This window comes from Trachypithecus francoisi, unplaced genomic scaffold (assembly GCF_009764315.1).
Source record: "Trachypithecus francoisi isolate TF-2019V2 unplaced genomic scaffold, Tfra_2.0 Lachesis_group8, whole genome shotgun sequence".
NCBI lineage: Eukaryota > Metazoa > Chordata > Mammalia > Primates > Cercopithecidae > Trachypithecus > Trachypithecus francoisi.
In genome coordinates, this window is record NW_022681473.1 from 91,478,557 (window position 1) to 91,539,504 (window position 60,948).

The 60,948-nt window shown below is 38.3% G+C and overlaps 1 long non-coding RNA gene across 1 annotated transcript; it reads left to right on the plus strand.

Moving 5' to 3' along the window:
• The first annotated feature begins 18,102 nt into the window (after positions 1-18,102).
• Positions 18,103-50,619, plus strand: LOC117080768. The gene is made up of 3 exons (XR_004435949.1): positions 18,103-18,244; positions 47,998-48,050; positions 50,518-50,619. It is a non-coding gene; the product is annotated as an uncharacterized LOC117080768 (long non-coding RNA).
• The last annotated feature ends 10,329 nt before the right edge of the window (positions 50,620-60,948 follow it).

A 60,948-nucleotide genomic window follows, 5' to 3' on the forward strand; every position in this document is an offset into this window, starting at 1 on the left:
GAATTAGGAAAAGATAAAGAGGGTTTGACCCAAGCCTGGGGTTGCAAATGACATAGACAGCTTGATGTTACTCCTCCCTTGTAATTCATTAATCTCCAACAGGGATCATTTTCTTAAAAAAAAAATTGTTACAGATTCAGAGGGTAGAGTGGAAGTTTGTTACATGGATATAGGACAATGTAGTGGTTGGCTTTGGGCTTCTATTTTACCTATCACCAGAATAGTGCATATTGTGCCCAAATAGGTAATTTTTCAACTCTCCCCCCATCCCATTCTCCCCACTTTTGGAGTCTCCAATGCCTATTGTTTCCCTATTTGTGTCCACGTGTACCCATTCTTTAGCTCTGTCTTATGAGTGAAAAGATGAAGTATTTGATTTTCTGTTTATGAGTTATTCCTTTAGGATATTGGTCTCAAGTTCCATTTTCCATGTTGCTGCAAAACATAGGATTTCATTCTTTTTATGGATGTGTAATATTCTATGGTGTATATATACCACATTTTTATTTATTTATTTATTTATTATACTTTAAGTTCTAGGGTACATGTGTATAACGTGCAGGTTTGTTACATATGTATACTTGTGCCATGTTGGTGTGCTGCACCCATCAACTCGTCAGCACCCATCAATTCGTCATTTATATCAGGTATAACTCCCAATGCAATCCCTCCCCCCTTCCCCCTCCCCATGATAGGCCCCGATGTGTGATGTTCCCCTTCCCGAGTCCAAGTGATCTCATTGTTCAGTTCCCACCTATGAGTGAGAACATGCGGTGTTTGGTTTTCTGTTCTTGTGATAGTTTGCTAAGAATGATGGTTTCCAGCTGCATCCATGTCCCTACAAAGGACGCAACCTCATCCTTTTTTATGGCTGCATAATATTCCATGGTGTATATGTGCCACATTTTCTTAATCCAGTCTGTCACAGATAGACAATTTGGGTTGATTCAAGTCTTTGCTATTGTGAATAGTGCCGCAATAAACATACATGTGCATGTGTCTTTATAGCAGCATGATTTATAATTCTTTGGGTATATACCCAGTAGTGGGATGGCTGGGTCATATGGTACATCTAGTTCTAGATCCTTGAGGAATCGCCATACTGTTTTCCATAATGGTTGAACTAGTTTACAATCCCACCAACAGTGTAAAAGTGTTCCTATTTCTCCACATCCTCTCCAGCACCTGTTGTTTCCTGACTTTTTAATGATTGCCATTCTAACTGCTGTGGTGAGATGGTATCTCATTGTGGTTTTGATTTGCATTTCTCTGATGGCCAGTGACAATGAGCATTTCTTCATGTGTCTGTTGGCTGTATGAATGTCTTCTTTTGAGAAATGTCTGTTCATATCCTTTGCCCACTTTTTGATGGGGTTGTTTTTTTCTTGTAAATTTGTTTGAGTTCTTTGTAGATTCTGGATATTAGCCCTTTGTCAGATGAGTAGATTGCAAAACTTTTCTCCCATTCTGTAGGTTGCCTGTTCACTCTGATGGTAGTTTCTTTTGCTGTGCAGAAGCTCTTTAGTTTAATTAGATCCCATGTGTCAATTTTGGCTTTTGCTGCCGTTGCTTTTGGTGTTTTAGACATGAAGTCCTTGCCCATGCCTATGTCCTGAATGGTACTACCTAGGTTTTCTTCTAGGGTTTTTATGGTATTAGGTCTAACATTTAAGTCTCTAATCCATCTTGAATTAATTTTCGTATAAGGAGTAAGGAAAGGATGCAGTTTCAGCTTTCTACTTATGGCTAGCCAATTTTCCCAGCACCATTTATTAAATAGGGAATCCTTTCCCCATTGCTTGTTTCTCTCAGGATTGTCAAAGATCAGATGGCTGTAGATGTGTGGTATTATTTCTGAGGACTCTGTTCTGTTCCATTGGTCTATATCTCTGTTTTGGTACCAGTACCATGCTGTTTTGGTTACTGTAGCCTTGTAGTATAGTTTGAAGTCAGGTAGTGTGATGCCTCCAGCTTTGTTCTTATGACTTAGGATTGTCTTGGCAATACGGGCTCTTTTTTGATCCCATATGAACTTTAAAGCCGTTTTTTCCAATTCTGTGAAGAAACTCATTGGTAGCTTGATGGGGATGGCATTGAATCTATAAATAACCTTGGGTAGTATGGCCATTTTCACGATATTGATTCTTCCTATCCATGAGCATGGTATGTTCTTCCATTTGTTAGTGTCCTCTTTTATTTCATTGAGCAGTGGTTTGTAGTTCTCCTTGAAGAGGTCCTTTACATCCCTTGTAAGTTGGATTCCTAGGTATTTTATCTCTTTGAAGCATTGTGAATGGAAGTTCATTCATGATTTGGCTCTCTGTTTGTTACTGGTGTATAAGAATGCTTGTGATTTTTGCATGTTAACTTTGTATCCTGAGACGTTGCTGAAGTTGCTTATCAGCTTAAGGAGATTTTGGGCTGAGACAATGGGGTTTTCTAAATATACAATCATATCATCTGCAAACAGGGACAATTTGACTTCTTCTTTTCCTAACTGGATACCCTTGATTTCTTTCTCTTGCTGATTGCCCTAGCCAGAACTTCCAAGACTATGTTGAATAGGAGTGGTGAGAGAGGGCATCCCTGTCTTGTGCCCGTTTTCAAAGGGAATGCTTCCAGTTTTTGCCCATTCAGTATGATATTGGCTGTGGGTTTGTCATAAATAGCTGTTATTATTTTGAGGTACGTTCCATCAATACAGAATTTATTGAGCGTTTTTAGCATGAAGGGCTGTTGAATTTTGTCAAAGGCCTTTTCTGCATCTATTGAGATAATCATGTGGTTCTTGTCTTTGGTTCTGTTTATATGCTGGATTACGTTTTTTGATTTGCGAATGTTGAACCAGCCTTGCATCCCCGGGATGAAGCCCAGTTGATGGTGGTGGATAAGCTTTTTGATGTTCTGCTGGATCCGGTTTGCCAGTATTTCATTGAGGATTTTTGCATCGATGTTCATCAGGGATATTGGTCTAAAATTCTCTTTTTTTGTTGTGTCTCTGCCAGGCTTTGGTATCAGGATGATGTTGGCCTCATAAAATGAGTTAGGGAGGATTCCCTCTTTTTCTATTGATTGGAATAGTTTCAGAAGGAATGGTACCAGCTCCTCCTTGTACCTCTGGTAGAATTCAGCTGTGAATCCATCTGGTCCTGGACTTTTTTTGGTTGGTAGGCTATTAATTATTGCCTCAATTTCAGAGCCTGCTATTGGTCTATTTAGGGATTCAACTTCTTCCTGGTTTAGTCTTGGAAGAGTGTAAGTGTCCAGGAAATTATCCATTTCTTCTAGATTTTCTAGTTGATTTGCATAGAGGTGTTTATAGTATTCTCTGATGGTAGTTTGTATTTCTGTGGGGTCCGTGGTGATATCCCCTTATCATTTTTTATTGCGTCTATTTGATTCCTCTCTCTTTTCTTCTTTATTAGTCTTGCTAGTGGTCTGTCAATTTTGTTGATTTTTTCAAAAAACCAACTGCTGGATTCATTGATTTTTTGGAGGGTTTTTTGTGTCTCTATCTCCTTCAGTTCTGCTCTGATCTTAGTTATTTCTTGCCTTCTGCTAGCTTTTGAATGTGTTTGCTCTTGCTTCTCCAGTTCTTTTAATTGTGATGTTAGAGTGTCAATTTTAGATCTTTCCAGCTTTCTCTTGTGTGCATTTAGTGCTATAAATTTCCCTCTACACACTGCTTTAAATGTGTCCCAGAGATTCTGGTATGTTGTATCTTTGTTCTCATTGGTTTCAAAGAACATCTTTATTTCTGCCTTCATTTCGTTATGTACCCAGTAGTCATTCAGGAGCAGGTTGCTCAGTTTCCATGTAGTTGAGCGGTTTTGATTGGGTTTCTTAGTCCTGAGTTCTAGTTTGATTGCGCTGTGGTCTGAGAGACAGTTTGTTATAATTTCTGTTCTTGTACATTTGCAAAGGAGTGCTTTACTTCCAATTATGTGGTCAATTTTGGAATAAATGTGATGTTGCGCTGAGAAGAATGTATATTCTGTTGATTTGGGGTGGAGAGTTCTATAGATGTCTATTAGGTCTGCTTGGTGCAGAGATGAGTTCAATTCCTGGATATCCTTGTTAACTTTCTGTCCCATTGATCTGTCAAATGTTGACAGTGGGGTGCTGAAGTCTCCCATTATTATTGTATGGGAGTCGAAGTCTCTTTGTAAGTCTCTAAGGACTTGCTTTATGAATTTGGGTGCTCCTGCATTGGGTGCATATATATTTAGGATAGTTAGCTCTTCCTGTTGAATTGATCCCTTTACCATTATGTAATGGCCTTCTTTGTCTCTTTTGATCTTTGATGGCTTAAAGTCTATTTTATCAGAGACTAGGATTGCAACCCCTGCTTTTTTTTGTTCTCCATTTGCTTGGTAGATCTTCCTCCATCCCTTTATTTTGAGCCTATGTATGTCTCTGTATGTGAGATGGGTCTCCTGAATACAGCAGACTGATGGGTCTTGACTCTTTATCCAGTTTGCCAGTCTGTGTCTTTTAATTGGAGCATTTAGTCCATTAACATTTAAGGTTAATATTGTTATGTGTGAACTTGATCCTGCCATTATGATATTAACTGGTTATTTTGCTCGTTAGTTGATGCAGTTTCTTCCTAGCCTCCATCGTCTTTACATTTTGGCATGTTTTTGCAATGGCTGGTACCAGTGTTTCTTTCCATGTTTAGGGCTTCCTTCAGGGTCTCTTGTAAGGCAGGCCTGGTGGTGACAAAATCTCTAAGCATTTGCTTATCTGTAAAGGATTTTATTTCTCTTTCACTGATGAAACTTAGTTTGGCTGGATATGAAATTCTGGGTTGAAAATTCTTTTCTTTAAGAATGTTGAATATTGGCCCCCACTCTCTTCTGGCTTGTAGAGTTTCTGCCGAGAGGTCTGCTGTTAGTCTGATGGGCTTCCCTTTGTGGGTAACCCGACCTTTCTCTCTGGCTGCCCTTAAGATTTTTTCCTTCATTTCAACTTTGGTGAATCTGGCAATTATGTGTCTTGGAGTTGCTCTTCTTGAGGAGTGTCTTTGCGGTGTTCTGGGTATTTCCTGAATTTGAATGTTGGCCTGCCCTACTAGGTTGGGGAAGTTCTCCTGGATGATATCCTGAAGAGTGTTTTCCAACTTGGTTCCATTTTCTCCCTCACTTTCAGGCACCCCAATCAGATGTAGATTTGGTCTTTTTACATAATCACATACTTCTTGCAGGCTTTCTTCATTTCTTTTTCTCCTTTTTTCTTTTGATTTCTCTTCTTGCTTCATTTCATTCACTTGATCCTCAATCGCTGATACTCTTTCTTCCAGTTGATCGAGGCGGTTACTGAAGCTTGTGGATTTGTCACGTATTTCTCGTGTCATGGTTTTCATCTCTGTCATTTCGTTTATGACCTTCTCTGCATTAATTATTCTAGCTATCAATTCTTCCAGTCTTTTTTCAAGATTTTTAGTTTCTTTGCGCTGGGTACGTAATTCCTCCTTTAGCTCTGAGAAGTTTGATGGACTGAAGCCTTCTTCTCTCATCTCGTCAAAGTCATTCTCTGACCAGCTTTGATCCGTTGCTGGCGATGAGCTGCGCTCCTTTGCGGCGGGAGATGTGCTCTTATTTTTTGAATTTCCAGCTTTTCTGCCCTGCTTCTTCCCCATCTTTGTGGTTTTATCTGCCTCTGGTCTTTGATGATGGTGACATACTGATGGGGTTTTGGTATAGGTGTTCTTCCTGTTTGATAGTTTTCCTTCTAAGAGTCAGGACCCTCAGCTGTAGGTCTGTTGGAGTTTGCTTGAGGTCCACTCCAGACCCTGTTTGCCTGGGTGTCAGCAGCAGAGGTTGCAGAAGATAGAATATTGCTGAACAGCGAGTGTACCTGTCTGATTCTTACTTTGGAAGCTTCCTCTCAGGGTTGTACTCCACCCTGTGAGGTGTGTGGTGTCAGACTGCCCCTAGTGGGGGATATCTCCCAGTTAGGCTACTCAGAGGTTAAGGACCCACTTGAGCAGGCAGTCTGTCCCTTCTCAGATCTCAACCTCGGTGTTGGGCGATCCACTGCTCTCTTCAAAGCTGTCAGACAGAGTCGTTTGTATCTGCACCGGCCTCTGCTGCTTTCCCTTTTGTTGTTTAGCTGTGCCCTGTCCCCAGAGGTGGAGTTTACAGAGACAGGCAGGTTTCCTTGAGGTGCTGTGAGCTCCACCCAGTTCGAGCTTCCCAGCGGCTTTGTTTACCTACTTAAGCCTCAGCAACGGCGGGCGCCCCCCACCCCCCAGCCTTGCTGCTGCCTTGTGGTTAGATTGCAGACTGCTGTGCTAGCAATGAGGGAGGCTCCGTGGCGGTGGGACCCTCCCTGCCAGGTGTGGGTATAATCTCCTGGTGTGCCCGTTTGCTTGCAGCGCAGTATTGGGGTGGGAATTACCCGATTTTCCAGGTGTTGTGTGTCTCAGTTCCCCTGGTTAGGAAAGGAATTCCCTTCCCCCTTGCGCAGTGAGGAAATGCCTCGCCCTGCTTCAGCTCTCGCTGGTTGGGCTGCATCAGCTGACCAGCACTGATTGTCCGGCACTCCCCAGTGAGATGACCCCAGTACCTCAGTTGAAAATGCAGAAATCACCAGTCTTCTGTGTCGCTCGCGCTGGGAGTTGGAGACTGGAGCTGTTCCTATTCAGCCATCTTCCCAGCATTCCCTGAAGAGACTACCATATACTACATTTTTTATCTAATCATCCTTTGTAGGACACTGAGATTAGTTCCATATCTTTACTATTGTGAATAGTGTTGTGACAAACATGAAAGTGCAGGTGTCTTTTTTATATAATGATTTTTGTTTTCTTTGAGCATGTAACCAGGAATGAGATTGCTGGCTGAAATGGTAGCTCTATTTCCGGTTTTTAGAGAATCTCCATACTGTTTTCCATATAGATTGTACTAATTTACATTCCCACCAGCATTGTATAAGCATTCCCTTTTCCCCACATTCTCACCATAATCGTCATTCTGACTGGTGTGAGATCGTATCTCATTGTGGTTTTAATTTGCATTTCTCTGATGACTAGTGATGTTGAGCATTTTTTCATGTATTTGTTGGTTGCTTATATGTCTTCTTCTGAGAAATGTCTGTACATGTCCTTTACCCCGTTTTTAAGGGTTTTTTTTTTTTTTCATTTTGAGTTGTTGAGTTCCTTATAGATTCTGAATATTAGTCCTTTGTTGGATGCATAGTTTGCAAATATTTTCTCTCATTCTGTAGGTTGCTTACACTGTTGATTATTTCTTTTGCCGTGCAGTAGCTTTTTAGTTTAGTTAAGTCCTGTTTGTCTATTTTTGTTTTTGTTGCATTTCCTTTTGAAGTCATAGTCATAAATTCCCTGCCTAGGCCAATGTCCTGACGAATTTCTTCTAGGTTTTCTCCTAGAATTTTTATAGATTCAGGTTTACATTTAAGTCTTTCATCCATCTTGACTTAATTTTTGTATATGGTGAGAGATACGGGGCTAGTTTCATTCTTCTACATATTGCTATCCAATTTTCCCACCACTATTTATTAAATAGGGAGTCCTTTCCCAATTGTGTATTTTTGTCAACTTTGTGGAAAATCAGTTGGTTGTAGGTGTGTGGCTTTATTTTGGGGTTTTCTCTTCTGTTCCATTGATCTATGTGTCTATCTGTACACCAGTGTCGTGCTGTTTTGGTTACTGTGGCCTTGCAGCATGCTTTGAAGTCAGGTATTATGATGCCTCCAGCTTTGTTCTTTTTGCTTAGGATTGCTTTGGCTATTTGGGCTCTTTTTGGTTCCATGTGAATTTTAGGATTTTTTTTTCTAATTCTATGAAAATTGATGTCCAACAAGGACCTTATAATTGGAAAGGGTAAAACAGCCACATGCAAATGGAGACCCCAGAAGACAACACTTCACTCATTTAAAGGTCTTGGAGAAAGATACAGATGTAGAAGTATTTGAAGAATTGCAGAAAACAGAAGTGTCAAACTTCTGGAGCTGTGGAACACTAAATAATTACTTGGAAAAATAAATTATTGACATTATAGTCTAGATACCAAACTTGATGATTTTCAGCAAAATTCTAGAATAGATGATAGGGCAATGCCAGACTGACTTGGTTGATTGCTGGCTCTACGACTTACCAGCTATATGGCTTTTGGCAAGTTATGTAACCTCTCTATGCTTCAGTTTCCTCAGCTGTAAAATTAGGATACTCTTAATATCAGTCTTACGAGGATGTTATAAACATTAAATTATGTTAAGAGATGTAGAAGATTCCAGCCACATAGTAAGTGCTCTATAAGATTGGGTATTGTATTTTTATTATGGTTACCATTACTAACACTTAAAAATGAAGTTATGATCAATAGAAGATATCTGAACTAAGAATGACCATACTTTAAATAAATATTTTGCATTTTTTTAAAAAAACTTTTTGGGTTGCTTATTCGAGGGTATTTCATACACGTGTTTGGATGATAGGAAAGTCCCTTGACAGAGTCTTTACTACTTTTCTCATGAGCATAACAATGGCATCCTTGTGTGAGAGGTAGTTGACTAGGAGAATATAGTAATAGGGCAAATAATTTAGTATACTTTTTGCTCTTAAAAGCTATACAGAATACTGGGAGAAGTTACAGTCTAGATTTTTTGCTTGTTAAACACAACTTTATAATAATTAAAGTTGATCCAAAATCATTAACTTTTAGAGTCGAAGGGAGTTTGAGGCACCTTCCAGTCCAAACATTCATATTATAGCTGAACATCTGAGGCTAAGAGAGATCCAATGATTTTCGTGAAGGCACAGAGCTAGTTTGTAGCCTAGCCAAGACTTGAACCCGGATTTTTGGGGTACTAAATGTGTTTGAAGCTAAGCTCTGTTAGGCAGAAAGTCGCAGTATAGATCATATTTGTTTCTCTCTTTAGGTACTGTTTATAGGTGGCTATTTCTTCACTGCAGTAATACAACATTAAGGTGCTATTTTGTTTTTTTTGTGGGTTTTTTTTTTGGATGGACTCTCCCTCTGTCACCCAGGCTAGAGTACAATGGCATGATCTCGGCTCACTGCAACTTCCGCCTCCTAGGTTCAAACGATTCTCCTACGTCTGCCTCCCAAGTAACAGGGATTACAGGTGCCTGCCACCACACCTGGCTAATTTTTGTATGTTTAGTAGAGACGGGGTTTCACCATGTTGACCAGGCTGGTCTCGAACTCCTGACCTCAGGTGATCCACCCACCTCAACCTCCCAAAGTTCTGGGATTACAGGCATAAGCCACCGTGCCCGGCCCAAGGTGCTGTTAGTACCCATTGACTGACCTTCATGGTGCAGGTAATTAAGTTACCTGTTCTTACTCCAGGCACTGCTTTGCCCACTTCTTCTCCAGTGGTATTCACTGAGGGGTTTAGATAATATTCTTGAAGCCACACAGGAGCCTAAGATTTGGAACAGATTGAGTGTATCTCTCTGAGTAACATGAAGAACAAGCTTCACTGTCTGATCTGTGAATTGCAAACTTGCATTCCGATTTTTTTTTAATTTAGATGCCTGTAGGCTATGCAAGCCTCGTCTAATTTGCTGGAGACTCCAGCACATTTCTGCCTCTTGAAGGAGAGGAAGTTGTGATCCTGACATAGAACTCCAAAGGTATTCCACATGGATGTGCCTTCAACTCCACATGTATGTGCCGTCAACTCCAGACACTTTCTATCACAGCCCCATTTCTTGTTGTTAGGCTTTTCCCTGTCAGTTTTCCTCAGCCCCTCCCTCTTCCCAGGAAGCAACAATTCTCTTCACACTACTTGCTACTTTCTTTCCTTCTTGGTTTCTGAACACATCATGGCTTCTGCCAACTGCCAACTGTAAATGCTTTTGAGGAGAAGGGTGGGTTCTGGTCTCAGTGCTTTCTATTTTGAGGAGGAATGGGGAGAACTATGGCTAATGGAGAAGGACAGGAAAGAGTGGGAAAGCTTCATCTCCGGGTTATAATTGTCCTTTTTTTATAGTATCCAAAGTCAGACACACTTCACCACAATATGAACTACTTCTCTTCTGAAATTCCCATCGCTTCTAAATCAGAAACTCATGTTTTTCAAGTTAACATAATGTTGACACCTCTTCTTGCAAAAAAAAAAAAAATAACCCTGGCCTTTGAATGTTAATAGTGTATCCTGTTTCTCACTGCATTAGTTATATTTGTAAACTTCTTTACACTAACTGTCACTGAATAGAACTGCCATTTAAATTAGAGAAGAGCCGTTTGTCCAGGCCCAAACTGCTCTCCTCTAAAAGTTAGGTCTCGACTGCAGGAAGTGATGAAATAATTTTTTGGCTCACATCTACTCCCCTATCCTAACTTATTAAAAACTCCAAAAACATTTATTGAATGCCACTTATGCTCTGGGCACTGTGTTATTTATCTCTGCATTCCCAGTGTCTAAGGCAGAACTTTTGCCCTAGAGGAGATGACAGCATTTCTGTGGTTTTCAGTTTTATGAAATCCAATGGAGAAGAATGTCAACAAGAGCTGGAGGAGTCTGGGAAAGCCTCATGAATCAACTGAAGACTTCAGTGGACTCTGCGGGATTTGGGTGCCCGGAAGAGATAGGGAACGTGTTCTCCATCAAGGAAACAGCATATCTGCAGGCATGGAGATGTGACTGGCAATAGAAGAGGGGAGTCAGTGGATTCTAGAGGAAGGTCAGCACAGTATTAACAATGAAAAGTGTAGGTGAGAAAGTCAGGTTCAAAAGTTTATTCTTTTTAACATTCATTTTATCTTTATAGATTTTGGGAGTAAAGTGCAGTTTTGTTACATTGATATGTTTCATAGTGGTGAAATCTGGGAATTTAGTGTAACCATCACCCAATTAGTGTATATTGTACCCATTAGGTAATTTCTTATTCCTCATCCCCCCTCCCACCTCTTCCAGTCTCCAGTGTTTATTATTCCACCAGAAGTTTATTCATAACAAATTTATCTGGCTCCAGAAAGGAAATTCCTTCACCTATTCAACATTTCTTGCATATCTTCTGTGTGCCAAGCACTGTGCTAGAGTTTTAGAATAAAGAGGTGAACAAGACACAGTTCATTCTATTGAACAGCATACAGTCTAATGATGATAATTCAAGATCTCTCCAATGCAAGGAGCACCACACCCTACTCCAGCACCATTTTGGAAAGATGACAGAGTAAAATAGAGCAGAGATAGAGTAGAATAGTTATCCAGCTCTTAAGAAAAACTTCCCCAAGTGCATATCATGCCCAAGCCCTTTCTAGGTATCACAGAATAAATAATACCACCCAACATACCTTCCATTTTGTTAGCATTTACACATTCACTCATTTTTAATTTAAAATTTAAAATTGGATGCCTATCATTTGTCAGGTATGATGTTAGATTCCGGGAATTCAGAAATGACCAAAATAATCTCATTCCATCTCCTTCCTGGGTGTATAATCTATCATGGCTAGAGAATGTACTGTATTACAGGACTACATGAGAAACACCTAACATAAATTTTGGAAAGGTGGGGAGAGATCTGGGAGGGCTCCTTAAAGGAATCTAAACTGAGGATAAGTTGCAATTTTCTAGAGAAAAAAATAAGCTGAAAATTGTTCTAACCATGGGGAGCAGCGTGTAAGAAGAGGACAAGGTAAGATACATTTGATGGCACTCATGGAAGTTCATTTTAATATGAATAGTCCAGGCCTTCTTGCTTTATCACTAACGCCATTTCCATGTAGTGATATTTTCAAAATACACAAAAATGCTAGTATCAAAAAAGCTTGGAATTGTAGCCAGTCACACAACACATAGAAAGATTTCTAAGTGTCTTTGATTTTATAGCTGAAGTTCCTTAGAAGCAGAGCCCGAGGCAGTAATCAGAGTGCAGGTGATTCACTCAGGAATGTCAGGAAGAACCTGTAAAGGAAGCGGGATAATTAGGAATTGAGCTGAGCAAGCGTGCTGTTTCAGGTGAGATCTAGCCTTGCTGATCCAAGGGGGAAGGGCTCTGTAGCAAAAACCACAAGCTGTCCTCCGCACTTCAGAAAAAGGGCCTACTTTTTGTACCCGTAAAGCCAGTCATTGGCAGAAGGCATAACATTGGGAACCTACTTTCCTGGTTCTGACACATATATTTTAGCCCTTCCATCTTATTTTGTTTCCATTATGTTGACCACACAGTGTTTTCTAGAGCCAAGTAATAAGATGACAGACTCCTGAGAAAGTTGAAGAGGGAAGGAAACAGGTGTTGATGCTGTGATGCTTTTCTCAGTACTGCTGGAGTGCAGGGTGCGTGTGGAGGCAGCGAGTCGGCTGCGGAGAAACCAAGCCTGGAGAGGTAAGTAGGTAGCTGTGTGACGGGGAATATAGAAAAGCATCCAACTGTACTCACAATGAATTTAGGAAGACAGTTTCTCAAATGGAGGCCTGAAAATGTGAGCTTCTGTCTCAATGTGGCTTAGAAGACTTGCTAGTTTGTGTTGGTCTCTGATTTGTTCAAAGTGAATCATGGATTCCTGAAAAACCATAAACTTGGTTTGCAGTTGTCTGGTGGTTAGAGCAACAGAGAGTATTTTTTTTCTGTCTTGTGATTGGGGTTGGAATGACATACTCCTGCAATGATTTTATGGGGTCATAAAAATAGATAAAGCTGCCAGAAACGACGTCCTCCACACGTTTCCTGTGTTTACCCCATCCTCCTCAAGTTTGATCTTCCAGGAAAAAAAATCACTTTATTTATGCATTCTGATATTTAAATTTCTATGTGTTTTATTTACCAAACACACTAGTTGGATATTCTTTTTCTAGTTAGGACTATACTCAAGATAAAGATGCTCTTTTTTGTTTTTGTTTTTGGAGTTGATGTCCTTTTTATGATGATTGTTAACTAATAAGACATCTTCTTTTATGGATAGTACATAGAGAACCTAATTATGCTGTTTAGACAACTAGCACTTAAAAAGTAATAGTGATTTATTCAGTTTTCTCATTTCTGGAGCATGTGGTCAGATGGCATATGTTTATAAACCACCATTCTGCTTCCAGTATTGTTCTTGACCTTGTTGGATGCTATGATGGAAAAAATAGTAGAAATTATTCCTATTTATGAGAAAAAAACTAGTGGGAAGAAATAGAACAAAAGCTAGTTAAAATTCATATTCGGAAACAATAAAACTTATACATATGAGGCAATGAACAGCTATGTTGTCACGGGGGCCCTTAACTCTTGGGGGGGTAAATTTAGTGTTTCATTATTACAAAACTGAATAATTAAATACACATACACTTGGGTTTATATGACATTTGTCACTCAAAGTTCTTGTAAAAGAAGTGTAAATGGCTCATAGTATTCAAATGCTCTGAAGTTGTTTTGTAAGTAAGAACAATGTGGTGGATGTGTACAGACAATTGGCAAAATGATTCAGGTGTGAACTCGATGTTTGTATTCAGGCTTCCTAACCATGGATGAGCACCAGAATTGCCCATAGGCTTTAACACTGCTGTTTCCAGGGCTCACCTCAGACTAGTGAATTCCAGTGTTTTTTGGTTCCAGGTTTGCATTTTCAGAAAGCTATGCAGATGGTTCTAATGCTTGACCAGAACTGAGAACTGTGTCCTAGGGGTTTATTTCAAAGCTGATATATGCCAGATCTGGAATATATCCAGAAGTGAGTATTCCAACCCAGGCTTCAACTGTGGGTTCAGTTCCTCAATATGCTCTGCACTCCTCTGTCATATAGTTTCATGGAATCTGGGGAATATGGGGATGGGGAAGAATTTATGACTAACCAATTTACTAAACCATTTTCAGAATGTCCCAGAAGATAGCCTAGAAATACATCCACTATAAGTTTCTCTCTTACATTCACTATAGAGCTGTGTATTTCATGGAGCAGACCTATGTCTTAGAGATGCTGACAGCTGCTTGTGGTGGTTCCTGGGTCCAGCAGCTTTCCTAGGACATGTCTGCAAGTCCAAGAGCTTCTTCAGGAATACCAGCAGGGCTGGGGAAGCAGTCAGAACTAAGGCAGTTGAGGGTAATTGATCTGGAAGTATCATGACCCCTATTTTCACGGGAAAAATTAAAGTGGCTTGTCAAGGAAAACCTTCTTGACACAAGAAACAAAACTTTAAAACTCGTGTTCACAAGAACAATAAAAGAAACACAATAAATAAATGGAAGTCTGGTAGAAAAACTGAAAGAAAATATTTGTAGCATAAATAAAAGGTGAAGAATGACTATCCTATTACATATCTGTAATATATTGAGTTCCTATTAACAATAAAAAAAAAAAATACCCCAGTGGAAACATAGAAAAATCATATAAACAAGTAGTTCGCAGAAGAAAATGCAAATGGCCAACATAATGATTATGCCAAGTATGTTTCTGCCTAATTGTTTTTCAACTGCTGATCCCTCTGCTTGAAACCCTACTGCCTACAGATATCCTCATGACTCATCTTCTCACTTCCTTTGAGTCTCTGCTTTAATATCTTCTTATCAGAGATGCCTTCATACTCACTCTATATAAAATATCATGCCCCCACATTACTGTCTTCTGTCTCAATACCTTATTTTGACTCATACAATTTACAAACATCTGACAGATTTTTTTAATTGTATACTGCCCGTTTCCCTGGCATAAAAGATAAATTCCATGAAAATGAGGATGCTTTGCTCCATATCACCAGGATCTAAAAGAAGGTTTCCGTATTGTCAAAAAAGAGTTGTTGATTTAATGAATAAAACTTATCTAATAATGAAGGAAAATAACATGGTACTATATTTCTTTTCCCTGCCAGGTTGGCAACTTTTTAGGTACTCCCAGATACTGCCCAAGTTGCCCACCAAAAAAGTACACCACTTATAAACACACTAATTGAATATATCAAATTTAAAATCCACCTACCTTTCTTTTTTTTTTTTTTTTTTTTTTTTGAGACGGAGTCTCGCTCTGTCGCCCAGGCTGGAGTGCAGTGGCCGGATCTCAGCTCACTGCAAGCTCCGCCTCCCGGGTTTACGCCATTCTCCCGCCTCAGCCTCCCGAGTAGCTGGGACTACAGGCGCCCACCACCTCGCCCGGCTAGTTTTTTGTATTTTTTTTAGTAGAGACGGGGTTTCACCATGTTAGCCAGGATGGTCTCGATCTCCTGACCTCGTGATCCGCCCGTCTCAGCCTCCCAAAGTGCTGGGATTACACCACCTACCTTTCAATACTGCAATAAAGTAGGCATGTATGTTTTTGTAGCACTAATGGTGACAGCAAACACTTAGAAGCAAACTAAATGGACACCAATGAGAAAATAGTTACATTGTTACACCCATATGGTACAGCATCAATCTAGAAAAATAATGAGGTAAATCTACATTATAGTAATAATAAAAAGTTCTGAGATATATATGCACACACAGTATCTGTCATATACATACAGAAACGAATGAATCTGCTTTTGAAAAAATTATGTTTATAATGTATGTGTGAATTCCGCAAGAGAAACACAAGAGTGAGCCACAATAAACTATTTAAGGCAGTTCCCTATGGGGAGGGAAAGATTTTGGTAGGGTTGGGCATGGAGTGGGGACTGCACTTGAAATTATTTATTTTACATACTTACTTATTTTTAATACAACTAGAATGTATGCATTGCATTATCTGAGACATAAGACAAAGGGGAAATTGGATCAAAAATGCTAATATAAAATCTTAAACTACTGCCTACTGCAGAATGCTTTCTACAGTTTTTAACACCACACCTCCAGGATGTGGGACAAAAAAAAAAAAAAAAGGACTGCCAGTTCTGCGGCTTCAAAGAAGGGTTACAAGATGCAGTCACTTACTAATAACTAAGGGAAATTGCCTCTCCTCACTTTGATGTTTTGTGATTTTCATGGCCCTTCACAGAGACTTTCTGGGTCACCATGCTCTCCTCTTCCTTCTGAACTGCCCTAATCGTCAGTCACTTAAGTATCTCTGTGAGTCAGATTTTAACGATAAGGAATTTTATTTTTTGCCAGAGAAGAGATTTTCTGAGATAATTCTAATCATGTGAGGGTAGTGTTAGTAGATTTTTGGGAATTGTCTGAGAAAACAGTCTCTTTTGAAAGCATTCCAGTTAGTGTCCAGGATAAGTGAATATTTGCTATTTATTATGTATCCAGCAGAGTCTTGGGTTACATACTTTAAAAATACGTGGTTTTCCCAACTTGATCAACTTGTAAACTCCTACAGGAGGATGACCAACCTTCTCCATCTGCCTAGGACCGAGGAGTTTCCTGGGATGCAGTACTTTTATGCAAAACTAAGAAAGTCATTAGGAAATTGAGACCAGTCAGTTATCCTACAGGCAAGGAGAAGACAAGTTAATGCAACAAATATTTATTAAATGCCCAGCCAGTACATGTGGTGTACACTATGTTATAGAGATTACAGTAGTGAGCAAAACACACACATAAACAGTTCCTGCCCTCATAAAGTCTCTTCTTGAAAAGAGAAAAGTGTGATACTGATTATGCCACACAGTTTTATGTACATTGGTTAAGCACTTTTGACCCTTGGGGAGAGAGAGCCTCTCTCTCTGTAGAAAGTTTTTGTGAACTAGAAAGGACTTGAGCAGATTCTCAAAAGGATGCCTGGCTTTTCATTCACTCAGCTCATTGTACATAAGTGGGCCCTCATCAGACGTTTGTTGAGTTAAACTGACATGATGTTTGGAGCAAACTTTGTTCACAGATTGGGACTAAAGAGGAGGAGAAAGTCATATGGATTGGAGTCTGACTTCTGTGTTGGGCAGATGCTCAAATGTCGCTGTAGTCTCATGCTCTGAAGTTTTGTCCTCTGGCTCTCCAGGAAACAAAATTTTAACTATCCATTTACTTAGAGACATTGGGCTCTGAAGAACTGATTCAAATTAATTTTCATTTGGGTATGCAGCTATTAGGTACAGTTAATATTTATGTACAACAATCATGGCTATCACTTTTTGGAATCAGCTGTGAAAAGTGATAACCCAAAAGATGTGGGAGAACCAAGAATGATGACTTGGAGCTGTTAGTGAATATTTTTCATTAAACTCTGGGGGCCTGATGACACATTATTTGCTCTGTGTGCCAAAACTGCCAAGGGGACAGAATTTTGATGTTGCTGGTCAGGATTCAGTGGGAGAAGCAGACTGTCGAGACGTACGGGGGACCTGGATGTCACCCAGACTGTTCCATCAATTGGCTGTGTGACTTGAGAGAGGTCACCTAACTTCTCTGGCTATAGTTTCCTTATTTCTAAAATGCAGGAGTTGAACAAACCATCCATAAAGACGGCTTTAGCATAATAGTCTGGATTTTTACCCTTTTTTATGCCACGTACCCTCTTGTCATCACTTTGTCATTGCAATACTATGCTTTCTCAAATTTAATAGGGTTTATGGCATGTGACAGCATGATTTATGCAAACTATACCTTACAATAGTGACTTCTGAATGATACATAGAGAGGACTTCAGTCTTAGTAATGACATATTCCTCCCTTACACTGGAGGCAGTGAAGCAGGAAAGGAGAAAGAGCCAAGGTAAGAATGCTTGATCCTAAAAGACAGTCCTTAAGAAGTCATACAAACTGTTTTTCAGAATAATCCAATAGTGACGAAGAAGGGTAAAGAATTGCCCAAAATCTCCTTTTATTCCACTGATTAAGGGTGTGTTCTACAGGACATTGACACACTTGTTTTTCTAGGTTAGGCATGTGTAAACATAATATGGGGTCTCAGTCTATGTCACTCTGGGGAGGAGGTGAGCGGTACAATGCATCTCCACCTGCATGAAATAAGGTGTTGTCATGGTGCCTCAGATCCCATAAAGAGTACTATGACAGATTGGATGAGGTGGCTTACACCTGTAATGCCAGCACTTTGGGAGGCTGAAGAGTGTGGAACACTTGAGGATAGAAGTTTGAAACCAGCCTGACCAACATGGCGAAACACCATCTCTACTAAAAATACAAAAAACATTAGCTCAGCATGGTGGCACGTGCCGGTAATGGCAGCTACAATTACATGGGAGGCTGAGGCATGAGAATTGCTTGAACCTAGGAGGTGGAGGCTGCAGTGGGCTGAGATCACGCCACTGTACTCCAGCCTGCGCAGCAGAGCAAGACTCTGTCTCAAAAACAAAACAAAACAAAAACAAAGAGTACTATGACAGCAACTAGACCAAGAGACAGGAAAAGACTAGAGGATCTGAAACAGTACTTCAGAGATTGCTGGTACATCTTTTTTTTTTTTTTCTGGGATCTAGATGAGAAATATGTTCATTTTAATTTGTAGAGGGAAACTCCCCTAGTATTATGAGGTGTAGTGAGGTTATTCACCCCATCCACCAGACTCATAAACTGAATACCAACAGGGAATCAGAGATTTCTAGAGTGGATCTAAGATTCACTAGTGACTAGTTTTTTGATCATAGACAAATCATTGGCTCTATAAAAGTATCACAGAAAAATGGAGGCAAAAATCTTTGAATTTATGTACTTAGCTCACACCACCCCGCCAAAAGCTACTATGTAGTGGCTATAAATTCTTCATCCTGTAAAATAATGGATGTGTGCCAGCATTCAGAATATATAAGGATTAAATTTCAAATCATGCAGACTGCTGAGCTGATCTGCATAATAAGCATTTTCCTGATTTGTTCAGAAGATAAGCCAAAGGGGATGGACCTAAAATCTTTCCTGATTCACAGGGCCCTTGTGAGTGATCATTCAGGGATCCAACCCCAAGGTCACAATAAACTGTCCTGAGGAAGATACAAGCCTTCCTCCAGGGAGTGGTCAGCATGACGCTGCTATGGGCAGACAGACTTCTTATTGTTCTTGCACTGAGGATCCCTATTTCTTGTCTCTTGCCTGCTTGTCCATTGCCCAGGGATGCTAGTCAGTCTTGGACCAATGCCCCCCAGAGGCAGGAACAGGCTTCAATACTGACCCAATGTTTACCTCCTCTCCATAATGAGGAATTAAATGTCATATTTGTTAATTGGTCCAAAGCCAGGGAAGTTTTTGACTTCCCTTACCTGCTTCTTTTGGCTAAAAGGAAGCAGGTCAGTTGAGATGAAAGCCAACAACTTTTTTTCTTACGTAAAACATGAAAACTTGAAATTAAGTACTAAATAATTGACATAAAGCTTAACAAGTGTTGGTTGTTACCAGCAGATTTGATTTCCTTTCAAGATGATTTCTAGACATAGAGATCAATGACTTTTCTTCCATATATCTAATTCTAATAGCTTTTGTAACAACAGGAAACTTGTTTTGTGTATTTCATTTTCATATTTGTGAATTGATCATGTAAAAATATTCTTGGAAACGCTATCTACATTTGATGCCTCAATATAATTGTCATGTGTTCCTTTTAAATTCTTTTGTTTAATACTTATTGAGGGTCTTAAATGAGCATTTACTGGACTATGCATCTGCAATTTATATTATTTTAAATGATTACTAAGAATTCTAAAATTTAGGCTGCCATAATATTGCACTCTTATTACATGCCATGAAAGGAAATATTTCCTGCAAAGTCAAATACAAATCTACATAATTACTTTCAGATTTAAAAATGTACTTATTCAAATAATAACTTAGAGGTACTATTTTGTAAGATTAAATTTTGTTTATTTACCCTCTTAAAACCCTGATTTTCACAACTGTGAAATAACTGGCTGGGCGCAGTGGCTCATGCCTGTAATCCCAGCACTTTGGGAGGCTGAGGCGGGTGGATCATGAGGTCAAGAGATGGAGACCATCTGGTCAACATGGTGAAACCTCATCTCTACTAAAAATACAAATGTCAGCTGGGTGTGGTGGCATGCACCTGTAATCCCAGCTACTTGAGAGGCTGAGGCAGGAGAATCTGGGAGGCGGAGTTTGCAATGAGCCAAGATGGCACGACTCCACTCCAGCCTAGCAGCCTGGCAACAGAGACTCCATCTAAAAAAACAAAACAAAACAACACAACACAACAACAACAACAAAAAAACTTGTCTAAAATACCACAGCTAAAATTAGTGGAGCAGAGGCTTGAATCCCACATTTTCTGACCTCAAAATCTAGACTGTCAACCAATATCAATATAGGGTTTTTCAAAAGAACTAGGAAAGCAAGAGCAAGCCAAACTGAAAATTAGTAGAAGAAAAGAAATTGTAAAGATCAGAGCAGAAATAAGTGACATTTAAATGAAGAAAACAATACAGAAAATCAACTGTTAAAAAGTTGGTTTTTTGAAAAATAAACAAAATGAAGAACTTTTACACAGGCTCAGAAAAAAATAGGGAAGACCCAAATAAAATCAGAGATGAAAAAGGAGACATTACAGCCAATACTGCAGAAATTCAAATGATCATTAGAGGCTACTATGAGCAACTGTATGTCCATGAATTGGAAAACTTAGAAAAAAAAAATGTGTAAATTCCTAGAAACATGCAACCCAGAAATATTGAACTATAAAGAAATCCAAAACCTGTACAGAACAATAACATGTTGATATGGTATGGATTTGTGTTCCTGTCCAAATCTCATGTCCAAATTGTAATCCTCAGTGTCGCAGTAGGGACCTGGTGGGAGATGATTGGGTCATGGGGGCAGACTTCCCCCTTGCTGTTCTCATGATACTGAGTGGTTCCTCATGAGATCTGGTTGTGTATAAATGTGTGTAGCACTTCCCCCTTCTCACCCTCTTCCTCCTTCTTCAGTCATGTAGGACATGCCTGCTTCCCCTTCACCTTCTGCCATGATTGTAAGTTTCCTTAGACCTCCCCAGCCATGCTTCCTTTACAGCCTGTGGAAGTGTGAGCCAATTAAACACCTTTTCTTTATAAATTACCCAGTCTTAGGTAGTTCCTTATAGAAATGTGAGAATGGACTAAAATACATGTAATAAGATTAAAGCTGTAATAAAAAGTATCCCAGAAAGAAAAGCCCAGGACTCGATGACTTCACTGCTGACTTACTGAACATTTAAAGAAGAACTAATATCATTCCTACTCAAACTATTCCAAAAAAATAGAGAAGGAAATACTTAACTCATTCTATGAGGTCAATATTACCTTGATACCAAAATCGACAGACATATTAAAAAAGGAAAACTATAGGTCAGTATTCCTGACAAACATTGATGCAAAAATCATCAACAAAATCCTCACAAATCAAATTTAACAATACTTTAAAATAATCATTCGTCATGACCACCCAGGGATGAAAGGATGATTCAACATAGGCAAATTAATCAATGCACTACATCATATCAACAGAATGAAGGACAAAAACCATATGATCCTTTCAACTGATGCTGAAAAAGCATTTGATAACATTCAATATACTTTCAAGATACAAATCTTCAGAAAATTAGATACAGAAGGAACATACCATAACACAATAAAAGCCAACTGTATTAGTCCATTTTCACACTGCTGTAAAGATACTACCTGAGACTGGGTAATTTATAAATAAAAGAAGTTTAATTGAGTCACAGTTCTGCATGGCTGGGGAGGTCTCATGAAACTTATGATCATGGCAGAAGGCTGACGTGGGGATTACAATTCAAGATGAGATTTGGGTGGGGAAACAGAGCCAAACCATATCAGCCATATATGGCAGACCCACAGCTAGTATCATTCTGAATAGGGAAAAACTGAAAACCTTTCCTCTAAGTTCTAGAACACAAGGATGCCACTTTCACCACTGTTGTTCAACACCATTCTGGAAGTTCTAGCTAGGGTTGTCAGACAAGAGAGAGAAATGAATGGCATCTAAATTGGAAAGAAAGAAGTCAAATTATCCCTGTTTGCAGATGATATGATCTTATGTTTGTAGAAACCTAAAGATTCCACCAAAAGAACTATTGGAACTGATAAATTGAGTAAATTTGTGGGATACAAAATCAACATACAGAAATCAGTACCATTTCTATATGCCAACAGTGAACAATCACAAAAAGAATTTTAAAAGTAATCCCATTTACAATAGCCACAAATGAAATAAAATACCTAGAACTTAAGCAAAGACATGAGGGATCTCTATAATGAAAACTATAAAACATGAATGCAAGAAATTTAAGAAGATGAAGAAATGGAAAGATGCTTATAGATTGGGAGAATCAATATTGTTAAAATGTCCATACCAACAAAAGCAATTTACAGAGTCAGTGCAATCCCTACCAATGACATTCTTCACAGATATAGAAAAACAATCCTAAAATTTTTATGAAACCATAAAGGACTCAGAATTGCCTAAGCTATCTTGAGCAAAAAGAACAAAACTGGAAGAATCAGATTACCTGACTTCAAATTATGCTACAGAGCTATAGTAACTAAAACTACGTGGTAGTGGCATAACAACAGACACACAGACCTGTGGAACAGAATAGACAACCCAGAAACAAATCTAAACACCTACAGTGAACTCATTTTTGACAAAGGTGCCAGCAACATACACTGGAGAAAAGACAGTATCTTCAATAAATGACACTGAGAAAACTGGATATCAATATGCAGAAGAATGAAACTAGACTCCTATCTCTTGCCATATAAAAAATCAATTCAAAATTGATTAAAGTCTTAAATTTATAACCTCAAGCTATGAAACTGTTAAAAGAAAACATTACGGAAACTCTCCAGGACATTGGGCATGGCAAAGATTTCTTGAGTAATACACCACAAGCAGAGGCAACCAAAGGCAAAATGGACAAATGGAATCACATCAAGTTAAAAATCATCTGCATAGCAAACAAAATAGTCGACAAAGTGAAGTAACAACCCACCGAATGGGAGAAAATATTTGCAAACTGTCCATCTGACCAGGGAATAATAACCAGAATATATAAGGAGTTCAAACAAAGCTATAGGAAAAGATCTAATAATACAATTATAAAAATTGGCCAAAGATCTGGATAAACATTTCTCAAAAGAAGACAAACAACAAACAGGTATATAAAAAGATGCTCAGTATCATTGATTATCAATGAAGTACAAATCAAAACTCAAATGGGATTTCATTTTACCCCGGTTAAAATGGCTTTTATCCAAAAGACAGGCAATAAAAATGCTGGCAAGGATATGGAGAAAAGGGAACCCTCATACACTGTTGGTGGAAATGTAAAGTAGTACAACCACTATGGAAAACTCAAAAAACTAAAAACAGAGCTACCATATCATCCAGCAATCTCATTGCTATATACAAAAACGGAAGAAAATCAGTATATGGAAGAGATATCTGTACTCTCAGCACTATTCACAATAGTCAAGATTGGAAAGCAACCTATCCACAGAAGAGTGGATAAAGAAAATATGGTACATATGCACAATGTAGCACCATTCAGACATAAAAAAGAATGAGGTCCAGTCATTTGCAACAACATGGGTGGAACTGGAGGTTATAATGTTAAATAAGCCAGGCACAGAAAAACAAAATTAAAATGTTCTCACTCATTTGTGGGAGATAAAAATTAAAACAATTGAGGGGGCGGAGCAAGATGGCCGAATAGGAACAGCCCCAGTCTCCAACTCCCAGCGCGAGTGACACAGAAGACCAGTGATTTCTGCATTTTCAACTGAGGTACTGGGGTCGTCTCACTGGGGAGTGCCGGACAATCGGTGCTGGTCAGCTGCTGCAGCCCGACCACCGAGAGCTGAAGCAGGGCAGGGTATTGCCTCACCTGGGAAGCGCAAGGGGGAAGGGAATCCCTTTTCCTAACAAGGGGAACTGAGACAAAAAACACCTGGAAAATCGGGTAATTCCCACCCCAATACTGCGCTTTAAGCAAACGGGCACACCAGGAGATTATGCCCACACCTGGCCAGGAGGGTCCCACGGCCACAGAGCCTCCCTCATTGCTAGCACAGCAGTCTGCAATCTAATCGCAAGGCACCAGCGAGGCTAGGGGAGGGGCGCCTGCCATTGCTGAGGCTTAAGTAGGTAAACAAAGCCACTGGGAAGCTCAAACTGGGTGGAGCTCACAGCACCTCAAGGAAACCTGCCTGTCTCTGTAGACTCCACCTCTGGGGACAGGGCACAGCTAAACAACAAAAGGGGAAGCAGTAGAGGCCTGTGCAGACGCGAACGACTCTGTCTGACAGCATTGAAGAGAGCAGTGGATCTCCCAACACGGAGGTTGAGATCTGAGAACGGACAGCCTGCCTGCTCAAGTGGGTCTCTGACCCCTGAGTAGCCTAACTGGGAGACATCCCCCACTAGGGGCAGTCTGACACCCCACACCTCACAGGGTGGAGTACACCCCTAAGAGGAAGCTTCCAAAGTAAGAATCAGACAGGTACACTCGCTGTTCAGCAATATTCTATCTTCTGCAACCTCTGCTGCTGATACCCAGGCAAACAGGGTCTGGAGTGGACCTCAAGCAATCTCCGACAGACCTACAGCAGAGGGTCCTCACTATTAGAAGGAAAACTATCAAACAGGAAGAACACCTATACCAAAACCCCACCAGTATGTCACCATCATGAAAGACCAGAGGCAGATAAAACCACAAAGATGGGGAAGAAGCAGGGCAGAAAAGCTGGAAATTCAAAAAATAAGAGTACATCTCCTGCTGCAAAGGAGCACAGCTCATCACCAGCAATGGATCAAAGCTGGTCAGAGAATGACTTTGACGAGATGAGAGAAGGCGGCTTCAGTCCATCAAACTTCTCAGAGCTAAAGGAGGAATTACGTACCCAGTGCAAAGAAACTAAAAATCTTGAAAGAAGACTGGAAGAATTGATAGCTAGAATAATTAATGCAGATAAGGTCATAAAGGAAATGACAGAGATGAAAACCATGACACGAGAAATACGTGACAAATACACAAGCTTCAGTAACTGACTCGATCAACTGGAAGAAAGAGTATCAGCGATTGAGGATCAAATGAATGAAATGAAGCGTGAAGAGAAACCAAAAGAAAAAGAAGAAAAAGAAATAAACAAAGCCTGCAAGAAGTATGGGATTATGTAAAAAGACCAAATCTACGTCTGATTAGGGTGCCTGAAAGTGAGGGGGAAAATGGAACCAAGTTGGAAAACACTTTGCAGGATATCATCCAGGAGAACTGCTCCAACCTAGTAGGGCAGTCCAACATTCAAATTCAGGAAATACAGAGAACACCACAAAGATACTCCTTGAAAAGAGCAACTCCAAGACACATAATTGCCAGATTCACCAAAGTTGAAATGAAGGAAAAAATCTTAAGGGCAGCCAAAGAGAAAGGTCGGGTTACCCACAAAGGATAACCCATCAGACTAACAGCAGACCTCTCAGCAAAAACTCTACAAGCCAGAAGAGAGTGGGGGCCAATATTCAACATTCTTAAAGAAAAGAATTTTCAACCCAGAATTTCATATCCAGCCAAACTAAGTTTCATCAGTGAAGGAGAAATAAAATCCTTTACAGATAAGCAAATGCTTAGAGATTTTGTCACCACCAGGCCTGCCTTACAAGAGACCCTGAAGGAAGCCCTAAACATGGAAAGGAACAACCGGTACCAGCCATTACAAAAACATGCCAAAATGTAAAGACGATGGAGGCTAGGAAGAAACTGCATCAACTAACGAGCAAAATAACCAGTTAATATCATAATGGCAGGATCAAGTTCACACATAACAATATTAACCTTAAATGTTAATGGACTAAATGCTCCAATTAAAAGACACAGACTGGCAAACTGGATAAAGAGTCAAGACCCATCAGTCTGTATACAGGAGACCCATCTCACATACAGAGACATACAAAAGTTCAAAATAAAGGGATGGAGGAAGATCTACCAAGCAAATGGAGAACAAAAAAAAGCAGGGGTTGCAATCCTCGTCTCTGATAAAATAGACTTTAAACCATCAAAGATCAAAAGAGACAAAGAAGGCCATTACATAATGGTAAAGGGATCAATTCAACAGGAAGAGCTAACTATCCTAAATATATATGCACCCAATACAGGAGCACCCAAATTCATAAAGCAAGTCCTTAGAGACTTACAAAGAGACTTCGACTCCCATACAATAATAATGGGAGACTTCAACACTCCACTGTCAACATGAGACAGATCAACGAGACAGAAAGTTAACAAGGATATCCAGGAATTGAACTCATCTCTGCACCAAGCGGACCTAATAGACATCTATAGAACTCTCCACCCCAAATCAACAGAATATACATTTTTCTCAGCACCACATCGCACTTATTCCAAAATTGACCACATAATTGGAAGTAAAGCACTCCTTAGCAAATGTAAAAGAACAGAAATTATAACAAACTGTCTCTCATACCACAGTGCAATCAAACTAGAACTCAGGACTAAGAAACTCAATCAAAACTGCTCAACTACATGGAAAATGAACAACCTGCCCCTGAATGACTACTGGGTACATAACGAAATGGAGGAAGAAAAAAGATGTTCTTTGAAACCAATGAGAACAAAGATACAACATACCAGAATCTCTGGGACACATTTAAAGCAGTGTGTAGAGGGAAATTTATAGCACTAAATGCCCACAAAAGAAAGATCTAAAATTGACACTCTAACATCACAATTAAAAGAACTGGAGAAGCAAGAGCAAACACATTCAAAAGCTAGCAGAAGGCAAGAAATAACTAAGATCAGAGCAGAACTGAAGGAGATAGAGACACAAAAAACCCTCCAAAAAATCAATGAATCCAGGAGTTGGTTTTTTGAAAAGATCAACAAAATTGACAGACCGCTAGCAAGACTAATAAAGAAGAAAAGAGAGAGGAATCAAATAGACGCAATAAAAAATGATAAAGGGATATCACCACGGACCCCACAGAAATACAAACTACCATCAGAGAATACTATAAACACCTCTATGCAAATCAACTAGAAAATCTAGAAGAAATGGATAATTTCCTGGACACTTACACTCTTCCAAGAATAAACCAGGAAGAAGTTGAATCCCTAAATAGACCAATAGCAGGCTCTGAAATTGAGGCAATAATAATAGCCTACCAACCAAAAAAAGTCCAGGACCAGATGGATTCACAGCTGAATTCTACCAGAGGTACAAGGAGGAGCTGGTACCATTCCTTCTGAAACTATTCCAATCAATTGAAAAAGAGGGAATCCTCCCTAACTCATTTTATGAGGCCAACATCATCCTGATACAAAAGCCTGGCAGAGACACAACAAAAAAAGAGAATTTTAGACCAATATCCCTGATGAACATCGATGCAAAAATCCTCAATGAAATACTGGCAAACCAGATACAGCAGCACATCAAAAAGCTTATCCACCATGATCAAATGGGCTTCATCCCTGGGATGCAAGGCTGGTTCAACATTCGCAAATCAATAAACGTAATCCAGCATATAAACAGAACCAAAGACAAGAATCACATGATTATCTCAATAGATGCAGAAAAGGCTTTTGACAAAATTCAACAGCCCTTCATGCTAAAAACGCTCAATAAATTCGGTACTGATGGAACGTACCTCAAAATAATAACAGCTATTTATGACAAACCCACAGCTAATATCATACTGAATGGGCAAAAACTGGAAAAATCCCTTTGAAAACTGGCACAAGACAGGGATGCCCTCTCTCACCACTCCTATTCAACATAGTCTTGGAAGTTCTGGCTAGGGCAATCAGGCAAGAGAAAGAAATCAAGGGTATCCAGTTAGGAAAAGAAGAGGTCAAATTGTCCCTGTTTGCAGATGACATGATTGTATATTTAGAAAACCCCATTGTCTCAGCCAAAATCTCCTTAAGCTGATAAGCAACTTCAGCAAAGTCTCAGGATACAAAAATAATGTGCAAAAATCACAAGCATTCTTATACACCAGTAACAGACAAACAGAGAGCCAAATCATGAATGAACTTCCATTCACAATTGCTTCAAAGAGATAAAATACCCAGGAATCCAACTTACAAGGGATGTAAAGGACCTCTTCAAGGAGAACTACAAACCACTGCTCAGTGAAATCAAAGAGGACACTAACAAATGGAAGAACATACCATGCTCATGGATAGGAAGAATCAATATCGTGAAAATGGCCATACTACCCAAGGTTATTTATAGATTCAATGCCATCCCCATCAAGCTACCAATGACTTTCTTCACAGAATTGGAAAAAACGTCTTTAAAGTTCATATGGAACCAAAAAAGAGCCCGCATTGCCAAGACAATCCTAAGTCAAAAGAACAAAGCTGGAGGCACCATGCTACCTGACTTCAAACTATACTACAAGGCTACAGTAACCAAAACAGCATGGTACTGGTACCAAAACAGAGATATAGACCAATGGAACAGAACAGAGTCCTCAGAAATAATACCACACATCTACAACCATCTGATCTTTGACAAACCTGAGAGAAACAAGAAATGGGGAAAGGATTCCCTATTTAATAAATGGTGCTGGGAAAATTGGCTAGCCATAAGTAGAAAGATGAAACTGGATCCTTTCCTTACTCCTTACATGAAAATTAATTCAAGATGGATTAGAGACTTAAATGTTAGACCTAATACCATAAAAACCCTAGAATAAAACCTAGGTAGTACCATTCAGGACATAGGCATGGGCAAGGACTTCATGTCTAAAACACCAAAAGCAATGGCAGCAAAAGCCAAAATTGACAAATAGGATCTAATTAAACTAAAGAGTTTCTGCACAGCAAAAGAAACTACCATCAGAGTGAACAGACAACCTACAGAATGGGAGAAAATTTTTGCAATCTACTCATCTGACAAAGGGCTAATATCCAGAATCTACAAAGAGCTCAAGCAAATTTACAAGAAAGAAACAACCCCATCAAAAATGGGCAAAGGAGATGAAGAGACATTTCTCAAAAGAAGACATTCATACAGCCAACAGACACATGAAAAAATGCTCATCATCACTGGCCATCAGAGAAATGCAAATCAAAACCACAATGAGATACCATCTCCTACCAGTTAGAATGGCAATCATTAAAAAGTCAGGAAACAACAGGTGCTGGAGAGGATGTGGAGAAATAGGAACACTTTTACACTGTTGGTGGGATTGTAAACTAGTTCAACCATTATGGAAAACAGTGTGGCGATTCCTCAAGGATCTAGAACTAGATGTACCATATGACCCAGCCATCCCACTACTGGGTATATACCCAAAGGATTATAAATCATGCTGCTATAAAGACACATGCACACGTATGTTTATTGCGGCACTATTCACAATAGGAAAGACTTGGAATCAACCCAAATGTCCATCTGTGACAGACTGGATTAAGAAAATGTGGCACATATACACCATGGAATATTATGCAGCCATAAAATTGATGAGTTTGCCTCCTTTGTAGGGACATGGATGCAGCTGGAAACCATCATTCTTAGCAAACTATCACAAGAACAGAAAACCAAACACCGCATGTTCTCACTCATAGGTGGGAACTGAACAATGAGATCACTTTGACTCCGAAGGGGAATATCACACATCGGGGCCTATCATTGGTTGGGGGAGGGTGGAGGGATTGCATTGGGAGTTATACCTGATATAAATGACGAATTGATGGGTGCTGACGAGTTGATGGGTGCAGCACACCAACATGGCACAAGTATACATATGTAAGAAACCTGCACGTTATGCACATGTACCCTAGAACTTAAAGTATAATTAAAAAAAAAAAAATTAAAACAATTGAACTCATGGAGATAGTAGAAGGATGGTTACCAGAGGCTGCTAACGGTAGTGAGAGAGTGTCAGGATGTGGGGACAATTAATGGGTACACAAATTAAGTTAGATAGATTGAATAAGACCTAGTATTTGATAGCACAACAGGACGATACAGTCAACAGTAATTTATTGTACATTTAAAAATAAGGGAGTATAATTGGATTGTTTGTAACACAAAGGATAAATGCTTGAGCTGATGGATACCCCATTTACTTTATTATGCATTGTATGACTGTATGAAAATATCTCATGTACCCAATAAAGTATACATCTACCATGTACCCACAAAATTAAAAATTAAAAAATGTTCTTCAAATATATATATTATATATAATGTTATATATTTCGTATTTTTATGAATTAGAATATGAAAAGAATGAGAGCATTAATGTATATTCAATTTTGGGAATTAATCATTTCATTTGTTTACTACTCCCCAGCAGGGACATTTTTAGAACAAAACGTAGAAGAGAAAAATTAGATTGGGTGCATTTCTTGTACTGAATTCTTACGCTACTAAGTTGTTTTGACGCATGCTGTTGTAATGATTATTGTAATCTAATCTTTTGCTCTTGTCTTGAAGCAGTAAATGTGAATTTTCAGAGCAACCTTACGATTACCAATGACTAGTGAGCTATGTGAAAACTCACAAACTCCCTGAATCACATTAGGATGATGCAATGTACTATATGTGATATTGAAGAATCTGATGATTCTTCTGATTAATTCCATTATTTAATTACATACAGGAGTCTATCTTTCAGTTGGAGGCATGGAAAGCAGGCAGTTTGGGGGGTGATAAGCAGCCCAAAATTACATATTCTTAGAGTTTATCCATTCAATAATTTTCAGATACATAGTTATGATTATGAGGCCTTCAGGTTATATTTTCTTCATTATAGAAAGCATTACTTGAACCCTAAATTTTACCTACTTTTTAATCCCTTCTGAAGTAAACTGGGTACACAATGTCTGTACAGTTAAAACTAATTCTTTTTATGGAATGCACAGTCCATCAAGCTGTTTCATCTGTCTTAAAAGACCTCTTTTCTTCCTCCATCCCTCTGACATATCCAAATGTCAAAGACCTATTCTTCGCTCATTTAATAAACATTTATTGAGTGATTGCAGTACTTTTAGACATTCTGTTAGATATTGGGAAAAGAAAGTCAAAGAAATATAGCATCTATCTTCAAGGAGCTTATTATCTAGGAATGGCACTTGTTCTGGAGTCCATGAGGATTCCTTGGGAAATCCTTATATAGGTATCTGCATGCGCCTGAAATTGTGAACGCGTTTTTCCAGAAAGTGTGTCTAGTGTTTATTGGAATCTCCATAATTTAAGTGTAAATGGCTCCCCCAAAATGTTAAAAACTATTAGTTTAAGGAAAAAGAAATGCATGTAAATGAAGAATAATTTTGATAAAAGTGTGCATGTGTTCTGTGGTAGCAGAGAAAGGTCATATAAATGAAACTGTGGACCATTGAGGAGTAGATTATAATTGAACTGACTTTTGAAGACTGGATTACTACATGAGAGGACAGAAAAAGTCCTAGGCAAAATATTGTTAGTAGGCATAAAGGCGTTACACAGTACAACACTTTTTTTTTTTTTTTTTTGAGACGGAGTTTCGCTCTGTCGCCCAGGCTGGAGTGCAGTGGCCGGATCTCAGCTCACTGCAAGCTCCGCCTCCCGGGTTTATGCCATTCTCCTGCCTCAGCCTCCCGTGTAGCTGGTACTACAGGCACCCGCCACCACACCCAGCTAGTTTTTTTTTTTTTTTTGTATTTTTTTAGTAGAGATGGGGTTTCACTGTGTTAGCCAGGATGGTCTCGATCTCCTGACCTCGTGATCCGCCCGTCTTGGCCTCCCAAAGTGCTGGGATTACAGGCTTGAGCCACCACGCCCAGCCATGTATGACACTTTTTAATCCCTGAAAGTAATATGGTAAAACTGAGGGGAGGAGAGGTGATGAAGAGGCAGGAGGCTGATTAGAAAAGCCTTGAGTATTGAGGCTAGGGAGATAGGTAGGAGTCTTATGTGCAAAGCTACCCAGGAATGTGAAACCCCTGTTATTTCACATAACGTTCAGCATAAATACTGAGTTGAGAAAGTTTGGTTTGAGATTAAGAAGCCTTACTTTGCAGCTAGAAGACAGGTGACAGGTTGGATGCAAAAAAAAAAAAAAAAAAAAGGAAAAGAAAAGGCAAGGAGGACTGACTTAAAGCTATTACCAAGGTAATAAAGAGGGTAGAACCAAGGGATACACTGATAAAGCACAGAATCCATAGGATTTGCTGGCTTTCTGTTAGAGGAATGAGTGAGATGAGATTAGGGTGTCCCTCAGTCTTTTATCCCCACTCCCTCAGTGGATTGTGGTGCCGCTCATGGGATAGAGATTTCAGGAAGAAAAGCACATTTGAGAGAAATGGAATATGGTTTGAAACATATTGAGTTTAGGTATCAACAGGGTAATCAAGTAGAGTTTGATGTACAGGTTTCAAATGCAGACAGTAGGTAGAACAAGGAATGTAGATTTGGAGACATCAGCATATGTTGGAAGTATGAAGAATATTGGTATCAAAGGGAGTACATGGTAGATAAAAGAAACTTGTAGAAACACTGGTAGGAAGCATTATTATGGGTAAGAAGAGGGGTGGAAATGGAGAGAAGAGAGAGGGAGAGATAGAGACAGAAAGAGAGATAGAGGAAAGGTAAAGAGAGGGGAAGAGGAAGGAGAGAGAGACAAAGGCAGGGGAGAGGGAGAGAAGGAAAATGAGAAACTGAGAGAAGAACAGCGTAACTAAAGGAACCAAAGGTGTCCAATGTTTCAGGATGATAAAGTAGGATTAAAGCAGTTAAGCATTCCACTGAATTGCTATCCTCACTGATGTATACCCATATTTTCCCTGTTGGTTTGTAGGTGAGTAGGAAGCACCTACAAGGACCCATTCCAGATTTTTCTCCCTGGAATTGATCTCTTTCAGCCCCAGTATTCTCACAGCATGTTATTTAAAACTTTATATTCCCCTCTACTTTTTTTTAGTATATAATGTGTATTTTATTTCCTTCACTAGATTGTAAATTAGAAGATGGCAGAAACCAGAAGTTATTTATGGTTGTATCTAAGACCAGATCTATATGGTTCTAGGCATAAAATAGATTCCTAATATTTGCAGTATTAAATTACATTATAGTTTTTTGTGAATATATCCCATCTCCTATGCTAAATAGTTTTCAGTCTTTGTTTGTATAGTGATGTTTTTGGTACTTTGCTTCCATAAAACAATTTTCCCATGACTCAGCATTTATTACAATTATATAGCTGGGGTTTTTGGTAGCACTCAACCAGTGATTCCAAATTCTTATTTTGAATCATGGCACACTAGCTCAGGTAGTGTCATTAGATTTTCAAGAAGATCTTAACATAAAATGTACTATAAATTTATAAAAATAGCACATACTTCCATATCTCTTTTGAGAAGAGAGAGGCACAGATGTTTTAAAACCTAAAAAAAAAAAAAAAATGCACTGCAGAATTTCACAGCACCAAACCATTTGTGTATCAAAGTTTTAGATGTTCTGGTCTGCTGGAATATAGGACATATTTGTCATTTACATACAGATCTTGAAGTCCTGATCTTATTTGGAGGGCTTTGGCTTTCCCCTGAATCCTCTGCAAAATAAGAATCAGGGTGATTCTTGCCTACATTTAAAGATGAATTCATTGTATATCAGCAGCTCTTTTAATGTTAATGGGGAATTTGGAGTCTCTGCAAGTTTTAACCATAGTAAAACAAGCAAACAAACACCACTCCAAGACAGCAGAACTTATATATATATATATATATTTTTTTTCCATTTAGAGAATTTCTGCAAGACCAATTTTGAAATGTTGTTTCATCTACATTGAGCTTATAATTCCTGTAGGACATTTAATATAAGAACATATTTTGACAATGTTCAGTTGTTAGTTCTTCAGTCATTAAAGTTGTACATGTGACCCAGGAGGAGAGTGTGCTTTAGATGAAACAGAATGAGTTGTTGATGTGGTCTGGCTCTGTGTCCTCACCCAAATCTCATCTTGAATTGTAATCTGAATTGTAATCCCCGTGTGTTGGGAAAGGGACCTCAAGGGAGGTGAGTACATCACGGGGACGGTCCCCTCATGCTCTTCTCATGATAGTGAGTTCTCACAAGATCTGATGGTTTTATAAGGGGCTTCCCCCTTCTCTCGGCACTCATTCTCTTTCCTGCCGTCTTGTGAAGAGATGCCTTCAGCCCTGATTTTAAGTTTCCTGAAACCTCCCCAGCCATGTGAAGCTGTGAGTCCGTTAAACCTCTTTTCTTTATAAATTATCCAGTCTCAGATATTTCTTCATAGCAGAATGGGAAGAAACTAATACAGTCGTGAAATCTGAACTTAAATTGTAACTCCAGCCCTGATGTGCCTTGTGAGCCACAACTCATTCAACAGAGAAGACCCAGGCCTGTTCAGTGGTAAAGCATCAGAATTCCAGACTTTGGATCTAACTCAGCACTCTGTCTGCCCTGGGGCAAGCTTCTTAACTTCTTTAAACTTTAGTTTTCTGTAACATATGAAAAATTATAACAGATAAGATTGTTATAAAGATTAAATAGGATAACTATGTAAAGCAATTTATACAATACCTAGCTCATGATAATATCCCAGTAAGTTATACACTAAGCATATCAAAAATTCAATTTTTGCTTTTGTAAGATGAAAATGGTAATAGTCACTGCCTCATGGAGTAGCTGTGAGGATTACTTGAAGTTCAATGTGGAAGGTACCTTCTTTTTTTATTTTTATTTTTTATTATACTTTAAGTTCTAGGGTACATGTGTACAACGTGCAGGTTTGTTACATGTGTATATATGTGCCATGTTGGTGTGCTGCATCCATTAACTCATCATTTACATTAGGTATATCTCCTAATGCTATCCCTCCCCTCTCCCCCCTCCCCACAATAGGCCCCAGTGTGTGACATTCCCCTTCCTGTGTCCAAGTGATCTCACTGTTCAATTCCCACCTATGAGTGAGAATATGCAGTGTTTGGTTTTCTGTTCTTGCAGTAGTTTGCTAAGAATGATGGTTTCCAGCTGCATCCATGTCCGTACAAAGGATAGGAACTCATCCTTTTTTATGGCTGCATAGTATTCCATGGTGTATATGTGCCACATGTTCTTAATCCAGTCTGTCATTGATGGACATTTGAGTTGATTCCAAGTCTCTGCTATTGTGAATAGTACTGCAATAAACATAAGTGTGCATGTGTCTTTATAGCAGCATGACTTATAATCCTTTGGGTATATCCCTAGTAATGGGATGCCTGGGTCAAATGGTATTTCTAGTTCTAGATCCTTGAGGAATGGCCACACTGTCTTCCACAATGGTTTACAGTCCCACCAACAGTGTAAAAGTGTTCTTATTTCTCCACATCCTCTCCAACACCTGTTGTTTCCTGATTTTTTAATGATCTCCATTCTAACTGGTGTGAGATGGTATCTCATTGTGGTTTTGATTTGCATTTCTCTGATGGCAAGTGATGATGAGCATGTCTTCATGTGTCTGTTGGCTATATGAATGTCTTCTTTTGAGAAATGTCTGTTCATATCCTTTGCCCACTTTTTGATGGAGTTGTTTGCTTTTTTCTTGTAAATTTGTTTGAGTTCTTTGTAGGTTCTGGATATTAGCCCTTTGTCAGATGAGTAGACTGCAAAAATTTTCTCCCATTCTGTAGGTTGCCTGTTCACTCTGATGGTAGTTTCTTTTGCTGTGCAGAAGCTCTTTAGTTTAATTAGATCCCATTTGTCAATTTTGGCTTTTGTTGCCATTGCTTTTGGTCTATTCAGGGATTCAATTTCTTCCTAGTTTAGTCTTGGGAGAGTGTAAGTGTCCAGGAAATTAATCTATTTCTTCTCGATTTTCTAGTTTATTTGTGTAGAGTTGTTTATACTATTCTCTGATGGTAGTTTGCATTTCTGTGGGATCAGAGACTTTTTTTTTTGCATTTTTTATTGCATCTATTTGATTTTTATTGTATCATTTTTTATTGCATGTATTTGATTTTTCTCTCTTTTCTTCTTTATTAGTCTTGTTGGCGGTCTATCAATTTGTTGATCTTTTCAAAAAACCAGCTCCTGGATTCATTGATTTTTTGGAGGGTTTTTGTGTCTCTATCTCCTTCAGTTCTGCTCTAATCTTAGTTATTTCTTGCCTTCTGCTAGCTTTTGAGTGTGTTTGCTCTTGCTTCTCTAGTTCTTTTAATTGTGATGTTAGGGTGTCAGTTTTAGATCTTTCTTGCTTTCTCTTGTGGGCATTTAGTGCTATAAATTTCCCTCTACACACTGCTTTAAATGTGTCCCAGAGATTCTGGTATGTTGTATCTTTGTTTTCATTGGTTTCAAAGAACAACTTTATTTCTGCCTTCATTTCGTTATGTACCCAGTAGTCATTCAGGAGCAAGTTGTTCAGTTTCCAGGGAGTTGAGCGGTTTTGATTGAGTTTCTTACTCCTGAGTTCTAGTTTGATTGCACTGTGGTCTGAGAGACAGTTTGTTATAATTTCTGTTCTTTTACATTTGCTGAGGAGTGTTTTACTTCCAATTATGTGGTCAATTTTGGAACAAGTGTGATGTGGTGCTGACAAGAATGTATATTCTGTTGATTTGGGGTGGAGAGTTCTATAGATGTCTATTAGCTCTGCTTGGTGCAGAGATGAGTTCAATTCCTGGATATCCTTGTTAACTTTCTGTCTCGTTGATCTGTCTAATGTTGACAGTGGGGTGTTGAAGTCTCCCGTTATTATTGTATGGGAGTCTAAGTCTCTTTGTAAGTCTCTAAGGACTTGCTTTATGAATCTGGGTGCTCCTGTTTTGGGTGCATATATATTTAGATAGTTAGCTCTTCTGGATGAATTGATCCCTTTACCCGTTATATAATGGCCTTCATTGTCTCTTTTGATCTTTGATGGTTTAACGTCTGTTTTATCAGAGACTAGGATTACAACCCTGCTTTTTGTTGTTGTTGTTGTTTTCCATTTGCTTGGTAGATCTTCCTCCATCCCTTTATTTTGAGCCTATGTGTTTCTCTACATGTGAGATAGGTCTCCTGAATACAGCAAACTGATGGGTCTTGACTCTATCCAAATTGCCAGTCTATGTCTTTTAATTGGACCATTTAGTCCATTTACATTTAAGGTTAATATTGTTATGTATGATCTTGATCCTGTCACTATGATATTAGCTGGTTATTTTCCTCATTAGTTGATGCAGTTTCTTCCTAGCATCGATGGACTTTACATTTTGGCATGTTTTTGCAATGGATGGTACCTGTTGTTCCTTTCCATGTTTAGTGCTTCCTTCAGGATCTCTTGTAGGGCAGGCCTGGTGGTGACAAAATCTCTAAGCATTTGCTTGTCTGTGAAGGATTTTATTTCTCCTTCACTTATGAAACTTAGTTTGGCTGGATATGAAATTCTGGGTTGAAAATTCTTTTCTTTAAGAATGTTGAATATTGGCTCCCACTCTCTTCTGGCTTGTAGAGTTTTTGCTGAGAGGTCTGCTGTTAGTCTGATGGGCTTCCCTTTGTGGGTAACCCGACCTTTCTCTCTGGCTGCCCTTAACATTTTTTCCTTCATTTCAACTTTGATGAATCTGGTAATTATGTGTCTTGGAGTTGCTCTTTTTGAGGAGTGTCTTTATGGCATTCTCTTTATTTCCTGAATTCGAATGTTGGCCTGCCTTACTAGGTTGGGGCAGTTCTCCTGGATGATATCCTGCAGAGTGTTTTCCAACTTGGTTCCATTTTCCCTGTCACTTTCAGGCACACCAGTCAGACGTAGATTTGGTCTTTTCACATAGTCCCATATTTCTTGGAGGCTTTGTTCATTTCTTTTTACTCTTTTTTCTCTACACTTATCACTTCATTTCATTCATTTGATCTTCAATCACTGATAATCTTTCTTCCAGTTGATCGAGTCAGTTATTGAAGCTTGTGCATTTGTCACATTGTTTTCAGGTCATGGTTTTCATCTATATCAGTTCTTTTAAGGTCTTCTCTGCATTGATTATTCTAGCTATCCATTCATCCACTCTTTTTTCAAGGTTTTTAGTTTCTTTGCGCTGGTTACGTACTTCCTCCTTTAGCTCTGAGATGTTTGATCGACTGAAACCTTCTTCTCTCAACTTGTCAAAGTCATTCTCTGTCTAGCTTTGTTTTGTTGCTGGCAATGAGCTGCGTTCCTTTGGAGGGGGAGATGCATTCTAATTTTTTGAATTTTCAGCTTTTCTGCACTGCTTTTTCCTCATCTTTGTGGTTTTATCTGCCTTTGGTCTTTGATGATGGTGACATACTGATGGGGTTTTCATGTGGGTGTCCTTTCTGTTTGTTAGTTTCCCTTCTAACAGTCAGGACCCTCAGCTGCAGGTCTGTTGGAGTTTTCTTGAGGTCCACTCCAGACCCTGTTTGCCTGGGTATCAGCAGCGGAGGCTGCAGAAGATAGAATATTGCTTAACAGTGAGTGTTCCTGTCTGATTCTTGCTCTGGAAGCTTTGTCTCAGGGGTGTACCCAACTGTGTGAGGTGTGATGTGTCGGTCTGCACCTAGTGGGGGATGTCTCCCTGTTAGGCTACTCAGGGGCCAGGGACCCACTTGAGCAGGCAGTCTGTCTATTCTCAGATCTCAACCTCTGTGCTGGGAGAACCACTGCTCTCTTCAAAGCTGTCAGACAAGGACTTTTACATCTGCTAAGGTTTCTGCTGCTTTTTGTTTAGCTATGCCCTGTCCCCAGAGGTGGAGTCTACAGAGGCAGGCAGGCCTCCTTGAGCTGTGGTGGGCTCCACCTCATTCAAGCTTCCTGGTGGCTTTGTTTACCTACTTAAGCCTCAGCAATGGCAGATGGCCCTCCCCCAGCCTAGCTGCCGCCTTGCAGTTAGATCTCAGACTGCTGTGCTAGCAATGAGGGAGGCTCCATGGGCATGGAACCCTCCGGGCCAGGTGTGGGATATAATCTCCTGGTGTGCCGTTTGCTAAGACCCTTGGTAAAGAACAGTATTAGGGTGGGATTTACCTGATTTTCCAGGTGTTGTGTGTCTCAATTTCCCTTGGCTAGGAAAAGGAATTCCCTTCCCCCTTGCACTTCCCAGGTGAGGCGATGCCTCACCCTGCTTCAGCTCTAGCTGGTCGGGCAGCACCCACAGACCAGCACTGACTGTTCGACATGCCCCAGTGAGATGAACCTGGGACCTCAGCTGAAAATGCAGAAATCACCCGTCTTCTATGTTGCTCACACTGGGAGCTGGAGGCTGGAGCTCTTCCTATTTGGCCATCTTTGGCATCCCCCATGGTAGCTACCTTCCAGTTTCCCAGACACATAGTAAGTTTCCTACCTCCTCCCTATAATAAACATTCATTCATTCTACTGTTATTTATTAAGAGCCTGATATGTGCTTGTTCCTATTAGGTAATTACCTATATCAGGATCTTTTTAAATATACTTTAAGTTCTAGGATACATGTGCAGAACCTGCAGGTTTGTTAAATAGGTATACATGTGCCATGATAGTTTGCTGCACCTATCAACCCATCATCAACATTAGGTATTTATCCTAATGCTATCCCTCCACTAGCCCCCCACCCCATGACAGGCCATAGTGTGTGATGTTCCCCTTCCTGTGTCCATGTGTTCTCATTGTTCAGCTCCCACTTATGAGTGAGAACATGCGGTGTTTGGTTTGCTGTTCCTGTGTTACTTTGTTGGGAATGATGGTTGCTAGCTAAAGGGATTCATCCTTTCTATGGCTGCATAGTATTCCATGGTATATATGTGTCACATTTCCCTTATTCAGTCTACCATTGATGAGCATTTGGGTTGGTTCCAAGTCTTTGCTATTTTGAATAGTGCTGCAATAAACATATATGTGCCTGTGTCTTTATAGTAGAATGATTTATAATCCTTTGGGTATATGCCCAGTAACAGGATTGCTGGGTCAAATAGTATTTCTGGTTCTAGATCCTTGAAGAATCACCACCCTGTCTTCCAGAATGGTTGAATTAATTTACACTCCCAACAGCAGTGTAAAAGTCTCCTATTTCTCCACATCCTTTCCAGCATTTGTTGTTTCCTGACTGTAATGATCGTCTTTCTAACTGGCATGAGATGGTATCTCATTGTGGTTTTGATTTGCATTTCTCTAATGACCAGTGATGATGAGCTTTTTTTTCCACGTGTTTTTTGGCCACATAAATGTCTTCTTTTGAGAAGTGTCTGTTCATATCCTTTGCCCAATTTTAATGGGGTTGTTTTTTCTTTCTTATAAATATAAGTTCCTTGTAGATTGTGGATATTAGCCCTTTGTCAGATAGATAGATTGCAAAAATGTTCTCCCATTTTGTAGGTTACTTGTTCACTCTGATGACAGTTCCTTTTGCTGTGCAGAAGCTCTTTAGTTTAATTAGATCCCATTTGTCAATTTTGTCTTTTGTTGTCATTGCTTTTGGTGTTTTAGTCATGAAGACTTTGTCCATGCCTATGTCCTGAATGGTAATGCCTAGGTTTTCCTCTAGGGTTTTTCTGGTTTTAAGTCTTATGTTTAAGTCTTTAATTCATCTTGGGTTAATTTTTGTGTAAGATGTAAAGAAGGGATCCAGTTTTAATTTTCTATATATGGCTAGCCAGTTTTCACAACACCATTTATTAAATAGGTAATCCTATCCCCATTGCTTGTGTCAGGTTTGTCAAAGAGCAGATGGTTGTAGATGTGTGGCATTATTTCTGAGGCCTCTGTTCTGTTCTGTTGGTCTATATATCTGTTTTGGTACCAATAGCATGCTGTTTTGGTTACTGTAGCCTTGTAGTATAGTTTGAAGTCAGGTAGCATGATGCCTCCAGCTTTGTTCTTTTGGCTTAGGATTGTCTTGGCAATGTGGGCTCTTTTCTGTTTCCATATGAAATTTAAAGTAGTTTTTCTCCTAATTCTGTGAAGCTCTGAGGAGGTTGTTATTACCCACCTTTTGAAACCTACTTCTGTCAATTCATCAAACTGATTCTTCATCTAGTTCCCTTGCTGGTGAGGAGTTGTGATAGTTTGGAGAAGAGGAATTCTGGTTTTTGGAATTTTCACCCTTTTTGCGCTGGTTTCTCCCCATCTTTGTGGATTTATCTACCTTTTCTATTTGAAGGCGGTGACCTTCGGAAGGGGTCTCTGAGTGGACGTCCTTTTTGTTGATTTTAATACTATTCCTTTCCGTTTGCTAGTTTTACTTCTAACAGGCCTCTCCGCTGCAGGTTTGCTGGAATTTGCTGGAGGTCCACTCCAAGACCCTGTTTGCCTGGGTATCACCAGCAGAGGCTGCAGAACAGCACAGATTGCTGCTTGTTCCTTCCTGCGGGCTTCATCCCAGAGGGTGACTTGCCAGTTGCCAGCTGGAACTCTCCTGTATGAGGTGTCTCTCAACCCCTCTGGGATGTGTCTTCCAATCAGGAGGCATGGGGGTCAGGGACCCACTTGAGGAGACAGTCTGTCCCTTAGCAGAGCTTGGGCACTGTGCTGGGAGATCCACTGCTTTCTTCAGAGCCAGCAAGCAGGAATGTTTAAGTCTGCTAAAGTTGTGCCCACAACCGTCCCTTCCCCTAGGTGTTCTGTCCCATGGAGATGGGGATTTTATCTATAAGCCCCTGACTGGGGCTGCTGCCTTTCTTTTAGAGATGTCCTGCCCAAAGAGGAGGAATCTAGAGAGGCAATCTGACAACATAGGCTTTGCCGAGCTGCTGTGGTCTCTGGCCAGTTCATACTTCCTGGTGGCTTTGTTTACACCGTGAGGGGAAAACCACCTACTCAAGCCTCAGTAATAGTGGATGCCCCTCCCCCACCAAGCTCAAGTGTCCCAGGTCAACTTCAGACTGCTGGGCTGGCAGTGAGAATTTCAGACCAATGGATCTTAGCTCGCTGGGCTCCGGTTGTGGTGGGATCTGCTGGGCTAGACCACTTGACTCCCTGGCTGCAGCCCCCTTTCCAGGGGAGTCAACATTTCCGTCTTGCTGGCATTCCAGGTGCCACTGGGATATGAAAAACTCCTGCAGCTAGCTTGGTGTCTGTCCAAACAGCCGCACATTTTTGCGCTTGAAACCCAGGGCCCTAGTGGTGTAGGCATCTGAGGCAATCTCCTGGTCTTTGGGTTGCGAAGACTATGGGAAAAGTGCAGTATCTGGGCTGGAAGGCACCATTCCTCATGGCACAGTCCCTCATGGCTTCCCTTGGCCAGGGGAGGGAGTTCCCTGACCACCCTGCTTTGGTTTGACCTCCGTGGGCTGTACCCACTGTCTAACCAGACCCAGTGAGATGAGCCGGGTGCCTCCGTTGGAAATGCAGAAATCACCTGCTTTCTGCATTTATCTCTCTGGGAGCTGCAGACTGGAGCTGTTCCTATTTGACCATCTTGCCAGCCCTCCAGTATATATCAGGATCTTATGAGTAGAGCAAGACATACATTAATCGCTGGTGCTAGGAACAATAGTCTGGAATTATTATCTTGGTTTCTCTATTCTTTAGCTTTGCAAATTTGGTTAAGTCATTTAATATTTTGGTAGTTAGTTTATCTCCTAAATGGTGATAGTAGCAACTGCCCCCAGCCTAACTTCAGGGGTGTTGACAGGACCAAGGTAATACATGTTCATGTGCTATGTACTCTGCCAAATATTACTGTAACAGTGTGCTTCTATTCCCCTGGCTGAAGAGACAGAAGGTACAAAGTTCCTGGGTGCACTAAAAATTCTCTGAGAATGTTCAGGTGAGAAATGGACTGGGAGAAGACTGTTATGCAGATTTCACCCCTCCTTGCTTTTGGAGTTCTGTTATTTGAAAAGTCCCAGAAGTCAAAATCATCTAAATTCCAAAGGGGACATTATCATAGATTTTAAAGGTTAAGCATGTCAATACTAATGTGAAATGGACAAAGTGTTTTGTTTAAGTGACAGTTTCTGCAATGATTCTTATAGTCCTGATGCTGCCAAATAAATTACCATCCCGTGCAGGACTAAACTTTAGATTCCAGCCCAAATCTGGATATCTCAGAAGCTGATTGAATGCCACCAAATTCTACTGGATTTGCTAATGTTATTGCTCCACACCACAAACCTCCAGTCAATTTGTGTTTGCCTGACTTACAAGACAATTCTTCAGACTAGCAATATGCTATTTCCTGTTCTCTTATGGGCAATCTGTTTTCTTTGGTTTCTTTTAAACAGTACTTAAAAGCTTAGGAGGCTGGCCGTGTGTGGTGGCTCAAGCCTGTAATCCCAGCACTTTGGGAGGTAAAGGTGGGTGGAACACCTGAGGTCAGGAGTTCAAGACCAACCTGGCCAACATAGCGAAACCCTGTCTCTACTAAAAATAGAATAACTAGCCTAGTGTAGTGGCATGTGCCTGTGATCCCAGCTATTTGGGAGGCTGAGGCAGGAGAATAGCTTGAACCTCGAAGGCAGAGGTTGCAGTGAGCTGAGATCGTGCCACTGTACTCCAGCCTGGGTAACAGAATGAGACTTAGTCTCAAAAAAAAAAAAAAAATGCTTAGGATTCTTAGAGTGATTCAAACTGGCAACAGACATTATTGGCTGCTGTAGTCACATTCTGTCATGTTTCTGTGTTTACAATCTAGAAATCTCAAACCTTACATCCAAAAAACTGTGTGAGGCAGTCAACAGTAGAGGTGCAAATGTTGAGAAACCCTTGCTTTTAAACAGGCATGGGACCAACCATGAAGTGAAGAATTTTCTTCCCAACATTTTTTATACTTTCTCTCATGGGAAGATACCATTTAACTTTCTGATACCAAATCTTTTTCATGTTGTTTTCTCTAAATGGAATTGCCAAAGTGATCTCTTTATAAATAAATCCATGTATCAATTTGAGGATTAAAGAAATAGAAATAATTGAGAAGTATGTTTTCAAAATCTGAAAATGTCAGGCAAATATTTATAAATGGTAAATAACTTTTCTCTGAATTAGATAATTTTTTTCTACATTATTTCCAGGAATAAAAGTGATCATCCTAATTTGCAGAACATCAAAAATTTCTGAAAATTGAGAGTGTCATAATGCTGTAGCAGGGAAGGCCCCTGAAAATCGAGAGCATCATAATGTTGCAGCAGGGAAAGCCTCTGAAAATCGAGAGCATCATAACGTTGCAGCAGAGAAGGCCTCTGAAAATCGAGAGTGTCATAATGTTGCAGCAGAGAAGGCCGCTGAAAATCGAGAGTGTCATAATGTTGCAGCAGGGAAGGCCCCCGATGTATTGATAGAGCAGGCAGGCCCTTTGGTGGTATGACTTGGTCAGAAGTATCTCATCTACGTCAGTGCTTTGATTGCCTATAATAACTCCTTTGGAAAACTTGTGGGGAAACGTAAGCAGTATTAGACAAATGGGCAAGTAGATCAAGACTCTGACAGGGAAGTTCATAGAATGGATAAGTTTTAATGGGAAAGAAGAAAAATGGATTTGGAGCACTGTGGAATCCACTAAGTTTCTCAAAAGTCACATAATGGTATTGAGGATGTATAATGTAAACAGGAAAAAGGCAAATATGCTTCCTTCTCTACATGAATTCAACAAATATTTAAGATCATATACATGAGAATACATAGTTTCCATGTTCAAAAAACTTACAGGACCAGGTTCAGTGGCTCATACCTGTAATTCCAGCACTTTGAGAAGCTGAGGTGTGAGGACTGCTTGAGGTCAGTAGTTTGAGACCAGCCTGAGAAACATAGCAAGACTCCATCTCTACAAAAATAAAAATTAAAAAAATGACCTGGGCATGGTGGTTTATCATGGTAATTCCAGCTACTCAGGAGGCTGAGATGGGAAAATTTATTGGCCTAGGAGTTCAAGGCTGCGGTGAGCCATGACTGCACCACTGTATCCCAGCCTGAGTGACAGAGTAAGACCCTATTTCTAAAAAAGAAAAAAGAGAAAAAAGCCAAGAAGCTTACAGTACTGAGGGACATAAAGGTCAACAGTTAATTTCAATATCCTGCAAGACATGCTACAGTAAAAGTAATACAGAAAGATATAGGAGCATGAGAAAGGGGTGCTTACCAACCCAACCAACTAACCTTTTCTTGGAAGAAGTGAATTCTGAGCTACGACAATTTTATGATCTAAGAGCAATGGTAGAGGCAGAGGAAACATCACTCTCTCCCTATCTATCTCTTGAAGGCTGCATTTCAGAAGAACTGCAATGAGTTCAGAGTACTAGGAGAGGATCTGACCAAAACAAGGCTGTTGAATATGGACTCAACCCACCTTAGTTAGGAATTGAGCTTTATCCTAAGGGCAACAGAGACAGTGCATTCTCAACAGTCCTATAAGAAGACACAGCAAAATAGAATGTTTAGGATTATGGGCTCCATTCCTCATTTTTCCTATCTATAAAATGGGGATGACAATAACAAAACCTCCCTCATAGGGTTGTTGAAACAATGGAAAATTTTAAACCCCATAAAGTACATAGAATAGCTGGAGTACTTAACCTGGAACATAGTAAGCACTCCATAAATGTTAGCTATTGAATTATAATGTATTTTAATCTAGGGAATGTCATGATTAGACGTGTGTTATAAAATGATGACTCTGATTTCAGAGAGGGGAATGGCTTCTCAGAACTGCAGTTTATCCAACATTGTGAGATTTTTCACTATGGGGAATACTTGGATATAGATGTTCATTGTGGGCAAGGGATGCAATGGAGTTTAGAGTAAACATTTTGTTGAAGTTAAAGTGTAGAGTTTTAAATTTCTAAACTGAAGAAAACCTTATATGATCACTTAGGTTTAACCCTCTCATTTATCAAACCTTCAAGAGGTTAAATGACTTACTCAAAGTACCACAGTAGTGGTGGCAGATTTGGTATGAGTACCAGGTCCTTTGGATTTTAGTACATAGTTTTTGGTTGTTGTTGTTGTTCTTCCTTCATGTTCTTAAAGGGCCTTGAGAGGAGTGAGTCAACAATGTCTAAAGTGCATTCTTTGGCCCTTTTCTCTACAGCAAGTCTCATTCAAACCATCAGGAAACACCGTGTCCTGCATTTCAGTAACCTCCCCAGGCACTGTCATCTTGTTATTAAAAGATTTTTGTTGATTCTGTTTTCTATCTTACATTTCAAAAGATGAAAGGAGCTCTTAGTTGAGGATATTCTATTTATTTTCCAATTTCTGAACCAAATCCTTTAAGTGAAATAAAAAACAAACTACGCTCTTGAATGCAAATGACTGTTAGGAAGGTAGACAACCCGGGAAATGTTTGTTTCACAGATAGCGTCCCTTAATATAACCTTTCAAAAACTTCTTCAAGAGCAGCATTTTTTCACTGTGGAAAATAAGGAGTAATTTTGATGCTACTTTCAATCAATGAAATTGGAGCAAAGCTTTTAGGACCTCTGGTTCCTCCTGTCTCCACTGATGTGTTGTTATCAGAATATCACAAATAGCCTTGTCTGACTCTACATTGGGTGATGGGATCATGGGGTCTGGTGCTGGCATTCTCTGTTCTGTGCCTTTGGGAAAATGATTTGATCCCCATCAATGAAATAAGAAAGAATGAGTGACCCATAAAGATTGCTGTCTAGTGTGACCTGGCACAAAATATTCAAGAGACTTTAAACTCAGAGAATTAAACTCAAAATTGTACCAGTTATGTTCCTTTTTTTTTTTTAAGATGGAGTATTGCTCTATAGCCAGGCTGGAGTGCAGTGGCATGATATCGGCTAACTTCAAGAAAGGAGTGTCATTTTTGATGCAGAGTTTTGGGGTTATAGACATGTAAACATAGAACACAATATTTATTTTGGTGGTCTATACATATCTATCTCTTACCACTACCAAAATATTGTGTTGGTGAGGGCTGCTAGTAAAAATCTTACCTATCAGAACAAGGTATATCAACAACCCTCTTCCCTAGAATCAAGTAGGATTGGAATCATGCCAAAGGGCAATGGGCATTTGCTTTATAACTTTATCTACTTGACTTGCATTCATTCAAGGTGGGAGAATGTGTAATTTGGGGCCTGCTTCCCCTTGAAAGAGAGCCTCATGTTACGTAGTGCTAGCAAAGGGACTTCCATTTTCAGTATCCACCATAGATTAATAACATTCTCAACCAGGCCTAGTGCAAACTGGATAATTAATGTTTGTTCTCCAAAGGAAGGAGTTCAGGTTAACAGAGTTTATTTCACATGTGTGTAGGAATAGAAGGGAAGATGAGAGGAAGGGGACATTTTTAGCCAAGGAGACTTTAGTGAAGAAGGTGGTTGAGTTTGAGAGGTATAAAGATATTATTGAACTAATACTTTCTTCATTCACTATACATGTAATTTTTAGGCACTTGGTTACAAATGTATACACTATCAGAAGACTTTCTTAATGACTTGCTGGGTACTGCACAATGGAGAATAGTAGGAGAATCCTGGCTGTGATAATTATTAATGGATGGCATCCATTACATAGAACACAGTATACATTTAGAAAGTCATTGTGCTCACTTCGTCGTTGTGAGAAGGAATTTAAGAAATAACCTGAGAATATTCCAGAATCATAAGGGCTATCATTGCCTTTGATCAACTTTCATTTTGGTAGGGAAGACTGTCCTTGCCCAAATTTTCTTTATTATGAATTAAATTAGATAAATTACTCATGTTTAAATATAACATAAGAACCTGAAACTTGTCATCTTCATCTTGTTGCCTTAAGTTGGGTTCTAGCCTCAGCCCTATTACTATAGGCTCTGTGACTTTGGGTAAGTCATTTAACTTCTAACATTCCAGGATCTGTGATGTGGGGTCCATGGGGGACCAATGGACAGAACATAGAAATCGTTGAAGAGACTTTGGAAGGTTTTAAGCATAGGAATGTCATTATCTGGATTACTTTTGTAAAGGCTCACTCTGTCTGCTATGTTTGCGGGCTGTTACAAAAATCCAGGTGAGAAGGGACAGTGCCTCACACATGGATGGTAGCAGGATCTGTGATAAGAAGTGATGAAATTCCAGATACATTTTGAAGGTGGAGTCAACTAGATTTATCTTGTCAGATTGTCTGTGGGACATGTGCAAAAAGAGAAGTCAAAGACAATTTCAAGATTTATGGCCTTAGCAACTAAAATTATACAGAGTCACAGCAGCTACAATGGGAATATTGTAGGTGAATCAAGATTGTTCTTTCATGTGTGGGGTAGCAGTGGGATGATCTGAAATTCAGCTTTGGCATATTAAACCTGAAATTTCTGTTCATTTTATTCACAGATGAGATGGCAATCTTAGCCAAATGACCTCAAGGTTGTTCAAGAGTCAAAGAGGTAATGAGAAGAATGTGGACACTACAATCTGATATATCTGGGCTCCAGTCTTATTGTCTCATGGTTGTAAAATGGCTACTGTAGCTCTAGGCATGTTGGTTTTCCACAAGCAAAATAAATACAGGAAAAATGGATATTTTATTTTATTCATAAGAGATCTTTTCCCAATATATTTTAGAATACTTCTTCTTACCCAGAACTCAGGAATATGCCCATTTCCATATTACATAATAGGCCAGAATTCTCTGAGAGAAAAAGATCTCTTCTCAATATTGTAACAAACTCAAGATTCTGTTTGCAAGACAGAGGAAAACAACTAGCTTTTGGTTAGGTAGATGCCTGCTGCCTTCAGTAATTCAGTATAGATGGAGTGTAAACTATGAAGTAGAGAGTGGTGAACTATAAGATCTGATGAGGAAACAGATCATAGCATTCCTAGTATGTTATGCTAAGGAGTTCAGATTTATCATTTTAAAATGGGGCATCATTTAAGGGTTTTTAGAAAGAAAGTGACTTACCAGATTTAGAAACATATGCAAATGAAAATATTTTTGTAATTATACTACATATAACTACTATGTAATTTATATAATTTTTGTTCAAAAGTTTGTTCCTCATCCTATTTTGTTCTACCTTCTCATCCTCATTTAAAACAAAACTCTCTCTGTAGATATCATCCTAAATAAAATGCTTGTGTACTCAATTAAAATAACTCACCTAGATGTTACATAGATGTATACAGATGTCTACCAATACCAGCTTTAATTCTATATTACTGAAGCTCCTTGCCTATTACTACAATCTTAATTATGTAACTAATTGAGCACATGGGATTTAATCTATTTATTACTGGGTAAATAAATGTTATATTTCCACCACCTCAGCTGGAAAAATAAAGGGGACTATTTTTGGTGGTACTGTGACAGACTCGATTTTATGAAGAGCCTGTCTGCTAAAATACAACTAGATCCTACATGTTACAAAAATAAATTTTCTCCCTGTATTCCTTGAAAGTAATGAAACCTACAAGCTTACCTCTAGCCCCCAGCCTCCCCAAGATAAAATTGTGAATATGAGAGACAATGGAGTCCTGATGATTAGTGATGCAATAGGGAAATGAAGCCATAGACAGTTAGTAGCATATTTTGATGCCCTATAAAGTAATAACTAAATTTTCTTGGAAGAAAGCATTTCCACTGCAGTTGCCTATAATTCTGGATTAAGTTCAATAAAATATGAACTTGAACATGAATGCATTTTTAAACCCACAAGATGAGAAATCACTATAGAGAACCAGCAAAATTAGTAAACAAGACATCTAAGAGCTTCAGATATTAGTGTTTTCAAGTTCCATATATAAAATAAACGTGTATAAAATTTTCAAGAAGTAAAATAGAAAATAAAAAATAGACCCATTGTTTGATCCAGAAATTCTGCTACTGAGTATCCACCCAAAAGAAAACAAAATAAGTTATATCAAAAGATACCTGCACTTGTATGTTTATCACAGCACGATTCACTTTATAGCAAGGATATGAAATCCACCTAAGTGTCCATCAACAATCAGACGATTGGATAAAGAAAATATGATGCATATATACACAATGAAATACTATTTAGCCGTAAAAAGAATGAAATCATGTCTTTTGCAGTAACATGATGGAACTGGAGACCATTATTTTAAGTGAAACAACTCAGATATGAAAACACAAATATCGCATGTTCTCACTTAAAAGTGAGAGCTAAATAATCTGTGCACGTGGGCATACAGTATTGAATAATGGTGATGCTGACAATGGAAATTTGGAAGATTGGGGGTGGGTAGGAGGGAGGTAGGTGATGTAAACTTAGTTAAAGGGTACAATGTTTGTTACTCAGATAATGAATACACTAAAAACCTTGACTTCACCACTACACAATAATTCCATGTGACAAAATTATACTTGTATCACATAAAATTCTATAAATGGTAAATAAATAATCAATAATTAAGAGAACACCAAAATTACTAGGCAGATCTGTAAAAGAATAAGAGAAATTTTAGATAGAAACTAAATTTTAAATTAAAAGCTTAATACATGGTTATACAGAATATTAGTCAAAGCTGAAGAGAGAATCTTTAGAATATAAGCCTGAATAAATTCTGAGACAATCATATGGAGAAACAAGAAGATGACAAATATAAAATAGAAGATAAGAAATATAGAAAGTAGATAGAAAGTTTTATGTATGTGCAAGTGTGTTTATATATTGCTGTGGTTTGTGTGTGTGTTCCCCAGAATTCATGTGTTGGAAGGTTCCTTATCACGGCAGCAGTGTTTGGAGGTAAAGCCTACTGGGAAGTGTTTGGGTCACAGTAGTGGAGCCCTCATGAATGTGTTCATATTATTATAGCAGGAGTGGGTTAGTTACTGGGAGAGCAGGTTGTTACAGTGAGTTTTCCCTGTGTGCTTTTGTGATCTCACAGATGCCTGCTTCCCTTTCACTTCTCTGCTATGTTATGACACAGCAAGAGGCCCTCGTCAAAAGCTAACTAGATTTGGCCACCCGTCTTGGACTTCCCAACCTCCTGAACTGTGAGTCAAAGAAAACTTTTCTCTTTCCTTGACAAATTACCCAGTCTCTAATATATTCTGTTATAGCAACAGAAAACCAAATATATCATAATAAATGTAAATGATCTAAACTTCCCAATTAAAAGATATTTTTAGATTTGACAGAATGAAAAATGAAAGTCCATGTTGTTCATAAAAAGGAACATGAAAAATATACAATCATAGAAATGTTACCTATAATATACAACTACTTGAGGGGATAGACATGTTTAGTATTATATTGCAAAGCTTCTCACCTGGTCTGTAACAGATGCTTAATAAATATTTAGCAAATAAATTAATGAGCCTAGCTATTAAATTCACACTGTAAAGTTATATTTTATTGTACATTTAGATAAATAAGATATTGACTAAAACAGGGTATGGAAGCACAGAGGGGGGCAAAATGGCTATTGATAAGTAGTGTATAGTACTGGCCTCATTGGTGAAACTAGAACTTTTACCAAAGTGTCCTAACTCGTGGTCCATTTCTCCCTCCATTCTCCCTCTTGGCTTAACATATGGCTGCTGATAATCCTGATATCATTTGTAAGGCAGCACTTAAAAGATCACATTTTGTTGGTGTAGAAATTTGCTTAAGGGATAAATAAATCCCACAGAGAAATAAGAACCATAAAAAAATAGAATAATATATATGGAAAATATTAACACTTCATATATTCATTGTTTTACCTTGTGTTCATTCTCCCTTGTGATGATTTTCTATAATTTTTGCTATGTAGTTGTCATACATGAAAGACTTGACTTCACTTACCTTCATTTGTAAGACAAGATTAAAATGTTTTCTGCCTCCTCATTACTGAGCTCAAATGCCCGCTGTTTTTAGTGGAGAGAAATTACATTTTCTTGTAATAGAATACAGCTTTGTTTTTTGATCCTTGAATATTTGAGAGTTGCCTGGAAAAAGTGAAGTTTCTGTTCCTTTAACTTTACCTGCTATATTCTGATCATTGACTTCATGTTCTAGAAATAACTTTTTAAAAATTTTCTTGCTTCTGAGTCCTTTTGCACTTTCATTTTACTGTAATAATCTTTGTAGTTTCACCAGTAAGAAGCAGCCACGTGTGGGTAAATATTCTTTAGAATATAGTAAGCAATTTTGGTGTCCAAAATTAACATGGCAGAATAATGCATTCAATGGACTTATTTCCTTATTGTATATGATTATACAGGCATGAAAGAATTTGTGGAAAAACCAATTATTCATGTAAAGTTATTATCCATAGAAAATTCTCCTAAACAATTCCTGTTTTCCTCTTCCAATAAGATTATTTTTCAAGATTATTTCACTAAGTGGATAGAGACTACTTACCATCAAGCCTTGTGTTACCTCTGATGAAGCACTAATTTATTGGCCAAAAGACTGCAGCAAATTTTGGTTTGGGAGACTTCTAAGGACACTGAATTTGAATTTGATTCATTTATTTCCACTTCCACAGAGTTGCAATCAATTCTGTAAGTGATTCATAAGTCAACAAGCAGAACACATTGAAATGATTTGTAGTTTGTAAGAATAACATTTATCAAGTTCCTGCCTTTTTTTAAACCTGCATTATAGTTATTATTGGACAAAGAAGTACCCCTATATCATCATGGAAAATCAAGTGAACCACAAGAAAATTTAATAGATGCAATTTAGTAATATGCTAATAAAATTTCTCAGTTTGGAATATATCTTCATCCTATATTTGGCTACTTTTATTTTGTTGGCCAGCTCATATGTATTTTGTCCAATGTTCTTAGTTTTTTTTCTGACAACTCAAATGTAACGTGTCTGAATCAAAATCAAGAATGGATATGGACTTTAAATGCAACACCTAAATTAAGTCTCTGTTTACTCATACATAAGCTGTATGGCTTTTGGCTAGTTAATACATCTGAAGCCTTAGCTCAAAGGAGTATATTAATAGATGCACCTCAAAAAGCTATTGTGAGAATTAATAAGACCAATGTGCAGAATGGTACAGTGCTGGCTGTTCAAAAATGGTATGTGCATTTGCATTCAATAAATGGTATCTCCTTTCACTTCCATTTTCTACACTTGGCCAAGTTGTTCATCAATTTCCAATGAAAAATAATTTGAATCAATTCCAGAGTTGGGGAATAATCCTACAACTTCCCTTCCCTCATTCTCCTATATCAATTAATTCACAGAGATTTGCTTCCCTGCCTCATATTATTTCTAGAGTTGATCTTTTCTCCGTCTCTCATATCACTAAAGAGCCTCTTCCAACAGGACATTTCACTAGTCTTTAACTAGTTCCCTATATCTACTTTTGTTACTGTCTTCTGCCTATCCATTTTCTGAGCTTATTTTGCTGTTATTTTTCTAGCTTCTAAAGACAGATGCTTAGCTCAATAAATACTAGCCACTTTTATATTCGAATGTAATCTTTTAAGGCTATAAAATGATAGGTATTGTTTTAACTGTACCCCACAAGATTTGATAGGTAGTGATTACTGATTCTATATATTTTAAATTTTTCAATGTTTCTTAACTTCCAACATACAGAGTTTATTTTGCTATCTTTTGTCATTATTTCCATTTTAATGTTGCTGATAGTAGAAAAAAATCTCTGTGATTCATTTTCTTTGAAATATGTCTTGTTTTATTGTCCAGTCTGCAGTTCATTTTTATAAATATTCTGTGTGGGCTAAACAAAATAAATCTACCCTGTTGTAATATGTTCAGTGTTCTATATGTTACATCCATTAAATATGGCTTATTGTTTCATTCAAATATTCTATAATTTACTGATTTATCTGCTTATTAGTTACTTATGCAAATGTATTTCTATACTCAGCACTTATATAGCAAAAAATCACAGAGCAAAGAGAAATCAACATACCCAGGAAAAATCTCCTACTGTTTTAAATAACTACATTTTTTTAATAGTACATTTTTCTTGGTGAATTGAACTTTCAATTTTGACAAAGTTATCTTCATTTCTGTGAATATATTTGCCTCAGAGTTTATTTAATCTGATATTTACATTTTTTTTGAGTTTTCTTTGGGTTCATATTTGATTAAAATATCAGTTTCATCCTTTACCTATTATATATATATATATATATATATATATATATATATATATATATATATATTTTGTTTTTTTTTTCTTTTTTAACTGCTAAGTTCAGGGGTACATATGCAGGTTTGTTACATAGGTAAACTTGTGTCATAGGGGTTTGTTGTACAGGTTATTTTGTCTGTTTTTATAGTTTTAATCTGCAATGTTTTGTTTGTAAACTGGAGAATTTAAGTGGTTTATATTTGTGATTACTGATAGATTTTGGCTTGTATGTATAATATTATTTTTTGCTTTTTAGTTGTTCTATCTCTTCTGTGTTTTATTTTCCTCTCTTCACTAGCTTTGGACTGACAAATTTTTGTTCTGCTTTATTCTCTACCAGCTTGAAAGTTCTACACCTTTTTTCGCTACAAGAAGCTAGGCTAGAAATTATTACATGCATATTAACTTTTCAAAACCTAAATTTAACCAGTGTCCTACTTGCTTCCTAAGCAATACAAGAACTCAAAACAGTTAAATTCCATTTAAACCCACTCCCCAATTATATACTACTGTTTAATATGTTTTATTTTCATCTCTCTTTAAAACTGGACAAGATATTGTTATTATTATTTATAGTTAATATTTGTTTACATTTATTTATATATTTAACTATTTATTTGTTCATCATTTCTTCTTGCACCTCAGATGTTTCATTCAGTTATCACTTTCCTTCTAAGTGAGGTACATGCTTTAGAACTTCCTTTATGGAGAGTTTGCTGTAACAAGTTCTATTTGTTTATGTTTGGAAATGTCTTTATTTTGCCCTCCTTTTTTACACTGCATCATTTGCAGATGATTAATAATTATTGAGTATTCAATTTCATGAATTATAAACTGAACACTCCTTTGTAACCATTACCTGGATGGAGACAGAGAACATCTCTGAGGCCCTAGTGACCTTCGCTTCTCTCTTCTTTCCAGAGGTAACTTCTATCCTGGTATCTAACATCATAGATACACGTTGCCTATTTTCAAACTTTACGTATAGTATGTATTATTTGACTTCTTATTTTGTACAATATCACATTGGCAAAATTCATTCATGCTCCATGCAGCATTTGTTTGGCTATTTTCATTGTTTATAGTGCTCCCTTTATATAAACATACTACAAATTATTTATCCTTTCTATGGATGATGGACATTTGGATTGTTCTTGTTCAGGGCGATTACAATAAAACAATGTGAACTGCTTGTACTTGTCCTTCTGTGCACAAATATTAATTTCTACTGGTTATATGCCTAAGAGAAGAATTGCTTGGGGATGATTATATGCATGTTCCACAGTTATTCTGCCAAAGTGTTTGCACCTAATTGTGCTTTCAACAACAACATTTAACCATTTCTTATCCTTGCTAGCACTTAGAAATGTGGAATTGTCAGTCTCTTTAATTTTTGATATTCTGTTGTGTATCCAGTGGTATCTCATTATGATTTTTATTAGCATTAACTTTCCTGATGACTAATCCTTTTTTGTTGTTGTTTTTTGAAGATAAATCTTCCCTGAGAGAGGATTTACTTTGTGTTAGCAGTTAAAATTGAGACAGATCATTTCAATTTAATTAGAGATTATAATTGTTTCAAAGCTAGTTTTCAGGGTTTGTGTTTATTTTTAATTCACTGCTATGCCTAGAGTGTATCCCTTTGGGAGTTCCAACTGATAGCCTACAGTGTTTATTGGGTCCCCAACTCTTTCTAGACCCACATTCATTTTCCCCCTGGCCTTAAAAACCTACTGAAAGGTTTGGGCAGCTTTTCAGTCCCTCAATACCTGCTTCCAAGACAGCAAATGCTTCAGTGATAAAAGTGACAATGAATGTCAGGTTTGCTTCTCTCTGTTGTCCCCTCAAGTTTTTGCTTCCTAGGTGGGTCTCTGACATCTTCAAATACTTTTTTTTCTTTTGCTTTGTATTTTGTTCAGACTTTCTACTTGTTTTTGAAAGAAGTAATTATCTACAGCGATCTTATTTGCAATTACCAGAATCATCTGGTAAAATATTTTGACTGGTTTTTTTCAGCACATTGAAGATTTTATTCCACTAAATCTCCACTTGCATTATGTTGCTATTGATAAGTCAATTCCCAATCTAACTACTCTCCTTGAAAAACTATTGTTTTTGTATATTATCTCTATGCTTGGTGTTCAATATTTTCATTATGAGTGCTCAAATATAGATTTATTTTTATCCAGCTTGGGAATTATTAAACTTTTTAGATTTGTGAATTGATGTCTTTCATTAGATTTGAGCAAGTGCTTAGTAGTTATTGCTTCAAATATTGCCGGTGTCCTATTTATTTTTGGGATATCTGGATCGATATATATTGGACTTTCTTACTCTATGATCTCTGTATGTTATTTTCTCCATCATATTTTCATATATTTTGACTTTTTCTTCATTGTAGATTTATTTTCCTGATATATTTTCCAGTTCACAAATCATTTAATTTTGTATAACCTATTGTTAAAATCATCCATTGATTATTTTAAATATTAATTGTTAATTTTTTTTGAATTTTTATTTGATGCTTTCATGTTTCTTTCTAGGTTTTGGTTTTCTGTACCCCGAATTGATATTCAAGCTTGTTTTTTATTTCCTTAAATATAGTAAACATTACTGTTATGTATTTTCTACAGATATGTTTCAGTTGTTCATTGTTTCTGCTGGTTTTTGCTTATGAAGACTTGTTTTACTTAGTGTTTAGTGATTTATTTTTATTATATTTTTACTGTAAGCTGCTCATTTTCCTTGTGGGTTTATTTGTGAGAATTATTCAATGCTTAGGATAAAGGTAATTTCCCTTCATGTGGATTTGTTTCACGTCTCTGGCAGCTACTACCTGTGTGGGACCATTTTAGTTAAAATCACTACTTAAGGTATTTTGCTTTACCCAGTCACTGTGAATTTGAGCTACAAATCCGTAAGAAAGCTACCTTATGTCACATTTCTCAGAGCTATTTCCCCCTTTTTTTCAGTAACATCATTGAAACAGGAAACATTCCATGGCAAGAGCAGGATTAGGAAATCTTGAGTTTATTTCTAATTCACTCAAGTACTGAGGATGTGCCTTTTGGGGTACCAGCTTCATAAAAAGAAAGGCTGTTGTTATCTTCCATACTTTGGTTGGCCTTGCACTGTGCCTCATTTTGCCTGTACCCAAAAAGCATGAAGAACAAAACTTGAGTTCAACATCTTTAGCTGAATTTAGGCCAAAAGTGGTTTCTGTGTGTTACTTTCATTCATATGGGTTTCTATCTGCATGTGGATTTTAAAGTCAATATTCTGTATTTTTCTTCCATGTGGTTGATGGGGTTTTTTTTGTGTGTTTTATCTAGAATTTTTTTTCAGAGGGAAATTTGGCTTGGTTACTAAGTCTATCATAACTGGAAATGGAAAGCCTGTCCAAACTATTTTCTTCTGACAACCACATTATCTGTTTTGTTTTTGTTTTAATTTGTCATATTACATCAAGGCTGAAACTCCTTTTATGGATTTCTGTTTCTCTTAGGATAAAACTAAAACATCAGTTGGCTTACAGAGCCCTGCATGATACCCTTTTCCTGATGCTCCAGTGACTTCTCATGCCACTTTACTTCTTGACCTTCTGTGCTTTGGTCATACTGCTCTTTTTACAGTTTTTTGCATTCCTTATTCAAATGATTGGTGATTTTGATTTTATCTCTGAATTTAAGAGTTTCTGTTTTCCCTTTAGTAAGTGCTGATTATGTGATCATGGTAAAGTGTGGCATGTGCCACTAAGTGTGGTATTCCTCATCCTGGCTTCTAGGAGTGTGTGATCTCTTTCTCTCTGAGAGTCAGAACCTATTCCCTGGTTCTGCGTTGCCCCTTCTGCCCGATTATCCATACAGAGCTGAAACCTGTCAGCTAAGGTTGCTGCTGCCCATTGCTCAGCTCAAGTCAGGAAGGGCAAGGAGCCAAAGGTTTACCTGCTCTGAATATAGAGATGAAGTCAATTATCCCAACAATTGTCCAATGGCTCTCTTCTGTTCATTGTTATCTGTTGGTGGCTTTGTGGAGAAGAAAATGGATTCTGGAAAAACCTTGAACTCACTCTTTTCGTCATATGGGTTGACCGTGATTCTTTATTTTTTCAGCAAATATGATTGCTTTCAGTCTCTTTTAGGAATTCCTCAAGTATCATCTGTGATCATCAATTTTACATGTCAATAGGGCTAGGCCATGGTACTTAGACATTTGATCAAACATAGTTCTATATGTTTCGTGAAGGTGTTTTTTAGACGAGATTAACATTTAAATTAGTAGACTTGTGTAAAGTAGGTTACCCTCCATAATATGGGTAGGCCTCATACAATTAGTTGAAGGCCTCAATAGAAAAAGGCTGACATCCCTGAAGAGGAAATTCTGCCAGCAGATTGCCTTTGAACTTGAAGTGCAGCATCCACTCTTCCCTAGGTGTTCAGCCAGTCAGCCGACTCTGCAGATTTTACACTTGCCTGCTTCCGCAACCACATGAGCCCATATATACATATATATAATTAAATAATATATATTATATAATATAATATATAAAGATATAATTAAATAATATGTCATATTACATATACAATCGCTTTATTAGTGAGAATAGGAGAACCAGTCTCCTACTGGTCCTGTTTCTCAGGAGAACCCTAAATAATACATCATTCCACTTGGTGGCACTCTTTCCTGTTTTACACATTTTTTATGCTTTTATTCTTATACTCCTTTCTATTTTTCTATTTCATGGATATTTTGGTGGACTTATGTGTTCAATATACCATCTTGATTTAAAAAATCTAGAACCTTTCTTTGAGAAAATCATTCACTAGCTATAGAAGAATTTTAAAAGATTGTCAGTCATTTCGATTTATAAGTAATTCTTGAGTCAATTTTGATAACACATTTTTCTTTAAAATTAAGAATAGATTTAACATTTATACAGTATATCCTGATTGTTTACTCTGTCAGTGGTGTTACCTTGTAATTTTTCATCTTTACACCCAAACTACTTCTTATGAATACAGCCTCTAAAAACTACCAGTAGGGACAGGGATAAGGGAATGAAAAAGAGATGGACTCACTTGTAAAGAAACTCAAGTTGATATCATAAGACAGTAAAAGAATAAGATCTATGGAAATTCTTCCCCAAGTCTATGCCTTAATAATGATTAAGTATTGCTTTTCTGAAATAAACCTTACTTTATCATTATATGTTAATATACTACCAGATTCTATTTTTAGTATTTTGTATAACTTAATAATTTCATTTACATTTTGTACTGAGGTAACTGCTTAAGATATGGCAACTGATATGTTTTTCTTTCACTGCATTACATGTCAATATTAAAATTGTGGAATCAGGGTAAGCTTCTCTTTCTTTGTGTGCCGCAAGCCTTAGATTTTTGGTTTTTGGTGCTTTTGGCCTTTTACCTCTTCCCAAATAAGAACTGCAGTAAGGGAAATTAGCCTCACCTTTACCTGGCAATAAGCTTGACTGTCTCTTTTCAGTCCTGTGCCTTCACTAATGATGTCTTTTGCTTATTAGTGATTGCAGGGGCTGTGGTGGGGCTTCAGGAAATGATTTATTCCCCCTTTTGTGCCAAGGACCTCAAAAATTGTCTCAAAGGTTCTTACCACAATTCAATAATGGTAGACTCCAAACCAAGTAGGGTGTAGGACAGAAATCTGAGTATAGAAATTTTAAACTATCTAAAATGTCTCCAAGAATCAAATAAAACCCGTTATCACTGTGCAGACCTTCCAGGCATATCCGCATGGAGATAATCTCACCTTCTTAATGCACAAGCTTCCCCTGGAGGCCCCATGTGCCCTGCATTTCCGGGCTGTGGCCCTTCCTTGGCCCCTTCTTGTGTCTTGTTAGCTTGATGGTACGAGTTCATAGGTTTAATTACACCCTGTGCTGCTGGCTAGGGAAAGGGAAAACTTCTGATCCTGAGCTAGGAGAAACAAAGGGAGAATTTAAGAGTAATTTTAAATCCATATGGTAGTTTATTGTTTTACTGCCTCTTATTGGTTTCAGTTGAACTCAAGCAATTTTTTTAAATGAAAGAAGTTATCTCATAGCATAAGGATTCATCTTCTGCCAGCAGCCCTTTCAGGGTCCTCCTGCAAGGTGCATGTCCTCTCTGTCAGCATAATTTTTGTTTTATAAACATAAAAGTTTATAAGAATGTCTGCTTCCTCCCAGGTCTACATTATACTGGGAAACTTTCTTACAATCACTTAGCCTTGAGGATACCAAATTTCTTAGGCCCTCTGGATCACTTCTCCTCAACTCCTGACTGGAACAGAGACATTCTCAACCTATTTCGTTCTTTCTTTTCACTAACAATTTTACTATTCATCAGTTGTGAGGAGACTACATAAGAGTAGATATATATGTGAGTATGTGTGTGCACGTGTGTGTATACAAATGTATGTGTGTTTACATATATATTTTTTGCCAAATACCTGCATTTTGTATGCTTTAGATTCACTAGCAACTACACCAAAATATTTGTCATAGAAGAGAAAATCTCATTAAAGTAATTGATGCATTTAAAAATATGTGTGTATACATATATATGCATATACACACTTACACATATATAAACATATATGTATTTACTGAGCACATGTGATGCATCATGCAACATTCTAGTTGATAAAAAATGGTAAATAAACTAGACAAAATATATTCTCTTATGCTAGTGGAGATTAGAGACAATATATAATTTTTAAAAAGTATTTTCAGGTTGTGATAAGTACTATAAAGAAAATGCACTCTAATCCCACCACTTTGGGAGGCCAAGGTGGATGGATCACTAGAGGTCAGGCATTTAACTGTAGCCTGGCCAATCTGGTAAAACCCTGTCTCTACTAAAAGTAAGAAAATTAGCTGGGCATGGTGGTGTGTGCCTGTAGTCTCAGCTACTCAGGGAACTGAGGCAGGAGAATCACTTGAACATGGGAGGCAGAGGTTGCAGTGAGCTGGGATCACACCATTGCACTCCAGCCTGGGCAACAAGAGTGAAACTCTGTCTCAAAAAGAAAAGGAAAAGAGACAGCAAGATGAGAATTGTTATTTTAGATGGTCAGGATGCTTTCTCAGAGACCAGAATGAAGGATTGTGGTGATCTCAATGGGCAACTGTGAATATATTGCTAAAATAAGAAGACTGATCAAGAATTGTTATATGTGGGTAACTGGCCC